Source organism: Rhynchophorus ferrugineus, unplaced genomic scaffold (assembly GCF_030347505.1).
Source record: "Rhynchophorus ferrugineus isolate W39M unplaced genomic scaffold, kcgeb_rfMv2 rfM102, whole genome shotgun sequence".
Taxonomy (NCBI): Eukaryota; Metazoa; Arthropoda; class Insecta; order Coleoptera; family Curculionidae; genus Rhynchophorus; species Rhynchophorus ferrugineus.
In genome coordinates, this window is record NW_027472680.1 from 172 (window position 1) to 72260 (window position 72089).

At 33.2% G+C, this 72089-nt stretch overlaps 1 protein-coding gene, 1 long non-coding RNA gene and 5 pseudogenes across 7 annotated transcripts; 6 read left to right on the top strand and 1 right to left on the bottom strand.

Annotated features, from left to right (window-relative positions):
* Positions 1–23213: 23213 nt before the first annotated feature.
* LOC143205951 (eukaryotic translation elongation factor 2 pseudogene) lies at positions 23214–23919 on the top strand (annotated as a pseudogene). Its single transcript, XR_013008012.1, has 3 exons — positions 23214–23240; positions 23282–23519; positions 23652–23919. The product of XR_013008012.1 is annotated as a eukaryotic translation elongation factor 2 pseudogene (transcript).
* LOC143205952 (eukaryotic translation elongation factor 2-like) lies at positions 23809–25447 on the top strand (annotated as a pseudogene). The gene is made up of 5 exons (XR_013008013.1): positions 23809–23865; positions 23928–23995; positions 24300–24514; positions 24704–25115; positions 25177–25447. The product of XR_013008013.1 is annotated as a eukaryotic translation elongation factor 2-like (transcript).
* Positions 25448–25904: 457 nt separating this feature from the next.
* On the top strand, positions 25905–28338 carry LOC143205924 (eukaryotic translation elongation factor 2-like; annotated as a pseudogene). Its single transcript, XR_013007995.1, has 5 exons — positions 25905–25990; positions 26251–26438; positions 26619–27019; positions 27081–27296; positions 28163–28338. The product of XR_013007995.1 is annotated as a eukaryotic translation elongation factor 2-like (transcript).
* A 340-nt stretch (positions 28339–28678) lies between these two features.
* On the top strand, positions 28679–30896 carry LOC143205939 (uncharacterized). Its single transcript, XR_013008005.1, has 3 exons — positions 28679–28819; positions 29140–29311; positions 30256–30896. It is a non-coding gene; the product is annotated as an uncharacterized LOC143205939 (long non-coding RNA).
* Positions 30897–32332: 1436 nt separating this feature from the next.
* On the bottom strand, positions 32333–33409 carry LOC143205961 (uncharacterized). The gene is made up of 5 exons (XM_076418958.1): positions 33254–33409; positions 33040–33202; positions 32855–32986; positions 32606–32791; positions 32333–32544 (listed from the first exon to the last, which is right to left on the bottom strand). Exons 1-5 carry the CDS (start codon positions 33268–33270, stop codon positions 32482–32484), a joined length of 561 nt encoding a protein of 186 aa, XP_076275073.1. The 5' UTR covers positions 33271–33409; the 3' UTR covers positions 32333–32481.
* Positions 33410–62280: 28871 nt separating this feature from the next.
* LOC143205953 (eukaryotic translation elongation factor 2-like) lies at positions 62281–63943 on the top strand (annotated as a pseudogene). Its single transcript, XR_013008014.1, has 6 exons — positions 62281–62313; positions 62368–62396; positions 62447–62491; positions 62796–63010; positions 63200–63611; positions 63673–63943. The product of XR_013008014.1 is annotated as a eukaryotic translation elongation factor 2-like (transcript).
* A 442-nt stretch (positions 63944–64385) lies between these two features.
* LOC143205919 (eukaryotic translation elongation factor 2-like) lies at positions 64386–69396 on the top strand (annotated as a pseudogene). Its single transcript, XR_013007990.1, has 8 exons — positions 64386–64486; positions 64747–64934; positions 65115–65515; positions 65577–65792; positions 66659–66873; positions 67063–67314; positions 67636–67807; positions 68756–69396. The product of XR_013007990.1 is annotated as a eukaryotic translation elongation factor 2-like (transcript).
* The last annotated feature ends 2693 nt before the right edge of the window (positions 69397–72089 follow it).

Consider the following 72089-nt stretch of genomic DNA (forward strand, 5'->3'; position numbering starts at 1 on the left):
CCTTTTCTAACGAGAATAGCGGTTCCACCGCCTCGACTCGGTGTTCTATCGTTTCTGTAGACCAAAAAGTGTTCGAAAGAGAGACGATGCGAAGGTTTCAGGAAAGTTTCCTGGATGAGCACGATGTCGACGTCATAGAATGTCATGACATCTTCCAATTCCGCTTGCTTTCCGCGTAAGCTATTTGCATTCCATGTCATCAGTATAAGAGATTTCGGAACAGCCATTTCGAAGAGTTAAAGGCTGCTGGAAGTTATAGAGACAGGTAAGTGTTGCCGCCTAGGCAGCGACATTTGGAAAAAGACGAGCAAGTTGGTGAGCCAGGGCGATCACTTGCAGGAAAGCCTGCGGGTCAGTAAACGCCTGTATTGTGGAGTTAAGGTCCGGTGTATTGGTTGGAGCAGGAGTTTGAGTTGGAGCAGGCTGGGTGGCGCTGGCTAATTTTTGGGCTAGCTTCCTGCCACCTTGGTTACTCCATGCAGAACCTTGTGGAGGCCTGGTTTCGGTCGGAATTTTTGGTTTTCTTGGAGCAGGAAGGCAGCTGCAACCGCTGAAGTTTGCGGTATGAATTTCACTGCAGTTGCTACACTTTCGAGGTGCTTCTGGGATTTTGGTACAGTATCTAGTGTCGTGATGCCCGGCACATTTGACGCAACGTGGGGGGGCTCGGCAATATGAGCTGGAGTGCCCGAAAAGTTGGCAGTTGAAGCACTGCACTGACTGGCCGTTTCCCCTCTGGACCTCGACCTTCACTGTGATGACGCCGAGTTTGGTCATATATATGATCTGTCGCTCCTTCGCGAGGAACAACTACCTGAACAATTGGTAGTTCTATCCCGGATTTTAATTTCCATCTTTGCACCAATTTGGGATGGAAGCCTTGATCAAAGAGAAGTTCACGTACTTCGTCAATGCAGAGTGATTCTGGGATGTTTTTTATTATTACCCGGAATGCTCTCTCCTCCGGATGACAGAAGGAATGGTAAGGGTAATTCCTTTCCTCGAGCAGGGTAGTAAGTTTACGGTAATTGTCGCTTGTGGCGACGAATAAGAAAATGCCCTCCTTTTTGTTTCGGGTTATGATGTCTATTGATTGTGCCTTAGTAATTCTAATGAGCTCCATGAACCTCTTCTTGTCACGGAGCACTATAGGCGGAATTTTTTCCTTTGGGGGACTTTGAGAAACAGTCGCCGAAACGGTTGGCACTGTTTTTGCTGTGGAGGTTAAGACTTGTTTAGTGGCCTGGCTACTTACCTACGCAGGTTGGGTTGGTCTTGTGGTAACTTGTTTCGGTACTGGCTGTGGGGCCGTCTTGGTGGTCGGCTTGTTTTGCACTGGTCTGGTGGCAAATTTTGTAATCGAAGGCTGTATTAATTGGGTTGTGATTTGGGAGCCTGTTTTCCCTTGTTGCCGGGCCCTCTTTTCCTTTTTCCCACCAAGGTGAAACCGTTTAGCTGGTGTCTGGGTCTGGATTTCTATGGCAGCGGGAATCTTTACTTCCATGGCATCTTTTTGATGCTTCATGAATTGTGCTATCGTAGCTGTGAGAGTTTTGATTTCTTCCTTGAGATCTTCGGAAGCCTTTTCGCTCTTTTCCAGCTTTTCCGTCTGTTTGGGCTTTTGCGAACATTTTAACGTCAGCTATCTGCTTTCGCAGGTCTTCGTTCTGTAAAAATATAAGGTCTAAAAGGATTAGTTTTCCAAACAATTGACAATGATCCTATTTCAATTGTTTAGTATTTTATTTACGTATTTGTTAATATTCGAGAAGCTACCCGGTCGTTCCGTTTTACCATTATCCCTCAAGTCGGAAAGAATTAAACAAGTTACAAAATTTTAAGCATCTGTTGTTAATATGAATTGCTTATCAAAGTTAGGATACATTAAAATACTATCAGATGTTATAATTTTTTTACATTTTTCAAAATATGTTTTATTTTTTTAATATGGAATTAAGAGATTTCAAGAAATTTTAAACAAATTTAGAATATCAAAAAGACCTATAAATTTTTTTAAAATTGGAAAATATGGAATTAAGAGGTTTCAGAGATCTAACAAAAGGCTTGCCGGTGATAACCCCAAGTTGTCGTTATTGTGGAATATTTGTAATTTTTTCTATATATGTAGGGAACGACACCTGATCCATCTGTCTGACGGAGCCGTATCTACGTTTCAAGAATACGCTCTGAATGGTTACGCTTGTTTGTGGAATAGCCGCCACCGAAAGAATACGTTCGAGTGGCATACAATAATGATTAGTTTTTAATTTTTTGTTATATTAATTTTGGTTATAATTTATATTAACAGAAGCAACCGTACAATTATTATTATTGGCTTGCCATAAATTATGAATTATGGGTAATGTAACACCTATACACTGATACACCTATATACACTAAACAAGTTCCTGTGGTTTGGTTCGCTTCGATCTTCTGATTTCCCGCGTGTTGTCCAATAGCTGTATAGCTTTCACGTTACTGTGATTATGCAACCGTAGTTCAAGGCGAAATCTTGGATCACTTCTTGTATTCATTTGATTTCGAGGTCATTGATAATTATTCGCAAAACTGTTTGATGTTTGGCGTATTATCAATATATGGCATTTGTCAACCCCTTATGTGCACACCATGGATCCAAATTGGCTTTATGATTGACTGATAAACCAATCTCTTTGATTTTAGGTTAAGTGGAGAGTATATTTCAATTAACCAATACGTTTTCTTGACTTTGAATCTAATCTGCTCTGCTTTTTGTCTAACATGAGGTTTTTAGTTTAACCTACTATCGAGACATATTTCGACGTATTTAGCTGATTCTGCTTGAATCAGGCATCTGTCAAGTGATATAATTATGTATTTGTCATTTTACTTCAATTCAAAATTAACATGGACGGATTTGGAGCGATTAAGCCATATTTTTCAGTCTCTAGTCCATTTGTAGATTTTTTTACCGCTACTTGTACGTTATCTACAGCCTTAGATAACTTAGACAATTTTTAATATGAAAACTGTGTCGTCGGCAAATGTTCCAAGTATTGTTTCTTCTGTTGTAGGGATACGTGGATCTTCAGCTGAAATAGGGTTGAGTGTAGAGATTGCTCGTGCATCTAAAACTCTAAATTTTTTCAAAATGTTATTATTCGAGGAGTCGACAGTAATTGGGGGGAAGCAATCTGTTCATTTTGTATATTAATCCCAAATGCCGTACCCGGTCAAAAGCTTGTGAGACGTCCAGTAATATTGCAGGGCAGTATTTCTTTTCTTCGAGTTCCTTTTTAAGTACCGCTGTTACTCTATGCGCTTCGTCCATTTTTGAGTGGTGATTTCAAACTGCAAATTGGAAATCTGGTATTTCTATAAATTACTTAATGCGTTTTAACAGCAGTTTCTCATATAATATTGATATCGTAGGTAACAGCGAAATACACTGGTAAGATATAACTTGGTCTACTGGTTTATCAGGTTTTTTAAGCAAATGAATTCGAGCAACATTAAATAATTCCGAAACATGCTTCAGTCTCAAACAGGCATTGAATATTCAATATATCTTTTATTAACCAGCCTTTTTAGGATTGATGTTAATATAAATTTCTGTGGCAACTTCTATTGGAGAAATCTGATTTACAACAACATCGGTCTTATGAACAGGATTTGTATCTATTGCAGATTCTATAACCGTCGGTTTGTCGCATCTAGTGCTAACAATACTGGAGTGTGATCAAATGATACTTCGCAAAATCTCTCGATTTGTATTTAATTTGAAGAGATGCCTTTCGAAATGTAAAAGTCCAGTAGGTCTGATAATTTTTACTGCCCCAGTAAGTGGGTTTGCGCCCAGAGTAATAATTACATGTAATTATATTTATTGCTGCGAATAGTTCGCTGGGTTTTCCAGGTATTATTAATCGTGAACCTCAGGCTGTATGTTTAACATTTTTTTATTATTTAGTTATTATATTGTTACTAGTCGTTTCCGTCTAACCTACGATTTGTCTTTGTAATAACTTAAATCTAGGTATATAACTAGGAGGACCCATCGGCCCTATCTCAGTCTTTGGTGAAATAATGTTTATACGTGTCACTGCTGAATTTTTTAATATATGCACCTCACTACACAATGCTACACAAGATCAGGTGATTTGATTTTCTTGAGTCTATGTCGTGTTCTGGTGGTATCTTTCCTCATGCTCCCTTGCAATTCTCTTGATTTCTTTACTGACTGTGGGTATCTGAAGGTCTCGATGTAGGTAACAAGTGCTATAGTATTTGGGTACACCCACAATACCTCTCAGGACTTTGTTCTGAAAAACTTATTTGATTTATGTTACTCTTTGCAGAACATCCCCATAATTGAACTCCGTATGTCCATATATGTGTTAGTAATTGCTTATATATTAGCAATTTATTATATACTGTTAATTGTGATTTTCTTCCAATTAGTCAGTAGATTTTCCTATTTTTCAACTCCAGTTCGTTTCTTTTCTTCTTCATATGTTCCTTCCAGCGAAGTTTTGCATCGAGATTCATTCGAAGATGTTTAGCGTTGTTGCTATATGGAAATATAGTGTTATTTAATCTTATTGGTGCTTGTACGGTCTGTTTATATTATGAACTGCACGTGTCCAATTATTTAAATTGTCACTTGCCTGTTGTAATTTTCGTGAGGCTTCTTCAGTATTATCTCCGACAGCTATAATCGCAGTATCATCAGCAAATGTAGCCTTCGTAATATTTTCCATTTGAGGTATATCACAAGTGTAGAGCAGATAAAGCATTGATCCCAGTACACTTCATTGTGGTACACCTGCTTTAGCTTCTTTTATTGTAGAGTAAGCTTCTTCTTGTTTGACTCTGAAGATTATGGTTGTAATGTATGATTTTAATAGTTAGGTGTGTTGTTTTGGTAGTATTTTCTGTAGTTTATGCATAAGGCCTTCATGCCAAACCTTATCGAAGGCTTGTGTTACATCTAAAAATATAGCTGAGCATACTTTTTTACTTTCGTAGGCTTTTTCAATAACATCTGTTATTCTGTGGACCTGGTCAATTGTTGAGTGCTTGTTAAAAACCCAAACTGGTGTGTTGGTATTAGGCTTTTTTTCTTTATATGATCGGTTTTATTCTTTTCAACAGGAGTTTTTCAAAACCTTAGATATTATTGGGAGCAGTGATATAGGTCTAATTTCCACATAGGTCTCTTATAGACGAACTGTGTAGACATGAACGCTTTAAATATTTTGGGACTTTCCAGATTGAGTAATCAGTTTCTTTATCACGTGTTACATTTCTCAGATAATCATTTATGGTTTTGTTTTTTATTTCCCTTTTCACTCTTTGAGTTATATTGTTTAAACTATTTTTATTTTCAGGTGTTCTGTTTTGTTGCCATTTTTTTCGTAATTTACGTTTTTCAGCTACCATTTCCTTCACTTCTTTTGGATAATTAATTCCTTTAGTTGTACTATTAATTTGTGGAGTATTATTCCAAGCAGCTTGTTGAATATCAACTACGAATTTCTCTGCTTCAAAATTTAATTGTTCAGTTGTCTTGAGGGGTACGTATAGTTAAATTCGTTTGTTCAATTGTTCAGCAAATCGTTCCCAGTCTGTTCTCTTGATTGTTAATGTTGGGTTTCTTTCTTGTCTTATTATATTTTCGCTGAACGTCAGAATCACTGGCGTATGATCTGAACTTATCTCAAAATTTTCTTCGATCTTTTTATAGTTGGCTGTTATGTTTCTTACTATGAAGAAATCTAACAGGTCTGGGGTTTTCTCTTGATTAGTCGGCTAATAAGTTGGTTTTCCAGTTGACATGTAACTACATCATTGTTCAGCAGCTGCTTTATGCCGTTCATTGCCTTTAGTTGATGTCATTCTGAGTCCCCATCTAATATTTTCTGCATTGAAATCAACTCCAATTTTAAATATTTCTCCCAGGTTGCTTAGGACATTCAAATAATTTTCCTTTTTTTGATTGTATCTTCTTCTTCACTTCCTTCTCTTGCGGTGTTAGCTGGATGTATGGTATGATAAAATGTATATCCTCTAAATTGTATAAGGACTCTTTTGTTAAATGGGTTTCTGATATTAGGCAAATATCTATTTTTTGCATATCTAGGAATACTTTTAAGATAACGTGATGTTTCTGCATTTTGCACTGTATTTTGGTTTAGTTCTGCATTAATTTTTCACTTTTAGCTGATGATGGAAGCGCTCTTGCCATAGCTTTGATGCCTCTGTTTTTTTTGTCGTCATAAGAGTGCCATTACAGTTTCAGCAACTCTGAACAATCTATTATTTTTGTGAATATTGTACGACATTCGGCGTCGAGTTTTATTTGTCCATTGTTCAGTACCGTTGCTTTGAATATTATATACTTGGACCTCATCGTAAAGCAAGTCAAAGTCGGTAATATTACTTACCATACTTGAGGGTGACCTGGGCATTCTAATTTCTTTATTTTGTTCATTATTTGGTTTTACTTTTATTTGCTGTGATGATGATCCCCGGGGAATTATTTGCTTTTATTTTTTTACTTTTACCCGTTATTCAGCCTATTTCTTTCTGCAATTCTTCTTCATCTGTTTCGTATATAACAATTGGACTGCTTTTGTTGGCTTGGTGGTTTGTCCTTGCCTTCAGAGCTTTGTTTATTTAGTTGTAGCTGGAGGGCATATATTTGTTTTTGAATATTGGTTAATGCGATTTCAAGACTCTCTGATTTTTCGTTCATCCACGCATTGTAGAGTGCCCGTTCGTTCTGGGTTCTAGTTGTGTTTTCTACATTCAAAACTGCAATATGTAATATCCTGATGTCGATATTTCCATTTTATCTATTTTTTGTGTAGTGTTCTCATATTTTTTACGTGTTGTTGAAATAATACTGTTATTTTTATGTTTAAAATTATCCTACCCTGCATTTGTGGTCCAGATATTCAGTTTCGGCTCTTAACGTTTTATGACATTTTGCATTTATTTTCTACTGTACTGACCTTTTTTTCCGATGGCACTTTCACTTTTTCTGTTTATTCTAAAATCTCCTCCAATAATATATCTTGGGCTTAATTTTAACAATAAATATCTATAACATGAACATAATAAAGGAGGATTTTATAAATAATAAATGGAAATTAGAAAGAGAAAACTGGAACACTCTATGAACAAATTATCATGAAACTCAATCAGGGTGGTACAGACACTAGAAATAGAAAATAAGAAAAGCGTAGTGATTCTGAACATGGCGTCTTTGGAAATGATGTGTTATGAAGTTCTAACATCTCTAGGATGTGTTACAACAACATGTCGTCAAAATGTGGACAAATTGTACATTTAAAAAGAAGTGGCAATCCCGTCTAGTTCATTTACACTTTCCTTCAAATTTAATAAAAAACATAACTGATATTAAATTAAACGGTCTAAAATATCGCATTACTAGATCGATTTCTATGTACCATAGATATTTGGAACCATTCATGATTTTCTTGAATAGTACAAGTCTTCGTCGGTATTTTTGGCCAAAATGTTGAGAAAATATTAACAGTAGAACTCGCTTTTATTCTATTATGTAATATCTAGAGGAATAATACTAAAATTATGGATTATGGATAAATACATAAGGATTGATAATCAATTTATCATAAACATATAAGTTGCATTTAATATATCTTAATATTAAACTTGAAAATCCGTTGTAGATCCTTCAGGTCTCTCCTAAAACCTTCTCTGAATATCAATAATCAAAATTCCCAAATTTAAATAAAAATATGCTACCTATCTAAATATACATATATTTATCTTAATCAATTTTAAGGCATATTGATATTTATTTTTCTTGTAAATACTCTAATATGCATCAATGATGCTGATGTTATAACAAAGCGATATTTAAGTTCAAAATAGCTATTCATTTCAAAAATATACGAAATATCTAATACCTGCATAACTAGACATTCAAAACTCTTTTGATTTATTTGTAATATAAATATTGTAAGATCAATTTCGTATTAAAATGGTACTGATAAAATAAATTGATTATGGCCAAAAGCATACCCTTAATCTAGTATTATTTTATCAACCACCTTATAATACACTAATATTAATGAATTACTGAAATCCTTATTTGGGATTTTTATTAATTAGACCTCATAAATGAAATTGACGATGGGCGATAATTGAAATTACAATTACTTACATGTTTAAATGTACTAGGTAAACTAATACATATTTATCTCAAAATATCTACGTTTCACTTATGAAATTAGGAAAAATACAAAACAACAATATTACAATAAACATAATTTATTTAAGTATAAAGGACATTAGGATAAAGTTATGTTATTTGTGTTACATCCACTTTTCTCTGAACTATTTCTTAAGGGTCTAAGTTATATAGACTCACTAAGATTGTGGTAACATTGGCCAATAACTGCAAATTTATCATCTTCTTTCTAATTGAGGTAGACGTCCATATATCCACCTTGTGGGTTATATAACAGTATACATCTTGTATCTTTCAACTCATTTGCCCATGGTTCTACACTTATTGCGTCATTTTCATCTCTATTAGCTGTGGATTCAAAACCATAAGCGGCTTTTATGTTTTGGAACTCTTCGTGAGTCACTAAATCTATTCTTCTTACATTAGTAATATCCACATCGTGTCTTACATCATCCTCTATAACATTAAATGGTATTTTAGCTGCTCATTTGGTTACAATTTATTCTCTATTTGTTTTCGAGAGCTGCAGGAGTTTAAGGTATTTTCATGTCCAAAATATGTTTTGGTGAATTCTACTTCATATTCTTCACCTTTGTTCTAATTTAATACTTGCTAGGCAATGTGTATTTATCTTGTTTCTTCCTTGAACTTCCTTGGACCCTGAAATATTATGCTAGCACAATATAAAGAAATATAGCTTCTTCTCTCTTGACACGAGGTTGGGGCTTGCTCCATATCATTTTCCCATATTTGAATTTCTTTAAAGGTATTAAATTTCAATAACTCCTCAACGTTTAAGTTATGAGTTGACTGTAAATGATTCATTAGAAGATTCGCTTACATTATAGTATGCTCGCATAACTTACATGTGTACAGTATTTTTGTTACTTTGGTATCTTCATTAATAGCAGGATGCTTTGTTTTGGATCCACGCTGTTTCAATATTTGTTTGCTGCTATATTTATTTTCGCAAGTAAAATATTTAAAAATGAATACACCCTTCAGATTTAATGCAGATATTTTTCTAAAACATAAAATTATTGTAAGATTCAGCAGGAAATTCTCTTGTTATGAACATTCAAATTAGAGCAGGTATATAACTTCGTACAGTTTTCAAAATAGAAAAGCTTCTTTTGTTCCATGTTTTGTCTTTCCATAGCAATTTGATTTTCTTATATAATTACTTAATTCTACTATTATAATATAAAACAAAGCAATATATATAGAAAAAATTAGTGTATACAATAAAATAAACTAAATATTTCAATCAAAAACTAAATAAACTAAATAAACTATATTTCAATACAATCGTAAATTAAACTATCTAAAATTATAAAAAAGACTAATTAAGTAATAATTTGGTTAAAAAAAATTTGCGGTTGCACTCGAAGAAGCGCAATTTTCCCCACTAAGAACACAAAGCGAAATGCACGTAACAGCCTTGGCGTGAAATTTAAATAAAAAACAATTTTTTTCTGGAAATAAATTTGTTAAATTAAATTCAATTAAATAAATAAATATATATATATATATATATATATATATATATATATATATATATATATATATATATATATATATATATATATATAAAATATGATATATAACAATAAATATAAATTTATAATGTAAATTTATATACATTTATCTAAATTTATCTAAAAATATAAATATAATATAAAAAATATATATCTATAAAATATAAATATTATATACATAAATATAAACCATAAGCAAAAAACTTTGGTGCATAGCAAAATAAAATTACCTCTTCCATCTTTCCGTCAGTACTTTTAATATTTTATCCGAAAGATCATTATGGAATGTACAATTGAAGGAGTTTTAATTTACTTTTTTAAAACATTTGACAAAAATTTTGTTATATAATCGACATGGCAAAATCGCTGAATAATTTAAGATATAGCTCAAAGACCTACTGACTACTTGTATATTAAAACAATTTTGTTAGAGTTTGGGACACGATATATTGTCTTGTCTCTATAAAATCAGTCTCAATTTGTGGGTCTACTAATTTATTCATAATTGTATGTAAACAAAAATCATATTTCATATCTTTTTTAAAATGTTATACCAATTAACCTGAGATATACACTACGGTACAACGTAAAACTTTGTTTGCTGTTATAGGAACAGCTGGACTGAAGTTATAGTCAAGTAATTAACAGTAAAAATGAGCAGAAAGGGGGATACTAGTTGAATGAATACAAACTTTACCTTTACCTTCTGGAGTTTGTTCAAGTGTCGATGATACTTGCTTCGAACACCCTGGTTGCGGGCTTGGAATGATGGAAATAGGTACTACCAAGTAAGACAGTTTTGAAATTAACAATTATGAACAGAGATGTGATTGAGTCCTTCAATTTACCTTCGATATAATTTTGATTTTGATCCACTTCAATTTGTACATGTTCTGGGCTCGTGATATTATTTTCACCATAACTAAATTGTTCATAAGTACTTAAAGGAAGGTTTAAATGTATCACACAAATATCTCACGTGGTAACGATAATAAATTATGCCTCATGTTTAACCAACCAGTTTAGGATTTTAAAAGTTTTCTACTCACTTCTTAAGGATCGCTTTTTTAACGCAAAACGATGATGCATTTCCTCACTATCTGTGCATCCGGACACACAACACTTCATAGATCGGGAATACATTTCAACTACGGACTTCTACCTAGTAATAAAATAAAATAATAATTTAGTCTATAAACGTTATAAAAAGCTGACCACACTGTTCTCTACATAGGGCACGTTAAAAATGGGGTGCAAAATAAACAAACCATAGAACGAAATGAACGAATCAGATTCCGTCGCGGCTCTTAGCAGTTTCATGTTGGACGTGGCGAAACATTTCGCCAAAATTTCCATAAATTTCCATATATTCGCAAAATGTTACCAAAATACCCACCTACGAAACTTCCTGCCCTACTCGTATTTAACATAATAGTTAGGGGAGCATAATTGCCAACGCCTCCGACCGTTTTAATTTGGTAATATTAGGTACGTCTGTGTTTCTATCCGGTAGTTTCCAGAACAGTTTCAAATTTAAAAAATTAAAATAATATTTTTAAATTTTCAAACAAATTCCGGTACATTGTTACTATTTGATTGTTAAGCTATATATAATAGTACAGGGAAAGAATGTAATTGACCTTATTCTTGGGTTTGCTATAAATAATCTTGTTCGTTGATTGAAACATATTGCCTTGTCTTACCTTTCGGACCAATAAACTAGTATTGTGGTCGAATAAAGGCCTTCTATTTATCCTGTCAAGTGTGTGTGTTTAGAATATAACGAACATTTCAAATACTATAACATTTGTGCTGAGGTTGTAATAGTGAGTTAAATAAGAATTATTCTATTAACATAAGTGGTGACAGTGATAAAATAGCCAATGGACCATCCCCGTTAAAATGGTAAAATCAGACTGTGTAGGAACTTTGCTTATCGTCTAATCAGAACAGAAGCTAGAAATAACTGAATTAGCGAAAAAATGCTGTATGGCGTGATAAACCTACTCATTTGATGCTTCTAGTGCACAAGCTGTGCCGTCAACTATGATGTCAAAATTTGTTTGTCAAAAATCTAAACTACAAATTGTAAGTGATAACATTGTAATTGTTAAGACAAGTGAATCTATCAAATTCCGGTACATTGTTACTATTTGAATGTCAAGCTATATATAATAGTACAGGTAAAGAATGTAATTGACCTTATTCTTGGGTTTGCTATAAATAATCTCCCAGTTAACTTGCCTATAATGCAACCACTCTCTGATACGGTGTCAATGTCCTGTAAGAAATACTTTTATTTCTTGATAAATAAAATACAAATATTCAACAAACATTATAATGGTCACAATCTTGATAATATACTAGGGGTTGCAACGGTGATTACAATAACAATCGTATATCAACTACGTCAGCAAGATCTTCTTCGAGAGACTCCAAGAACCTATATGAATTCCGGTCAAGGCGTCGTCCGTTGTATCCGAAAAATGTACATCTCAGCATTCCCATCGTTCCGACCCGTTACCACGTCCGCCTCGATTAGCGAATGAGTCATTAGGTGCCCTCTATGTAATTGGTCAACAATGCCGATCTATATTTTCTTACGGTCCATCTCTTAGTGACTATGGAAAATTTCACTTGATTCATTTACCACAACGACCTATTTTGATGCACTGTATGCAGCATCATTGAAAAATTCTGGGAATATATGAAAAGTTAATTTAAGTTAATAAAAGCACCAGCCTTCTTTCTGTTCTGTCATCATTGTAAAGTCATCCATTTGTACTTAACCATTGCAAAAAGAATATTTGAAATATGTACATAATAATCCTTGTAATAACTAAATAAAAATAAACAAAAACCTTATCTGTGTTCCTTATTTATTTTTTGAAGTCGGATTAATTTTCTTGATAAAAACATTATGTTTTTCTCTTTTTGGTGTTAGATATTTGCTCAACAAATTATGCAGTTATTATATTAAGTATTATAATGGGCATGTCAAGTAAAGTTGCAGTCTGTTTGAGGAAAAATATGAATAAAGGAACAATGATTGAAAATAAGAAATGCTTCAGGCACCGGGGTCCGCTACCTAACCTAACTGATTTGACAGGCATTAACCAAACTAGAACACCCACGAAAAGTCGTTGTTTCCACCGGGAATCGAACCCGCGACCTCCACCTGTGGTCTGAAGACTCCAATAACTAATCTCTACGGCTTCTCATATGATATGGTTAGTCTTTAAAAAGCAAACTGAACGAATTTGTACGGATAACTAATAAAGAATAATTAACTTAGATATTATAGACAAACATATGTGCATTTTCAATTTTTCGTTCCCTTTTCAAGACCATAGGAACCTTTAATTTATTTAATAAACTCTGCTTTTTTTGGAATTCTGTTTGGTCAGCTGATTAAAGTCCTTGTTGATGTGGAACGCGTGTTTGGTGTTGATAAGGATTTGGTATAGGAATTTTGCGATTATACTACGGTGAATTTTTGAAAAGGGATGAGTGAAAAATTCCTTTTGAACCTTTGCACTAATGTATTTGAGTAATTCTGTATATGAGGCGCTCAAATTTTTTTCTCCGCTATTTCTAAATTTGTTCATCTCTTCATGGCCGATGTACTTAGACTACTTTAACCCGTCTAAATAAAGGAGTATGTCTTATAGAGAACCATAATTATTAGAGACAATTTGCTTTTTCTACACGTGGGAGGATACAGGATTCTCTGTGGATTATAACGGCCTGGGTTTTCTTTGGGTTGAATTGCAACTTCCAAAAGTTTAACCATTTAACCTCATTATTTAATTGTCCTACAAAAACTTCAATGTGAGAATATTTTTGTCTTCAGAGATATCGAGCTATGTATATCTTGATTGTGAATTCTTCACGCCATAAACAAAATCTAAAGGGCCGGCTTGGTTGGCACAGTGGTCAAGGGCGACAGGAAGGCCCTCTTACTGTTGCGATAGTAGCAGTTTCGAATCCTGCTGGGTAAATTTATGTTTTTGACTATTTATAATACGAAAAAGAAAATCTGTGACTGCGATCAGCCACGCCGGTAACCAAGCTGGGTAAGACCGGATTTCTTCTGAAATCATCTCTTGGACCGTGGGGAACAGATAAACACTATTTAGTAAAAAAGAGACGTTCAGTGTTGTACATACTATTTACATACATATGTAAAATGTTTTCTTGTCAACCCAATATAAACCCAAAAATATCTGAAAAATATGTAAAACATTATTTGAAAATGTCTATATTATGTTGTAGAGCCAGAGAGAATTACAAGAAGATAAATCAAATTGTAGATATATTAAGTTACTATGCTACAAAGGAGTGGAAGTTTGAGAACAGCAACGTAAAAACGCTATGGAAAGAAATGAGAAAGAGCGACCGGGAACTATTTGATTTTGATATTTGTGCTTTGAATTGGGACATGTACTTTTACACTTGTATCCGAGGTAAATCTTACCTAGACTGAAGTTCATTAATGATTGATGCTAGATAAATGATTATAAATATCGATTATATGACAGAAGAACTGAAAAAATCCAAATTAGAAGTTATTTTTGTTATTTCATTTCAACTCATATATATTTTTACATACTAATTACACCCAATTTTTCAATTATTTTGATATACCTTAAAATATTATTTGTTATATCAATTTATTTATGAATCATCATCTAAGTTAAAAAAAATTGGACAGTTTGTATTATGATGTGATGGGAAATGATACAGTCATACTAGACCCAATAGTGATTCCTAACTAGTGCTCAAATATTTCAATATTTTAACGACAGATGACGCTGACTTCAAATTTTCCTATAATGTTTCGTCAGTATTATGTTTCGAATAAAATATAAATATAAAATTTAATACTATAATATTTCTATTTCCTTATAAGAACAATATATATAAATCTAGTAATACTTGTTAAAAAGCTCGTAACACCTAATAACATTTCTAACCTTACTAGCTAAAGAATTTCAGCCTTCCTTCTATTGAGTGTTTTCATTTGTCTTCATCAGATTGCCTATTTTTATCCAAGCACAGTCTGTGATAGGCCACATGAGAACAAAAGTGGTCTGGGGATTAAAATACGGCCTAATATCGGTAATATTCACTATATCACAGGAATTGAGATGGAGGAATTCTTTCTTCAGGTCTTCAAGTCTGAATAAAAACTGAAAATATGTCATTTCCCATTTGGTGGCCTTTATGAACTTGTTTTTCAACTACAAACAGTCGCCTTTGAAATAGAATACCGGGGCATACCCTTCGCCGTTTCTCACCACGAAAAGTACCAAATTATCTACATTAATCTGCAGGAATCCACAGCAATCTTCATGTATGTCATTACATATATTATTAATCAAAACGAACATGATCCTGGTGTAGAATTTCAGAAAATTATACGTCTGCAGAAAGTCTTCCATCAATATTTTTCTATCTTTGCCTTCTACGAATAAAAGCTTCCCAGATGAACCGTCACAATGTTTAAAATTGATCTCATTAAATAAAAAAGCTTCGTATTCGCTAAGGGGATAACAATTTACTCGAAGGCTCTGACAAACTTCTGGTGAATATTTGTTCATCGTGGAGAAAATTCTCTCATTTATAATTCGAACGGAGACATATAACAATAACAAAAATTCATCACCAGCCACTTGATTTTACATCAAATTAGTATTGTTGTTATAAAGGTGATTTTATTCATTTCTATATTCTATTTACAAATTTTATTGCGAATATTTTAGGAGCTTGAGTTTATATTTTGAAGGGCCCATTGGACACTATTCCACAAGGAATAAGAAAATTCTATAAGTTAATGATTATTTATTATTTAATATTATGTGTATGTTGGTGTGTTATATTATATAGTGCTTTGTTAATTTTAAAATATTTCGTTATAAACATATGTTAATTTTTGCGTTTGTTTTAATAGTTTTGATACATATAACTCAGCCCAAATATTTAACCATTCTTAATTATAACCTTTTTTTTCTTAATAATAATCCTTATTGTATATGATATTTCTCTTTATTTATCACTATTTACCTTTTATGCCATGTTATATTACTATAATCAAAATACCAGTATATAAAAGAAAAAATAAACGTACAAATGAACAAAAATAAGCCATTGTTGTTATATCATCAATGTTTTTGATATACCGATTATTTTGATTTTGTTTTCAAATTATATATTTGTAAGTAATTTGTAATCAGCTATATTCCTCGTTCAAACGAGTAGATGACAGTGGCGATGACGAATCTGTAGTTAATTTTAGATATGACTTACCAACAGCTGTTATCAAATGAGTCATCTACTTGAGGTTTTATAAATTGCAAGAATTCACAACTTGTTCAAAACCACCTCTAACTATCTCACTTAATGATAAATAAAATGCCATAGTTGATATTTCAACTCTGTAACTGAAAAAAGCCGAATAATTGAATCTAACCTGAAATCTAAACATAAACTCAGAGAAACATTAGGCTATATGGACATGCATCCGAGCAGGTTTTATGGACCACTATAATTTGTTCAAAAATAATAAGCAGTAATTAACATAGTACGTTTATTGATGAAAAAACAAATTTCACATAATAGAACAAAAAATTTTAATTTCTTATAAGAAAAATATTAGTGAACTTAATACTAATTTAACAGCCTATAATAAGATTTGGAATGTTACTGACTAAAAATTTTTATTTATTTAACATTTCCATTCATTTGACTGCCTACACTCATCCAAGTGCAATCTACAACGGGCCATTTGGGAACGAAGCTTTCTTGATCAAAATATTGGCTAACATCCACAATATTCACTAAATCACAAGAACTTAGTTGAACATCTTCTTTCTCTAGGCCCTGAAGCCTAAACAAAAACCGCAAATAAGTTAACTCCCATTTGGTGACCTTCACGAACTTGTCTTTCAGCTGCCAGCAGGTTCCTTCGAAACAGAACATCGGTGAATATTTTTCGCCATTTCTTACCACAAAGGGTATAAATTTGTTTTCGTCAATTTGTAGAAATCCGCAGGAATCCTCGTTTATATCATTGTGCATGTTTTTACTTAAAGCGAACATAATTCTACCGCAGAATTTGAGAAAATCGTACATGTGCAGAAAGTCCTCCAACAACATCTTCGTATCTCTGCCTTCTATGAATAAAAGTTTTCCAAATTGACCATCGCAATGTTGCAAATTAATCTCATTAAATAAACACGCTTCCCATTTATTCAGAGGATCATAGTTTACTTGAAAACACTGGTGGACTTCTGGTGAAAACTTCGTAAAATTATTACACAACCTATGTTTTATAATTCTAACGGAGACATATTTTAAATCACCGACAATGATGTAAGGCAAATGCTGCAGGTCTATTGTGTGCCATCCAAATTTTACAACTGGAGAACATGGTGGTTCTTGCAATTCTGGTAACGTTTCGGTCTTACTCACTGCGTCTACGACAACATGTCGGCTTAATTCGTTATCCATATTTTGTCGGTTCGCTGAGTTAATTGATGCCAATTTAACTACATAAACTTTTTTATTCGACATTTCACTTTTTACTTATATTATTTCAATTAACACTCTTCTTATATACTTAAAAAGTACACTACTCTTATAATCTCTACTTATATACTACCTTCTGTCACTGTCACTTCTGTCATTTCAATTGCGAATAATATATATCAAGTAATCTATGGAGAATGTTTTATGATACCATGGCAACTGTCAAATTGTTATAAGATTGTTGTTTTTAAATTAGTATTAGTTCTATATGCAATTTGTATGCTCTATTAACTTTAATATAAACAAATATATTATTACAGGCATATTAAGTATATGATTTTTTAGGTATAAGAGTTTATATTTTAAATTGTGTCGTTTTATATAGGACCTTTTTAATTTAAAAACATTTGAAAAAATTTGCGAGTGTTGCCTAAGTTTGCAATTGTGACATTACAAATAACTGAATGAACTAACCTAACTTCTATTTAATCTAGGGATATATTCTGAAAAATATGTTATTCTTTTTATAGTATAAATTAATCGTTGAATTTTAAATTGATCTAATTTAATATGTTTATGAGAGCAATAATTCGTTGAGATATACATTTATTTAGAGACATTGGTAATATTCTGCAGAAAATTTGTGCATGATTGAGAAAATCCTCTCACTTGTACCTAATTCGAAATGAAACGTGCTTCAGATCACTGATAGTGATGTAAAGGCTGCGGATATTCAATGGTGTGCCATTCGAATTTTAGAAATGAAGGTTTCTGAAGGAATGAAGAAGGCTGATGTTTCTTTCAATTCTGGGAATATCATTGTTGCCTACTGATTTAGCCATACCGGCTTTGTTATTTAAACTATTATTTATTAACCATTTGAATTTTTATAGCTTATGATGCATTTGATTTATTTAGGGATAAAAATATACTTTTAATTCATTTCAAATTTAAAACTAAAATATATTATTTCAAAAACAAGATGTACTGAATTGGTTCCACCAAGGGAATAACGACTCTGCCATAGGGCTGCCGAAAAAATATTCATATTTTTCTATGTTCATGGTTTCATATCTTTGGTGATATCATGTTCATATATGATATCATCTAAATTAAGGATTTCAAGCAATCTAAGGAGCTTAGATAGGTTTTCCGAAGCGAACAAGTGATAAACCGTGAAGGGAACTTAAGTTCGGTTTTCGATGTGGTCCAACTGTGGTATACTCAGTATACCACAGTGTGACATATCTATAAAAAATTTGTTATGTTATCGACATAGCAAAATCGCTGAATAATTTAAGATATAGCTGAAAGAACTACTGACAGTATATTAAAAAATTTAGTTAGAGTTTGGGACACGAGATATTGCCTTGCCTCTTGATACACTACGGTACAACGTAAAACTTTGTTTGCTCTTATAGGAACATCTGGACTGAAGTTATAGTCAAGTAATTAACAGTACAAATGAGCAGAAAGGGGGATACTAGCTGAATGAATACAAACTTTACCATTACCTTTTGGAGTTTGTTCAAGTGTCGATGATCCTTGCTTCGAACACCCTGGTTGCGGGCCTGGAATGATGAAAATAGGTACTACCAAGTAAGACAGTTTTGAAATTAATGGTAACAATTATAAACAGAAATGTGACTGAGTCCTTCAATTTACCTTCTATATAATTTTGATTTTGATCCACTTCCATTTGTACATGTTCTGGGCTCGTGGTATTATTTTCACCATCACTAAATTGTTCATAAGTACTTAAAGGAAGGTTTAAATGTATCACAAAAATCTCTCACGTGGTAACGATAATAAATTATGCCTCATGTTTAACCAACCAGTTTAGGATTTTGAAAGTTTTCTACTCATTTCTTAAGAATCGCTTTTTTAATGGAAAACAATGATGCATTTCCTCACTATCTATGCATCCGGGCACAAAACACCTCCTAGAACGGGAATGCATTTCAGCTACGGACTTGCACCTAGTAATAAAATAAAATAATAAATTAATCTATAAACGTTATAAAAAGCTGACCACACTGTTCTGTACGTAGGGATTCCGTCGCTGCTCTTAGCATAGCGAATAAAACAAGAAATGTGTTAAAGGTAGCGACATTTACATGTTGGACGTGGCGAAACATTACGCCAAAACTTAACGTTAGAATATAACGAACATTTCAAAGGCTATAACATTTGTGCTGAGGTTGTAATAGTGAGTTAAATAAGAATTACTTTATTAACATAAGTGGTGACAGTGATAAAATAGCCTCTGGACCATCCCCGTCAAAATGGTAAAATCAGACTGTGTAGGAACTTTGCTTATCGTCTAATCATAATAGAAGCTAGAAATAACTGAATTAGCGTAAAAATGCTGTATGGCGTGGTAAACTTCCTCATCTGATGCTTCTAATGCACAAGCTGTGCCGTCAATCATGATGTCATAATTTGTTTGTCAAAAATCTAAACTACAAATTAGGGCTAAGAGATAACATTGTAATTGTTAAGGCAAGTCAATCTATCAAATTCCGGTACATTGTTACTATTTGAATGTCAATCTATATATAATAGTAGAGGGAAAGAATGTAGTAGAGCTTATTCTTGAGTTAGCTATAAATAATCTCCGAGTTAACTTGCCTATAATGTAACCACTCTCTGATATGGTGTCAATGTCCTGTAAGAAATACTTCTATTTATTGGTAATTAAAATACAAATATTCAACAAACATTATAATGGTCACAATCTTGATAATATACTAGGGGTTGCACGGTGTTGTACGGTGATTACAATAACAATCGTATATCAACTACGTCAGTAAGATACTCTTCGAGAGACTCTAAGAAACTATATGATTTCCGGTCAAGGCGTCGTCCTTTGTATCCAAAAGTGTACATCTCAGCATTCCCATCGTTCGGACCCGTTACCACGTCCACCTCGATTAGCGAATGAGTCATTAGGTGCCCTCTATGTTATTGGTCAACAATGCCAATCTATATTTTCTTACGGTCCATCTCTTAGTGATTATGGAAAATTTCACTTGATTCATTTACCACAACGACATATTTTGATGCACTGTATTCAGAATCATTGAATAGGGACTATGTCTTTTTAATCTGAAGCGGCAGTAGAAATAAAAAATTATGGGAATATAAGAAATAGTTAATTTAAATTAAGAAAGAAAAGAATTTTAAGCAAGTTCAAAGCACCGTCCCTCATTCTTCCTGTTCTGTCGGAAATTAATTATCGGTTAAAAAATTTTAAGCTAAATAATACTAATTGTTCTACTATAGAACAAAAGAAATCTCCGTAAATTCCCTATTCCTACTCTGTTGTGTGATAACAAGACATAGCATTTCATTATAATGATGACAGTGGTGCAGAAACATCCTACAAACAACAAATTTCCGAGAAATCGACAGACATAAAGCTTATGATGCAGATCTTTTCAAGTCGAGGAACAAAGAGATTTTTATATATCTGTTGTACATGATAAGGCTTTGCTCCAGGAATTAGATGTCGTCATAAACTGGAATATGATCAGTAAAACCAATTTTAAAATATATAAAACTACTGATGGGTTGGAAATAAGGTATGACCTATTTATATTCCGAAAACTACGATAGATCTGAAGTATATTAATATAGATGATTAGTATTAATATAGATGGCGAAAAAATACAAAAAATGTTTTAAAAACGTTAAAATGTTCCTTTATTTCGTTTTCCTAAGATGTATTCGCAGCAGCTGTTGTATATGTGATGCGTATTGGGAAAATTCCATGAAGAGTGAAAAATATGTTGATATGCTTGAGATACTGATTATGAGGTTCTTTCGATCAAAAACAAGGGTTATACTCAAGTTCTGATCATAACGGATATAATTTTAAAAATGCTTTTGGCGTTATCTCGTAATAAACAAACAACTACAGACGCACTACTACACAGACATGACTACAGATAGACAATTTTCTACAAAATACTAAAAGGAATACAATATACCACGAAGAGATATAACAGAGAGAGCAGCACAATTTACATTTGTAACTTTTCGCAATTTCCTGGAACATGAAATGTGAAATTACGTCTCATCGCTATTGGAATGCCCCAAAATACATTATCTGTTGGAACTTTTGATCCGCACAGTTTTCAGTTTACTGAAGATCTGCTTAAAAATTAAGAAGGAAAGATAATAATTTGAATTAAAATATCTACCGGGTGTTGTGTTGCTTCGTTTTAATTTGGATTTAAATGGATTGTTAGTTGGACTGCTTCGATTTTGAACATTACACAACAGTATGAAATGCATAATGTATATAATATATATAGTAACTAAGTAGTAACTATATATAATAACTATGTAGTTTAAATGTTTACATATTTGTGAATTAGTTAACAATAAATTATTTTGAATAGATTTCTATTATAAAATTGAGAATTATATTATTTTTATTACTCCAGTTATTTCAAATATAGTAAGAATATACATGGGATTGACACTTAGTTTAATAACTACAAGAAAATTTCATTTAAAATCAATAGCATAAAATACACCAGACGGTTGAACTTTATTTTAATATACAAACAATAGTATGAGCTCTCTTCTGTTATTACAGAAATTTGTTTTATGTTTTTAAATATTACGAAATCTTGACATTTATTTTTGATATAGGTGAATTTTACAGCAGATGAAATTTGTGCCATGATGGTCAAAAAACGAAACATCCGTAATATATCCGTCATAGCTCACGTAGATAACGGAAAATCATTTTTAACAGACTCCTTAGTAGCAAAAACTGTTATTATTGCTGGTGCCGAAGTTAGAGAAATACATTTTACAGACACCGGAAAAAATTAACAAGACAGATTTATAAGCATATTAAGAATATGTAGTCTTTTGAAATATTGAACGACGAAATTTACAAACCACTGAACTTATGTGATAATTTTGATTAGTGATTCTGAAGCTTTATCTCTTTAAAATAAAACTGGGTATTTGTTATAACAAAAATACTAACTTTTTTCATAAATAATATTGATTAACGCGAAAAAGAATAGAAAGTTTTCTTGATTAATTTGATTGGTTCCTCTGGGCACATAGATTTCCGTTCTGAAGTACCTACTGCCCTTCGTATAACTGATGGTGCTCTTGTAGTAGATTGTGTTTCGGATAAGTAAATTCCTAAATAATTATTTGTATAATAAATTAAATAATTATGTATGTATTTTTGGTGTTACTTCACTTTGTATTAATTTTACTAAAGAACATGCATAATGCAATTCAATGCAAATGCAATAACGCATATCTAAATATATATCTGTGGTAAAGACAATTTATTAAGAACTTCCGAATTACAGTAGGAAACATTGTAGTGTCTTTACAATCTTTTAATTAATCGTGTTGTCATATCCAACGGCCCCAGGCCATCATCGGTTAATGATTGGTGCTACTGATGCTGCTAATTCGCTATAAATTATGAATTAAGTTAGAAACAATTTTGTAATAATGAATTATTTGCAGGTGTGTGTACAACCGGAAACTATGTGACGTCAGGCTATCGACGAACGTATTAAGCCAATCTTGTTCATGAACAAGATGGACCGTACCCATTTGAAATTGCAGTTGGATGCTGAATAACTTTACCAAACTTTCTGACGATTAACAATCTATGGGCTTAGGAATATTTCAACCCAAAAACAGAACAATAATCACAAAAGATCGTTTTATATGTACATCTTGAATCCATCTACAAAATTTTTGACTTGATTATGAACTGCAAGTAAACATCTGTTTTATTATTAAAAAAAAATTCTTCCAGCACAATTAGGCCACTATACAGTTTACAAAATAACTTTTATGAAGTCATTAGGAAATAAATATATTGTTGGCAGTGCATTGGAAGAAAATTATTAGCCTAGGTATTAAACTCTTTCATGTTACCTCTATCTTTATATCCTATGGTGACAAGCTGTTATATCCAGAATGCATTATATATTTTTAGCTCTTGGGTGTAACTAAAATTTTTATTTTAGGAAAGAAGAATATTCTCTCTACACTGCGCATTAACTTGAAATATGAAGACAAGGATAAGGATGGAAAACAATTTAGTTGGACATGGTTACCTGCTTGTGGGCCTTTGCTTCAGATGATTGCCGTTCACTTACCATCCCCAGTAACTGCTTTGAAATACAGAATGGAAATGTTATACGAAAGTCCACATGATGATGAAGCCGCTCTTGGTATGTGTCACCTATATGGTTTTTAAAACGCGTTAAATTTTGGTATTTATTTGTACGTGACGATTTGTAATTTACAACTCTAGGCTGATTCCTATGATGATGTGTCTAAAATGGTACTCACTTCTAATAAAGGTATTTTCTACGATTTTGGTCCTGTTTTTTCCGGTAAAGTAGCCACCGGCATGAAGGCCCCTATCCTGGGACCTAACTATATGGCCTCAACAAAGAGGATTTACACGAGAAGACAATTCAGGGAGCCATCCTCATGATTGGTCGTTATATAGAGGCCATGGAATATGTCCCATCTGGAAATATTTTCACTTTGTTCGGTCTGGATCAATTTTTGGTTAAGCCCGATGCCATCGCCACATACACAAACAAGTAGAACTTGAATGTCAAGAAGTTTAGCTTATCTTCCGTAGTACGTGTAGCTGTGGAACAGAAGAATCCGACCGATTCAGAAAAACCTGTAGAAGGTACGCAAATGTTCGCTTTTATAGTGTGATTATCACTAAGTAGTCTTTACAATCTTTTAATTAATCGTGATGTCATCTCCTACCGCCCCAGGCCGACATTGGTTAATGATTGGTGCTACTGATGCTGCTAATTCGCTATAAATTATGGATAAAGTTAGAAACAATTTTGTAATAATGAATTATTTCAGGTGTGTGTACAAACGGAAATTATGTTACGTCAGGCTATCGACGAACGTATTAATATTATATCGAGAATGCATTATATATTTGGAGTTCTTGGGTGTAACTAAAATATTTATTTTAGGAAAGAATTATATGAAGCCCTTCTCTTCTCACTGCCAACTAACTTGAAATATGAAGACAAGGATAAGGATGGAAAACAATTTAGGCGGACATGGTTACCTGTTGGTGAGACTTTGCTTCAGATGATTGCCGTTCACTTACCATACTCAGTAACTGCTCTGAAATACAGATTGGAAATGTTATACGAAGGTCCACATGATCATGAAGCCGCTCTTGGTATGTGTTACCTATATGGATTTTTTAAACGTGTTAAATTTTAGTATTTATTTGTACATGATGATTTGTAGTTTACAACTCTAGGCTGACTCACTGTGAATGATTGGTATAAACTAAACAACAATTACCAATTATTATTATTATATTTTTAATATTTGCAAATGACTATATTTTGTTTTTTGTTTTTAGGTATTAAGAACAGTGATCCTAACAGTCCTATGATGATGTGTCTAAAATGGTACTCACTTCTAATAAAGGTATTTTCTACGATTTTGGCCCTGTTTTTTCCGGTAAAGTAGCCACCTGTATGAAGGCCCCTATCCTGGGACCTAACTATATGGCCTCAACAAAGAGGATTTACACGAGAAGACAATTCAGGGAGCCATCCTCATGATTGGTCGTTATCTAGAAGCAATGGAAGATGTTCCATCTGGAAATATCTGTACTTTGTTCGGTGTGGATCAATTTTTGGTTAAGCCTGATACCATCACCACATTCACAAACATGCAGATCTTGAATTTCATGAAATTCGGCGTAACTCTCGTAGTACGTGTAGCTGTGGAACCCAAGAATCCGGCCGATTCACCAAAACCTGTAGAAGGTACGCAAATGTTCGCTTTTATTGTATTATTATTACTAAGGTTTGTGTCATTTGTCTTAAGGTTTGAAACGTCTGGCTAGGTCTGATCTTATGGTACAATGTGTCATTGAAGAATCTAGCGAAAACATCATTGCCGGTGACAGAGAGCTCCACTTAGAAATCTCTCTGAAGGCCTTGGGGGAGGATCGATCATGCATGAATTCAAGTTACTTAATCCGGCCCAATAGTGCCCTTCGTGTAACTGATTATGCTCTTGTTGTAGTAGATTGTATTACAGATAAGTACATTTCTAAATAATTATTTGTATAATAAATTAAATAATTATGGAAGTATTTTTTGTGTTACTTCACTTTGTACTAATTTTACTAAACAAAAATTAAAATTTTAAATAATGCATATATAAATATATTACTGTAGTAAAGACAACTTATTAAGAATTTCCTAATTAAAGTAGGAAACATCGAAAAAAGAATTTTGTAGTATCTTTTCAATCTTTTAATTAATCGCGATGTCATCTCCAACCGCCCCAGGCCGACATTGGTTAATGATTGGTGCTACTGATGCTGCTAATTCGCTATAAATTATGAATAAAGTTAGAAACAATTTTGTAATAATGAATTATTTGCAGGGGTGTGTACAAATGGAAACTATGTTACGTCAGACTATCGACGAACGTATTAAGCTAATCTTGTTCATGAACAGTACCCATTTGAAATTGCAGTTGGATGCTGAATAACTTTACCAAATTTTCTGACGTTTAACAATCTATAGCGTTAGGAATATTTCAATCCAAAAACAGGATAATGATAGCAAAAGATGGTTTTGCATGTACTTCTTGAATCCCATATACAAAATTTTTGACTTGATTATGAACGGCAAATAAACATGTGTTTTATTATTAAAAAAAATTAATTCTTCCAGTACAATTAGGCCACTATATAGTTTACAAAATGATTTTTATGAAGTTATTAGGAAATAAACATATTGTTGGCAGTGTGTTGTAAGAAAATTATATGCCTAGGTATTAAATGCTTTCACGTTACCTCTATCTTTATATCCTATGGTGACATGCTATTATATTGAGAATGCATTATATATTTGTAGTTTTTGGGTGTAACTAAAATATTTATTTTAGGAAAGAAGAATATGAAGCCCTTCTCTCCACACTGCGCACTAACTTGAAATATGAAGACGAGGATAAAGATGGAAAACAATTTAGGCGGACATGGTTACCTGTTGGTGAGACTTTGCTTCAGATGATTACCGTTCACGGGCCATCCCCTGTAACTGCTCAGAAATACAGAATCGAAATGTTATACGAAGGTAAACATGTATGGATTTTTAAAAGGCTTGAAATTTTTGTATTTATTTGTACATGGCGATATGTAGTTTACAACTCTATGGTTATTCACTGTGAATGATTGGTATAAACTGAACAACAATTACCAATTTTTTATTATTTTTTTAGTATATGCAAATTACTATACATTTTTTTGTTTTAAGGTATTACGAACTGTGACTCTAACGGTCCTCTAACGATGTATGTGTCCAAAATGGTAGACACTTCTCATAAAGGTCGTTTCCACACCTTTTTTTTTCTGTCTTTTTCCGGTAAAGTAGCCAACGGCGTGAAGGCCCCTATCCCAAGACCTAAATATGTGGCATCAAGAAAGAAGATTTAAACGAAAAGACAATTCAAGGAGCCATCCCCATGATGGGTCGTTATGTAGAAGCTATTGAAGATGTCCCATCTGGAAATATTTACAGGCTGTTCGGAGTGGATCAATTTTTGGTTAAGCCCGATCCCATCCCCACATTCACAAACATACGCAACTTGAATGTCATCGTAGTACGTGTAGCTGTGGAACCCAAGAATCCGGCCGATTCACTAAAACTTTTAGAAGGTACGCAAATGTTCGCTTTTATTATGTGATCATCACTAAAGTCTGTGTTATTTGACTTCAGGTTTGAAACGAATGGCTAAGTCTGACCTTATGGTACAATGTGTCATGGAAGAATCTAGGGAAAACATCATTGCCGGTGCCAGAGAGTTCCACTTAGAAATCTCTCTGAAGGCCTTGGAGGAGGATCGATCATGCGTGAATTCAAGTTACTTAATCCGGCCCAATAGTGCCCTTCGTGTAACTGATGGTGCTCTTGTTCTAGTAGATAGTATTAGGGGTAAGTAAAATCCTAAATAATTATTTGTATAATAAATTAAATAATTATGCATGTATTTTTGGTGTTACTTCACTTTGTATTAATTTTACTAAAGAAACATGCATAATGCAATTCAATACAGATGCAAGAACGCATATCTAAATATATTTCTGTGGTAAAGACAATTTATCAAGAACTTCCGAATTAAAGTAGGAAACATTGTAGTGTCTTTGCTATATTTTAATTAATCGTGATGTCATCTCCAACCGCCCCAGGCCGACATTGGTTAATGATTGGTGCTACTGATGCTGCTAATTCGCTATAAATTATTAATAAAGTTAGAAACAATTTTGTAATAATGAATTATTTCAGGTGTGTGTACAAACGGAAACTATGTTACGTCAGGCTATCGACGAACGTATTAAGCCAAACTTGTTCATGAACAAGATGGACCATACCTATTTGAAATTGCTGTTAGGTGCTGAATAACTTTACCAAATTTTCTGACGTTTAACAATCTATGGGGTTAGGAATATTTCAACCCAAAAATAGGATATTGGTAACAAAAGATCGTTTTACATGTACATTTTGAATCCCATCTACAAAATTTTTGACTTGATTATGAACTGCAAGTAAACATGTGTTTTATTATTAAAAAAAATTAATTCTTCCATCACAATTAGGCTACTATATAGTTTCCAAATAACTTTTATGAAGTTATTAGGAAATAAATATATTCTTGGCAGTGCATTGGAAGAAAATTATAGGCCTAGGTATTAAACGCTTTCATGTTACCTCTATCTTTATATCTTATAGTGACAAGCTGTTATATCGAGAATGCATTATATATTTGTAGTTCTTCGGTGTAATTAAAATTTTTATTTTAGGAAAGAACAATATGAAGCCCTTCTCTCCACACTGCGCATTAACTTGAAATATGAAGACAAGGATAAGGATGGAAAACAATTTAGTCGGACATTGTTACCTCTTGGTGGGACTTTGCTTCAGATGATTGCCGTTCACTTAGCATCCCCAGTAACTGCTCTGAAATACAGAATGGAAATGTTATACGAAGGTCCACATGATGGTGAAGCCGCTCTTGGTATGTGTCACCTACATGGATTTTTAAAACGCGTTAAATTTTGGTATTAATTTGTACTTGATGATGTGTAGTTTAAAACTCTAGACTGATTCACTGTGAATGATTGGTATAAACTAAACAACAATTACCAATTTTTTATTAATTTCTTAATATTTGCAAATGACTATACTTTGCTTGTTTTTGTTTTTAGGTATTAAAAATTGTAATCCTAACGGTCCTATGATGATATGTGTCTTAAATGTTGCCCACTTCTCATAAAGGTTATTTCTACGATTTTTGGTCCTGTTTTTTCCGGTAAAGTAGCCAACGGCGTGAAGGCCCCTATCCCAAGACCTAAATATGTGGCTTCAAGAAAGAAGATTCGAGAAGACAATTCAGGGGGCCATCCTCATGATGGATCGTATGGTCGTTATATATATAATTAGAGAATGATATATATTAGGTGAGTTAGTGTACAGTTCTTTTGGTTTAATTTTAAAATACTTCTTCCGTACTCTGGAACAAATAAAACACGCACTATATAGAGTTTTGAACGAAAAGTTGCAGGCGTCTGAAAATTTTGAAACAAATGTGCTGTCTGGTATCTAGTACACTAAGAACAACGTTACTAATTATGTTCCTGTTTTTGTCTAGATGAATCTTCCACTGGCTTTTGGTTTATAGATCATACCAATTAATAAGCAAAAAAATGGCAACGCCCTCTTAATTTATTTTTTAAATCATATTTAATGGAGTGAGTTTTATTCTTAATTCTATTTACAGGATTCCAATGGGCAACAAAGCAATCCATCGTGGTGGCGGTTAGATCATTCCTACAACCCGTCGTATGTTGTCTTTATGCTTGCCTATTAGTCAATATGTTATTAGAAATTCAATAGTCTGGGCAGACGTCCAGCCCAAACTCATTGAACTTGTTTGTCAGTGTGAAATTCAGGTAAATCTTTTATACAATTATATTTTCACTCCATCTTAGAAATACGTTCCATATCACAGAAAGCGGCACCAGATGATACAGCGTTGTATAAGTAGCAATTTTGAATTGTTTACATAATTATATCCCGGTTGATTTAGAACTTCTATCCATTCTCAGATGATTCTCTAGAATCGACTTGTTGTAGGTATTTGAGTAATTAAAGTACTGGATACAACTTAGTCCATGCATATTTATACTTTACAAACATCTCGATTAAAGCCACAACACAGAAATGAATCAAGAGTGAGGGATCTTCATCTTATCCGGGTGGTTTTATCACGAGCATGCGCCGTAGCGTTTTTACGATTTTATATACAAAGCAACTACTCTTAACATTTAATTATTCAACAATATATAAGCCGATTCAGTATATAGGCGCATCCACCCAATTATTATATGTCCAACTATATGTGTAACATTCGCAAGATATGTTATATTAATGGTATATTACTTTCGAATCTAAAGAATTCTTACTTTTTGGCCATTTGGAATAGGGGAACTAATAAAACATTAACAATCGTTAACAAAATTATTATATTAACAAATGTTTTATTAAAATATATCCAAAATTACCTGATTTCTGCTATAGATTTAATTGGCTGGTTTTCACAATGTGTCAACATGCTTGTTGAAAAATATGATTTATAATGTTTCGCATTTATAATTTAATTTTTGGAGATATTTCTTCAAGTTTAATATGTTTAAAAAATATACCAAAAACCATACCATAAGTCATATATCTAATATTTGACCGAACTGTTTTATTATTGAATTTTCCGTTTTAATATTATAATTTTTCTGGAAACATAATTATCAGATTATTTATTTATTATAAAAGCTAGTACTGTACTAACATACGAAATTCTTTTTTAACATATCTAATATTTTATTTTGTTGTTTTTCAGGATACATATAAAATTAAGAAAGTTTTCCAGATCTCAGTCAATACTTGGAGAAAATGTAAACGCGTCGTTAATGACAATCCATTTTTTTCTATAGTACAAATAAAAAGGGCGTGATCCACGTTCTCATCAGAGAGTAGACGGCAGACTGCATCTGCTTTTTAAATCCCAAATATAACAACTTGAGGGAGTCCAAACTTGCTGGAGAAAGCGAATTATAGGAGAATTGGGGAATTGGACAGTAGGGGTTGACAGTACTTTGGTTGAAGGCTGCAATCCGACGAACTGTAGCATTTAAAAAGGATGAGCAATTTAATATATATTTGGGTATACATGTATGCTAGAGCCTGGTCTGGAATAAGGCGTAAAATACAGCTATAAGAATCACTCTCTGTTCGGTGAACTTGAGAGGACAGTTTTGTCCAATTTTAAGGTCCACCCGATAGAGGTGCGGTGGGCGTGGGTAGAAGAATGAGTCCATTAGGTTTATTAAGTTGTCTTTTTATAGCATTCATATGAATCGTAAAATTCAATTAATGGTATCAACGTTTTTAGTATTTAAATTTCAAACGTTAATTCATCAATAAACTATTATATTTCTTGTCATAGATTTTATAATTAATTAATAAATTTTTTTGGAAAAATGACTTGTTTTAATGCTTGACCATAAAAAATGACACAAAGTTTTAAAATTACTTTCCTGACGATGTGCATCCATTATAATATTTTTTAGAACCGATTTGGTGAAGGTAATTGGGCAATTAAAATACTGAATTCAGCTGAGCCGCTCTGTATTTATACTTTATGAATAAGTCGGTTATGGCCACATCACAGAATTAATTAAGATGCCGGAATCTTCATCCTGCCCGTGAGGCTATAACTCGATCTTGCTCCGTAGCGTTTTACATATTTATATTTCAAGGCAGCAAAACATTTATTTATGCAATCGTGCTTAAAAGCGCATTTACCATATAGGCGTCTCTAATCAATTATTTGTGTCTAAAATTCGGCCACCCTGACCTCGCAAAACTTCACTCCGACCTGCTTTTGGAATATGGTGGTTGTTATTCTGGTTTTTCTATAATGGAGACATACTCTTAACTACTTGATCTTTTAAAATTTCTTACCTTGTTGATGATTTTTTCTTTATAGTTCCATTTTATACTTTCCATACTGTGTATTTTATAACTTCTGTGAAGTCAATTTTTTTATTTTTTGGGGTGACCTGCAGTTTATTCCTTCGGTGAGGTCTGGCTGCCAGACACCATTTTAAATTCTCTTAATGGTCTGGTATATTCAATGACTCTTTTTCTGTTTTCTTTTTTTTGTTGTGGTGACTACCGATTGGTTGGCTACTCCTGTGCTGGCAGCCTGGCAGTAAACGTTCATAGCGACGTCGCTCGTGATGGCCCCCAGTTTTTGCTACCCTTCATATCATCAGCTAATTTGTTGTCACGTGCATTGGTTGTTCTTATCGTTGGAGTACCCCACATAGGTATGCCCCTTTTGCAAGCCCTCTTTACTTTCCTAAATATAACTATATATTTGTATTAGATATCGATGTTCTTTCCAGTTGCTCTATGTATTTGTGTTCTGAATCGCATCTTAAATTAATGATTTTTGTCTAACACGATCTCAGAATAGAATATATATTTTCATTGTGTAAAACTATCGAACACTTGTTACCTCCTACTGTCCAACCTCTTTGATAAAATTACTTTGAGCGGAAAGATAAAAAATAATTTGAATACATTTAGTGTCTAATATCTTACTATGTATTTTATAGCTTATCACTTTTGGCGCATAAAAAATATAACACACATTTATCTAATTTTTAGGCATTTAATTTTTAATCCTATGCAAGCAGACCTTGATACTCAACAAGGCTTCTACTTATTGGCATATCAAAACACCAAATGATAGATAATCGAGGTAATAAAATAAAAAAATTAATGAATATGTTAACAATAAAAAAATAAAATACGGAATAAGTTTTACAAGGAATAGACTATTTATCTCTAAAAATATTTTTCAACTGTATAATTAAATAATATATAGTTAATAAACATACATTAAGCACATTTTTATAACATAAAACAATGAATTTTCAATAAATCACATAAACACTTCATATCGCACACTTATAATAAAATTTTAAAATAGAACATAATTTATTTGGTTTGGATAATATAGCTTTTGGACTTTTCCAATTTTTCGTTATTACATCACTTATTGCGTCAGGTGTTTTGTCTTTGTTTGTGATGAAACCACTGGTGTTTGTGGTACGTTTGCCTAAAAAGAAACCAATCAAAGCAAGTCAAATTTTGAAGAAAAACTCAAAAATTCATATTACATTTTGACGATCCTGACAACTATTCAATTTGGATTTATTGGATACGGCAGTGTCTGTAAGTTGTCCTATTCTCTGTCTTTCAGAATTCCGAAAATTCCGTCTCTTTGAAGCAGACTCTGTGTCTAAACGTCTCAATACTTGATGTTCGAGACAATATTGCTCTGCATTATAAGTTGGGCCCTCACTCTAAAAATACAAAAAAATTATAATATTTATAGATTATTAGGATTTTCTAAAATCATAAATTACGTTATCCCAACTATCATCAACTGGTACAAGCTTAATAGGTTCTAGAGGTGTTACCACCTTTTCAACTTCACTGCCTTCTTTTATTAGCTGCAATTCTATACACTTTTTATCCGGGCACATACTATGGTGTAACTAGTATAAAAAAAGTACTGTATCGGTTTTCTTTAATAAATAATACACCTTACATTTAATTCTTCTGGTGGTACACGGTGACATGTATTATAATCACAAGGGACTAGTACAATATTCCCGCTGTTAGCAGCTTTGCATTTCTTCAAATCTAATTCCATCCTTGATACTCTTATGTGATGTGAGTTATTGTAAGGACAAATAACTTTTTCATTGGGACTGTAAAATATCGGTTAAGTATTATCTTTAAATTCTTAGGTCATACATTACTCTCTTAATATCTCCATTGTTTAAATTTCTGTATTATATGTTTTTAAGATATTTTAAATATACACTAATATAAATTGTTAATAGTTAAATTATAAACGTTTATACGTGAATAAATGCACTTAAACTTTGAAATATTTCAAGGTAGCAAACATTGTTTATCAAATTCTTTTGTCAAAATATTTTATGTTTTCTTATTGATTACATATATGGAAGATCAAAGAATAAACTAGAGATGATGAAAGAAAATCGATTGTAACTTCCGATGTATCGATAGTTACATAAATTATTCCATAAATATTATAAAACCTTTTAATCATTTTTAATAAACTATTAAATTTGGTACTTAACCTTAAAAGATTAGCTTCTCTACACTAATTAAAATAAAATATTTATTAAAAAATTCGATACTTTAATGCACATTTTACAATCTTTAAATAATATCGATATTTTTTTGGGCCTGCCCTGTGTGTATGTTAAATCGCAATTTAAAATACTGACTTTATTTCTAACATGATCTTAGAAAAAAAAACATTTCTAAAATGTAAAACATAATCGAAACATAACGATTAATATACTTTGAAAACGGATATTTAATTTTATATACTAATATACTTATTAATATACTTTTTACAGTATTTACAAAACATCGGCCTATATATCAATATTTTTATTTTTTATTAAAAAATCTACATATTTTTTGTGAAATATCGAAGTATTTTCCAGTAGCAGTAGCTGTTAAAAAATATTTATATTTTATTCATCCCTTATATCCATATACTTTTTTTAAAAGTTGACCTTGAAAGTGAAAGGAATACAACAAGGAATACATTCAACATCTTCCATTCAAGATCAAAATGATATTAAGTCGACTGCACGTTGTCGATATGTTCCCGTGCCGCACCACCGAATGGTTCCAGAACAGTCTCCGTTAGTTCGTTGATCGAAACGCATTGCCTTGTCTTACCTGTCGGACCAATAAGGTAGTATTTTTGTCGAATAAATGCCTCTTATTTAAACAAATAAGGTTAGAATATAATGAACATTTTAAAGACTAGAACATCTGTGCTGAGGTTATAACAGTGAGTTAAATAAAAATTTCTTTATTAAAATAAGTGGTGACAGTGATAAAATAGCCGATGGATTATCCCCTTCAAAAATGGTAAAATCAGACTGTGTAGAAACTTTGCTTTTCGTCTTATCAGAACAGAAGCTGGAAATAACTGAATTAGCGTAAAAATGCTGTATGGCGTGGTAAAATTCTTCATCTGGTGCTTCTAATGCACAAGCTAGAATGGTTTGGATATGCAATTAATCTAAACTAAAAATTAGGGGTAAGTGATAACATTATAATTGTTAAGGCAAGTCAATCTGTCAAAGTCCGGTACATACTATACAGTACATAGTTACTATTTGAATGTTAAGCTATATATAATAGTACAGGAAAAATATGTAGCAGACCTTATTCTTGGGTTTACTAACAAATAATTTCCGAGTTAACTTGTCTATAATGCAACAACTCTCTGAATTGGCGTCAATGTCCTGTATGAAATACTTTTATTTCTTGGTAAATAAAATACAAATAATCAAAATACAAATTCAAATATTATAATGGTCACTATCTTGATAATATACTAGGTGTTGCAACGGTGATTACAATAACAATCGTATATCAACTACGTCAGCAAAAAACTCTTCGAGAGACTCTAAGAAACTATATGATTTCTGGTCAAGGCGTCGGCCTTTGTAGCCAAAAAGTGTCCATCTCAGCATTCCCATCGCTCGGTCCCGATACCACGTCTGTCTCGATTAGCGAATGAGTCATCAGGTGCCCTCTATGTAATTGGTTAACAATACCGATCTATATTTTGTTATAGCCCATCTCTCAGTGATTATGGAGAATTTCACTTGATTCATTTACCACAACGATCTACTTTGACGCACTGTATTAAGTAACATTGAATACGGACTATATCTTTTTACTCTGCATAGAACTAAAAAATTCTGGGAATATACGAATAGTTAATTTAAATCCAGAAAGAAGTCATCCGTTTGTACTCAATCATTGCAAAAAGGCCCATGCTGAAATTAGTTGTTGGTTAAAAAATTTTAAACCAAATAATACTAATTGTTCTACTATACAACAAAAGAAATCTCCATAAAATCCCTATTCCTACTCTGTTGTGTGATAACAAGACATAGCATTTCATTATAATGATGACTGTGGTGCAGAAACATCTACTAGAGGATAGAAACACCACTTAAAATCTGTCATTCGAGGGCAAAATGACGGCAAATCGACTGCTACGTTGTCGATATTTTAAATTATTATTTACATATAGGGAAAATAGTTTAGTGGAGGATTTACAGATTTGCGGCTAGCTGCATATTAAAATTTTGCAGTAAGTCTTAAGTCTGCAATACGTTAACCTAATTCACAAACATACTGAATAATTTTTTCTGTTAATTAGATTTTGCAAATAGTAAAATATCGCAATATAATATAGTTTTAAGCAATATAAATAAATATAGTTTTGCATAGTACTAGGATTTGTATTAAAAGTTTGAGTCTCGTTTTCCTCATTTTTCCGCTTTCTAACTTTTAAACTTTTAGGGCGCTTCGATTTCATTTGGATTATTTTATCATATTTCATATCACATCATAATGCAACCAACAGCAAAAAGAACATAAATGAATAAATGGAACTAAAATGTATTAAGGCAAATAATCTAAATTTGCCTACAATATAACGACTACTGTGTGACTATAACTAAAATAATTTTAAAAATAGTTTAATAATATTTTTCTTTGTACTTCGAGATTTTGACTGTTTATGATCTGTGATCGGTGGTTAATTGAAATATTACTCCAAAAATATAAGGTTTTTTTTTGTTCTGGCCTAAAAACCAGGCGGTGGAATGCATGACGCATACCTGGTCGCGGAGACTTGCCCTGGAGTGACAAGTTGGACCGGGTTATGTGGGACTGCCTCTGGGCTTACCAATACACTAAACCGAAACCGCCTCACAGTTGACCCCTGTGGATCACTACTGCTACTGCATTAGATTTGGGGATATGGCACCCGCTGATCGGGCAGCCGTTATTGGGCACGAGGGCCCGGCGATTCTATTGATTCTCGAACTTGAGTTAACACACAACTGGGTACTGTTCTATGGGGGCAAAAGTTATGACTGTAGCGATGGTTGGGGTCGTTTCAGCCTGGAAAAGGGGGAGAGCTTAGCGGTGACGCGGTGCTAAGCTCCCAGCATGTGGACCAGCTCGCGAACAAGCGCGTTTTCAGAAGAACTTGAGCTGAGTTGTTGTTTGTGGAATGATTGAGATATGAAGTGCTTGATTTCTGGAGTGTCAGTTTCCCTATGAATTTGATTATTTCTGACAAACCATGGAGCGTTTAATATTTTCCTGAGGAGCTTATTTTGGGAAACTTGAAGCCGTTTGACCTGGTTGGGTGCAACAAACTTGAAGTAGACATTAGATCCGTAGAGGAGTACGGACCGAATTAACATCTTGTAAAATAAGCATTTGATGGAGATGGGAAGTCTGCTAGAAGGGCAGATCAGAGAAGATAGCAGGTTTGCTATCCCCGAACCTTTATGGATTGCTTTCTGGATTTGGGAATGCCAACCGAACGCCGGTCGAAGTGAAGACCTAGGTACGTGACGTTATCCCGCCATGGAATTATTGCGGTGTCGATCTTAAGTTGCGAGACGCGCAGTGCGTAACGCTTCTTGTGGAAAATGATGGCCTGGGTTTTCAGGGGGTTGATTTGCAACCTCCAGAATTTGAACCACTTGACCGCATGATCGAGCTGCTTCTGTAAACTTCATGAATTGTAACTTCGAACCTGGCGGCCGTGAAGAAAGCAGTGTCGTCAGCGTAAAAGGCGACGTCAGTATGCTCTATTCTCGGCATATCTAAAATAAAGAGGTTAAATAAGGCTGGGGCCAGCGGGGAACCTTGAGGAACGCCAGCATCGATTTGTTTACGACTGGAAAGTGATGCCCTGATCTTGACCTGGAAAGATCTGTCCGAGAGATAGGACTTGATGAGAGCGGTTAGGTCTTCTGGGAGGCCTAACCGCACGCACTTTGCGAACAATCCGTCGTGCCAGACCTTGGCTTTGGTTAGGTCCAGAAGAATTGCTCCAAGCTTTTTACGTTGGTCAAGAGCATGATGGATGCGTGCAGCCAGACGGGAAGCTTGATGGACGGATGAGTGGTGAGCGCGAAAGCCGAATTGTTCATCTGGAATGATGTTGTTTTCCTTTCTGAAAGAGTTGAGAGCGTAGAGTATTGCCCTCTCAGCAAGCTTCGAAATGGCGCTGAGAAGGCTGATAGGCCTGTAATCAGATGGAGATGATTTTGCTCCTTTCTTGGGTATAACCGTTATATGTGCGTGTTTCCAAGACGCCGGGAAGTGTTGCAGTCTCATGATGGAGTTAATGATGTTTGCCAGTTCTGCGAGCTGCTTATGCGGGAGCTTTTTTAACTGGGTAATCGATATTCCATCGAAACCTGGAGATTTTTTGTTTTGAAGTTTGGCGATCATAGTCTGTAGAGACTTTGGAGACACAAAATGGTCGAGAAGAAAGGCGGGGATTACTGGTCTTTTGACGGAGTTGGATTCGTTGATGACAGTGTCAATGTCTTTAGCTTTAGTGTTCTGTGCGGGTGGGAGGCATTTAATTTGAGCTTCGTAGGTCTCTGCAAGGAGCTCGACTTTTTCTTGGTCAGTGACTGCGAAATTTCCTGTAACCGCTGACTTCAGGGGAGGGATGACATTGTGCGTCTTCCCCACGACGCATTTGGAGACACGCCAGAAGGAAGGGGGGCCATCCAGCCTTTGGTCCGCGAGAAATGAGTTCCAGTTCTTTGCTCGCCAAGTGGAGACGGCCGCCCTTACCCTCTTGCATGCTCTGGGTGAAGCAGCATCAAGGGTGAATCGAGCTAATCTGCATAAACCGTTTTTGATGCGAATTTCACGTTTAAGAGAAGCGGGAAGGTTGTTTTTCCACGGCTGGGGTTGTGATGAAATTTTGACTGTGGCAGATTCGTGAGCAGACTGAATATCGCGAGTTAGCTTCAGTACGGCTTCCTCGAGGTGTTCTGGTGTGTTAATTTTCGGAATTGGATCGAATTTCAGGAGAAGAGATTGGTAGTTTTTCCAGTCGGTTTTTTTCCTGAATCTTGTTAGTGGGACTTGAGTGGTGGCGCAGATTCCGAGTTTGAGAAGGACCGGACGATGATCAGAGTCTAGTTCGTCAAGGACTCGAACTTCGGAATCACGATTTACGTCTTGAAGAATAAAGAAATCAAGGATTCTTGCTGCGCCTTGAGAGACTGTACTAGGGTGATGGGTGGGTTCATCTGGCAAGGCAAGACCGTAGCCCAGATCTGCACTTAGAGCTACGATGGCGTTACCTGCGGGATTCGCTCTGGAACACCCCCAGATGGGGTGGTGGGCGTTGAAGTCGCCACCTATTATTTTCGGAAATTTTCCTTCCACGAGTGATCGGTATTCGGCATAGTTGAATGCAGAAGATTTCCTGTACAGGGATTTAATCACGAAGGGACGTTCTTGGATATCGGTTTTAATGGAGGTTGTTTCGAAGTTGTTTACTGATAACGATGGAAGGAGCTCGTGTTTGACTCCTTTTCTGACGAGAATAGCGGTTCCACCGCCTCGACTCGGTGTTCTATCGTTTCTGTAGACCAAAAAGTGTTCGAAAGAGAGACGATGCGAAGGTTTCAGGAAAGTTTCCTGGATGAGCACGATGTCGACGTCATAGAATGTCATGACATCTTCCAATTCTGCTTGCTTTCCGCGTAAGCTATTTGCATTCCATGTCATCAGTATAAGAGATTTCGGAACAGCCATTTCGAAGAGTTAAAGGCTGCTGGAAGTTATAGAGACAGGTAAGTGTTGCCGCCTAGGCAGCGACATTTGGAAAAAGACGAGCAAGTTGGTGAGCTAGGGCGATCACTTGCAGGAAAGCCTGCGGGTCAGTAAACGCCTGTATTGTGGAGTTAAGGTCCGGTGTATTGGTTGGAGCAGGAGTTTGAGTTGGAGCAGGCTGGGTGGCGCTGGCTAATTTTTGGGCTAGCTTCCTGCCACCTTGGTTATTCCATGCAGAACCTTGTGGAGTCCTGGTTTCGGTCGGAATTTTTGGTTTTCTTGGAGCAGGAAGGCAGCTGCAACCGCTGAAGTTTGCGGTATGAATTTCACTGCAGTTGCTGCACTTTCGAGGTGCTTCTGGGATTTTGGTACAGTATCTAGTGTCGTGATGCCCGGCACATTTGACGCAACGTGGGGGGGCTCGGCAATATGAGCTGGAGTGCCCGAAAAGTTGACAGTTGAAGCACTGCACTGACTGGCCGTTTCCCCTCTGGACCTCGACCTTCACTGTGATGACGCCGAGTTTGGTCATATATATGATCTGTCGCTCTTCGCGAGGAACAACTACCTGAACAATTGGTAGTTCTATACCGGATTTTAATTTCCATTGTTGTGATTTGGGAGCCTGTTTTCCCTTGTTGCCGGCCTTCGGCAGCTGGCTTTCCTAAGGTGGAGAGACGGGCCCTCTTTTCCTTTTTCCCACCAAGGTGAAACCGTTTAGCTGGTGTCTGGGTCTGGATTTCTATGGCAGCGGGAATCTTTACTTCCATGGCATCTTTTTGATGCTTCATGAATTGTGTTATCGTAGCTGTGAGAGTTTTGATTTCTTCCTTGAGATCTTCGGAAGCCTTTTCGCTCTTTTCCAGCTTTTCCGTCTGTTTGGGCTTTTGCGAACGTTTTAACGTCAGCTATCTGCTTTCGCAGGTCTTCGTTCTGTAAAAATATAAGGTCTAAAAGGATTAGTTTTCCAAACAATTGACAATGATCCTATTTCAATTGTTTAGTATTTTATTTACGTATTTGTTAATATTCGAGAAGCTACCCGGTCGTTCGGTTTTACCATTATCCCTCAAGTCGGAAAGAATTAAACAAGTTACAAAATTTTAAGCATCTGTTGTTAATATGAATTGCTTATCAAAGTTAGGATACATTAAAATACTATCAGATGTTATAATTTTTTTACATTTTTCAAAATATGTTTTATTTTTTTTAATATGGAATTAAGAGATTTCAAGAAATTTTAAACAAATTTAGAATATCAAAAAGACCTATAAATTTTTTTAAAATTGGAAAATATGGAATTAAGAGGTTTCAGAGATCTGACAAAAGGCTTGCCGGTGATAACCCCAAGTTGTCGTTATTGTGGAATATTTGTAATTTTTTCTATATATGTAGGGAACGACACCTGATCCATCTGTCTGACGGAGCCGTATCTACGTTTCAAGAATACGCTCTGAATGGTTAGCTTGTTTGTGGAATAGCCGCCACCGAAAGAATACGTTCGAGTGGCATACAATAATGATTAGTTTTTAATTTTTTGTTATATTAATTTTGGTTATAATTTATATTAACAGAAGCAACCGTACAATTATTATTCTTGGCTTGCCATAAATTATGAATTATGTGTAATGTAACACCTATACACTGATACACCTATATACACTAAACAAGTTCCTGTGGTTTGGTTCGCTTCGATCTTCTGATTTCCCGCGTGTTGTCCAATAGCTGTATAGCTTTCACGTTACTGTGATTATGCAACCGTAGTTCAAGGCGAAATCTTGGATCACTTCTTGTATCCATTTGATTTCGAGGTCATTGATAATTATTCGCAAAACTGTTTGATGTTTGGCGTATTATCAATATATGGCATTTGTCAACCCCTTATGTGCACACCATGGATCCAAATTGGCTTTATGATTGACTGATAAACCAATCTCTTTGATTTTAGGTTAAGTGGAGAGTATATTTCAATTACCCAATACATTTTCTTGACTTTGAATCTAATCTGCTCTGCTTTTTGTCTAACATGAGGTTTTTAGTTTAACCTACTATCGAGACATATTTCGACGTATTTAACTGATTCTGCTTGAATCAGGCATCTGTCAAGTGATATAATTATGTATTTGTCATTTTACTTCAATTCAAAATTAACATGGACGGATTTGGAGCGATTAAGCCATATTTTTCAGTCTCTAGTCCATTTGTAGATTTTTTTACCGCTACTTGTACGTTATCTACAGCCTTAGACAACTTAGACAATTTTTAATATGAAAACTGTGTCGTCGGCAAATGTTCCAAGTATTGTTTCTTCTGTTGTAGGGATACGTGGATCTTCAGCTGAAATAGGGTTGAGTGTAGAGATTGCTCGTGCATCTTAAACTCTAAATTTTTTCAAAATGTTATTATTCGAGGAGTCGACAGTAATTGGGGGGAAGCAATCTGTTCATTTTGTATATTAATCCCAAATGCCGTACCCGGTCAAAAGCTTGTGAGACGTCCAGTAATATTGCAGGGCAGTATTTCTTTTCTTCGAGTTCCTTTTTAATTACCGCTGTTACTCTATGCGCTTCGTCCATTTTTGAGTGGTGATTTCAAACTGCAAATTGGAAATCTGGTATTTCTATAAATTACTTAATGCGTTTTAACAGCAGTTTCTCATATAATATTGATATCGTAGGTAACAGCGAAATACACTGGTAAGATATAACTTGGTCTACTGGTTTATCAGGTTTTTTAAGCAAATGAATTCGAGCAACATTAAATAATTCCGAAACATGCTTCAGTCTCAAACAGGCATTGAATATTCAATATATCTTTTATTAACCAGCCTTTTTAGGATTGATGTTAATATAAATTTCTGTGGCAACTTCCATTGGAGAAATCTGATTTACAACAACATCGGTCTTATGAACAGGATTTGTATCTATTGCAGATTCTATAACCGTCGGTTGGAATACGTTATACGTTTTTGCATTATAAGACTAAACGGGTCTCTGCTAGTAAATGTGTTAGTTGGATTGGGTTTGTTTGTTTTTTTCAGATTTGTCGCATCTAGTGCTAACAATACTGGAGTGTGATCAAATGATACTTAGCAAAATCTCTCGATTTGTATTTAATTTGAAGAGATGCCTTTCGAAATGTAAAAGTCCAGTAGGTCTGATAATTTTTACTGCCCCAGTAAGTGGGTTTGCGCCCAGAGTAATAATTACATGTAGTTATATTTATTGCTGCGAATAGTTCGCTGGGTTTTCCAGGTATTATTAATCGTGAACCTCAGGCTGTATGTTTAACATTTTTTTATTATTTAGTTATTATATTGTTACTAGTCGTTTCCGTCTAACCTACGATTTGTCTTTGTAATAACTTAAATCTAGGTATATAACTAGGAGGACCCATCGGCCCTATCTCAGTCTTTGGTGAAATAATGTTTATACGTGTCACTGCTGAATTTTTTAATATATGCACCTCACTACACAATGCTACACAAGATCAGGTGATTTGATTTTCTTGAGTCTATGTCGTGTTCTGGTGGTATCTTTCCTCCTGCTCCCTTGCAATTCTCTTGATTTCTTGACTGACTGTGGGTATCTGAAGGTCTCGATGTAGGTAACAAGTGCTATAGTATTTGGGTACACCCACAAGACCTCTCAGGACTTTGTTCTGAAAAACTTATTTGATTTATGTTACTCTTTGCAGAACATCCCCATAATTGAACTCCGTATGTCCATATATGTGTTAGTAATTGCTTATATATTAGCAATTTATTATATACTGTTAATTGTGATTTTCTTCCAATTAGTCAGTAGATTTTCCTATTTTTCAACTCCAGTTCGTTTCTTTTCTTCTTCATATGTTCCTTCCAGCGAAGTTTTGCATCGAGATTCATTCGAAGATGTTTAGCGTTGTTGCTATATGGAAATATAGTGTTATTTAATCTTATTGGTGCTTGTACGGTCTGTTTATATTATGAACTGCACGTGTCCAATTATTTAAATTGTCACTTGCCTGTTGTAATTTTCGTGAGGCTTCTTCAGTATTATCTCCGACAGCTATAATCGCAGTATCATCAGCAAATGTAGCCTTCGTAATATTTTCCATTTGAGGTATATCACAAGTGTAGAGCAGATAAAGCATTGATCCCAGTACACTTCATTGTGGTACACCTGCTTTAGCTTCTTTTATTGTAGAGTAAGCTTCTTCTTGTTTGACTCTGAAGATTATGGTTGTAATGTATGATTTTAATAGTTAGGTGTGTTGTTTTGGTAGTATTTTCTGTAGTTTATGCATAAGGCCTTGATGCCAAACCTTATCGAAGGCTTGTGTTACATCTAAAAATATAGCTGAGCATACTTTTTTACTTTCGTAGGCTTTTTCAATAACATCTGTTATTCTGTGGACCTGGTCAATTGTTGAGTGCTTGTTAAAAACCCAAACTGGTGTGTTGGTATTAGGCTTTTTTTCTTTATATGATCGGTTTTATTCTTTTCAACAGGAGTTTTTCAAAACCTTAGATATTATTGGGAGCAGTGATATAGGTCTAATTTTCACATAGGTCTCTTATAGACGAACTGTGTAGACATGAACGCTTTAAATATTTTGGGACTTTCCAGATTGAGTAATCAGTCTCTTTATCACGTGTTACATTTCTCAGATAATCATTTATGGTTTTGTTTTTTATTTCCCTTTTCACTCTTTGAGTTATATTGTTTAAACTATTTTTATTTTCAGGTGTTCTGTTTTGTTGCCATTTTTTTCGTAATTTACGTTTTTCAGCTACCATTTCCTTCACTTCTTTTGGATAATTAATTCCTTTAGTTGTACTATTAATTTGTGGAGTATTATTCCAAGCAGCTTGTTGAATATCAACTACGAATTTCTCTGCTTCAAAATTTAATTGTTCAGTTGTCTTGAGGGGTACGTTTAGTTAAATTCGTTTGTTCAATTGTTCAGCAAATCGTTCCCAGTCTGTTCTCTTGATTGTTAATGTTGGGTTTCTTTCTTGTCTTATTATATTTTCGCTCAACGTCAGAATCACTGGCGTATGATCTGAACTTATCTCAAAATTTTCTTCGATCTTTTTATAGTTGGCTGTTATGTTTCTTACTATGAAGAAATCTAACAGGTCTGGGGTTTTCTCTTTATTAGTCGGCTAATAAGTTGGTTTTCCAGTTGACATGTAACTACATCATTGTTCAGCAGCTGCTTTATGCCGTTCATTGCCTTTAGTTGATGTCATTCTGGGTCCCCATCTAGTATTTTCTGCATTGAAATCAACTCCAATTTTAAATATTTCTCCCAGGTTGCTTAGGACATTCAAATAATTTTCCTTTTTTTGATTGTATCTTCTTCTTCACTTCCTTCTCTTGCGGTGTTAGCTGGATGTATGGTATGATAAAATGTATATCCTCTAAATTTTATAAGGACTCTTTTGTTAAATGGGTTTCTGATATTAGGCAAATATCTATTTTTTGCATATCTAGGAATACTTTTAAGGTAGCGTGATGTTTCTGCATTTTGCACTGTATTTTGGTTTAGTTCTGCATTAATTTTTCACTTTTAGCTGATGATGGAAGCGCTCTTGCCATAGCTTTGATGCCTCTGTTTTTTTTTGTCGTCATAAGAGTGCCATTACAGTTTCAGCAACTCTGAACAATCTGTTATTTTTGTGAATATTGTACGACATTCGGCGTCGAGTTTTATTTGTCCATTGTTCAGTACCGTTGCTTTGAATATTATATACTTGGACCTCATCGTAAAGCAAGTCAAAATCGGTAATATTACTTACCATACTTGGGGGTGACCTGGGCATTCTAATTTCTTTATTTTGTTCATTATTTGGTTTTACTTTTATTTGCTGTGATGATGATCCCCGGGGAATTATTTGCTTTTATTTTTTTACTTTTACCCGTTATTCAGCCTATTTCTTTCTGCAATTCTTCTTCATCTGTTTCGTATATAACAATTGGACTGCTTTTGTTGGCTTGGTGGTTTGTCCTTGCCTTCAGAGCTTTGTTTATTTAGTTGTAGCTGGAGGGCATATATTTATTTTTGAATATTGGTTAATGCGATTTCAAGACTCTCTGACTTTTCGTTCATCCACGCATTGTAGAGTGCCCGTTCGTTCTGGGTTCTAGTTGTGTTTTCTACATTCAAAACTGCATTATGTGATATCCTGATGTCGATATTTCCATTTTATCTATTTTTTGTGTAGTGTTCTCATAATTTTTACGTGTTGTTGAAATAATACTGTTATTTTTATGTTTAAAATTATCCTACCCTGCATTTGTGGTCCAGATATTCAGTTTCGGCTCTTAACGTTTTATGACATTTTGCATTTATTTTCTACTGTACTGACCCTTTTTTCCGATGGCACTTTCACTTTTTCTGTTTATTCTAAAATCTCCTCCAATAATATATCTTGGGCTTAATTTTAACAATAAATGTCTATAACATGAACATAATAAAGGAGGATTTAATAAATAATAAATGGAAATTAGAAAGAGAAAACTGGAACACTCTATGAACAAATTATCATGAAACTCAATCAGGGTGGTACAAAAGACACTAGAAATAGAAAATAAGAAAAGCGTAGTAATTCTGAACATGGCGTCTTTGGAAATTATGTGTTATGAAGTTCTAACATCTCTAGGATGTGTTACAACAACATGTCGTCAAAATGTGGACAAATTGTACATTTAAAAAGAAGTGGCAATCCCGTCTAGTTCATTTACACTTTCCTTCAAATTTAAGAAAAAACATAACTGACATTAAATTAAACGGTCTAAAATATCGCATTACTAGATCGATTTCTATGTACCATAGATATTTGGAACCATTCATGATTTACTTGAATAGTACAAGTCTTCGTCGGTATTTTTGGCCAAAATGTTGAGAAAATATTAACAGTAGAACTCGCTTTTATTCTATTATGTAATATCTAGAGGAATAATACTAAAATTATGGATTTATAAATACATAAGGATTGATAATCAATTTATCATAAACATATAAGTTGCATTTAATATATCTTAATATTAAACTTGAAAATCCGTTGTAGATCCTTCAGGTCTCTCCTAAAACCTTCTCTGAATATCAATAATCAAAATTCCCAAATTTAAATAAAAATATGCTACCTATCTAAATATACATATATTTATCTTAATCAATTTTAAGGCATATTGATATTTATTTTTCTTGTAAATACTCTAATATGCATCAATGATGCTGATGTTATAACAAAGCGATATTTAAGTTCAAAATAGCTATTCATTTCAAAAATATACGAAATATCTAATACCTGCATAACTAGACATTCAAAACTCTTTTGATTTATTTGTAATATAAATATTGTAAGATCAATTTCGTATTAAAATGGTACTGATAAAATAAATTGATTATGGCCAAAAGCATACCCTTTATCTAGTATTATTTTATCAACCACCTTATAATACACTAATATTAATGATTTACTGAAATCCTTATTTGGGATTTTTATTAATTAGACCTCATAAATGAAATTGACGATGGGCGATAATTGAAATTACAATTACTGACATGTTTAAATGTACTAGGTAAACTAATACATATTTATCTCAAAATATCTACGTTTCACTTATGAAATTAGGAAAAATACAAAACAACAATATTACAATAAACATAATTTATTTAAGTATAAAGGACAATAGGATAAAGTTATGTTATTTGTGTTACATCCACTTCATCGATTTTCTCTGGACTATTTCTTAAGGTCTAAGTTATATAGACTCACTAAGATTGTGGTAACATTGGCCAATAACTGCAAATTTATCATCTTCTTTCTAATTGAGGTAGACGTCCATATATCCACCTTGTGGGTTATATAACAGTATACATCTTGTATCTTTCAACTCATTTGCCCATGGTTCTACACTTATGGCGTCATTTTCATCTCTATTAGCTGTGGATTCAAAACCATAAGCTGCTTTTATGTTTTGGAACTCTTCGTGAGTCACTAAATCTATTCTTCTTACATTAGTAATATCCACATCGTGTCTTACATCATCCTCTATAACATTAAATGGTATTTTAGCTGCTCATTTGGTTACAATTTATTCTCTATTTGTTTTCGAGAGCTGCAGGAGTTTAAGGTATTTTCATGTCCAAAATATGTTTTGGTGAATTCTACTTCATATTCTTCACCTTCGTTCTAATTTAATACTTGCTAGGCAATGTGTATTTATCTTGTTTCTTCCTTGAACTTCCTTGGACCCTGAAATATTATGCTAGCACAATATAAAGAAATATAGCTTCTTCTCTCTTGACACGAGGTTGGGGCTTGCTCCATATCATTTTCCCATATTTGAATTTCTTTAAAGGTATTAAATTTCAATAACTCCTCAACGTTTAAGTTATGAGTTGACTGTAAATGATTCATTAGAAGATTCGCTTACATTGTAGTATGCTCGCATAACTTACATGTGTACAGTATTTTTGTTACTTTGGTATCTTCATTAATAGCAGGATGCTTTGTTTTGGATCCACGCTGTTTCAATATTTGTTTGCTGCTATATTTATTTTCGCAAGTAAAATATTTAAAAATGAATACACCCTTCAGATTTAATGCAGATATTTTTCTAAAACATAAAATTATTGTAAGATTCAGCAGGAAATTCTCTTGTTATGGACATTCAAATTAGAGCAGGTATATAACTTCGTACAGTTTTCAAAATAGAAAAGCTTCTTTTGTTCCATGTTTTGTCTTTCCATAGCAATTTGATTTTCTTATATAATTACTTAATTCTACTATTATAATATAAAACAAAGCAATATATATAGAAAAAATTAGTGTATACAATAATATAAACTAAATATTTCAATCAAAAACTAAATAAACTAAATAAATTATATTTCAATACAATCGTAAATTAAACTATCTAAAATTATAAAAAAGACTAATTAAGTAATAATTTGGTTAAAAAAAATTTGCGGTTGCACTCGAAGAAGCGCAATTTTCCCCACTAAGAACACAAAGCGAAATGCACGTAACAGCCTTGGCGTGAAATTTAAATAAAAAACAATTTTTTTCTGGAAATAAATTTGTTAAATTAAATTCAATTAAATAAATATATATATATATATATTTATATATATATATATAAAATATGATATATAACAATAAATATAAATTTATAATGTAAATTTATATACATTTATCTAAATTTATCTAAAAATATAAATATAATATAAAAAATATATATCAATAAAATATAAATATTATATACATAAATATAAACCATAAGCAAAAAACTTTGGTGCATAGCAAAATAAAATTACCTCTTCCATCTTTCCGTCAGTACTTTTAATATTTTATCCGAAAGATCATTATGGAATGTACAATTGAAGGAGTTTTAATTTACTTTTTTAAAACATTTGACAAAAATTTTGTTATATAATCGACATGGCAAAATCGCTGAATAATTTAAGATATAGCTCAAAGACCTACTGACTACTTGTATATTAAAACAATTTTGTTAGAGTTTGGGACACGATATATTGTCTTGTCTCTATAAAATCAGTCTCAATTTGTGGGTCTACTAATTTATTCATAATTGTATGTAAACAAAAATCATATTTCATATCTTTTTTAAAATGTTATACTAATTAACCTGAGATATACACTACGGTACAACGTAAAACTTTGTTTGCTGTTATAGGAACAGCTGGACTGAAGTTATAGTCAAGTAATTAACAGTAAAAATGAGCAGAAAGGGGGATACTAGTTGAATGAATACAAACTTTACCTTTACCTTCTGGAGTTTGTTCAAGTGTCGATGATACTTGCTTCGAACACCCTGGTTGCGGGCCTGGAATGATGGAAATAGGTACTACCAAGTAAGACAGTTTTGAAATTAACAATTATGAACAGAGATGTGATTGAGTCCTTCAATTTACCTTCGATATAATTTTGATTTTGATCCACTTCAATTTGTACATGTTCTGGGCTCGTGATATTATTTTCACCATAACTAAATTGTTCATAAGTACTTAAAGGAAGGTTTAAATGTATCACACAAATATCTCACGTGGTAACGATAATAAATTATGCCTCATGTTTAACCAACCAGTTTAGGATTTTAAAAGTTTTCTACTCACTTCTTAAGGATCGCTTTTTTAACGGAAAACGATGATGCATTTCCTCACTATCTGTGCATCCGGACACACAACACTTCATAGATCGGGAATACATTTCAACTACGGACTTCTACCTAGTAATAAAATAAAATAATAATTTAGTCTATAAACGTTATAAAAAGCTGACCACACTGTTCTCTACATAGGGCACGTTAAAAATGGGGTGCAAAATAAACAAACCATAGAACGAAATGAACGAATCAGATTCCGTCGCGGCTCTTAGCAGTTTCATGTTGGACGTGGCGAAACATTTCGCCAAAATTTCCATAAATTTCCATATATTCGCAAAATTTTACCAAAACACCCACCTACGAAACTTCTTGCCCTACTCGTATTTAACATAATAGTTAGGGGAGCATAATTGCCAACGCCTCCGACCGTTTTAATTTGGTAATATTAGGTACGTCTGTGTTTCTATCCGGTAGTTTCCAGAACAGTTTCAAATTTAAAAAATTAAAATAATATTTTTAAATTTTCAAACAAATTCCGGTACATTGTTACTATTTGATTGTTAAGCTATATGTAATAGTACAGGGAAAGAATGTAATTGACCTTATTCTTGGGTTTGCTATAAATAATCTTGTTCGTTGATTGAAACATATTGCCTTGTCTTACCTTTCGGACCAATAAACTAGTATTGTGGTCGAATAAAGGCCTTCTATTTATCCTGTCAAGTGTGTGTGTTTAGAATATAACGAACATTTCAAATACTATAACATTTGTGCTGAGGTTGTAATAGTGAGTTAAATAAGAATTATTCTATTAACATAAGTGGTGACAGTGATAAAATAGCCAATGGACCATCCCCGTTAAAATGGTAAAATCAGACTGTGTAGGAACTTTGCTTATCGTCTAATCAGAACAGAAGCTAGAAATAACTGAATTAGCGAAAAAATGCTGTATGACGTGATAAACCTACTCATTTGATGCTTCTAGTGCACAAGCTGTGCCGTCAACTATGATGTCAAAATTTGTTTGTCAAAAATCTAAACTACAAATTGTAAGTGATAACATTATAATTGTTAAGACAAGTGAATCTATCAAATTCCGGTACATTGTTACTATTTGAATGTCAAGCTATATATAATAGTACAGGGAAAGAATGTAATTGACCTTATTCTTGGGTTTGCTATAAATAATCTCCCAGTTAACTTGCCTATAATGCAACCACTCTCTGATACGGTGTCAATGTCCTGTAAGAAATACTTTTATTTCTTGATAAATAAAATACAAATATTCAACAAACATTATAATGGTCACAATCTTGATAATATACTAGGGGTTGCAACGGTGATTACAATAACAATCGTATATCAACTACGTCATCAAGATCTTCTTCGAGAGACTCCAAGAACCTATATGAATTCCGGTCAAGGCGTCGTCCGTTGTATCCGAAAAATGTACATCTCAGCATTCCCATCGTTCCGACCCGTTACCACGTCCGCCTCGATTAGCGAATGAGTCATTAGGTGCCCTCTATGTAATTGGTCAACAATGCCGATCTATATTTTCTTACGGTCCATCTCTTAGTGACTATGGAAAATTTCACTTGATTCATTTACCACAACGACCTATTTTGATGCACTGTATGCAGCATCATTGAAAAATTCTGGGAATATATGAAAAGTTAATTTAAGTTAATAAAAGCACCAGCCTTCTTTCTGTTCTGTCATCATTGTAAAGTCATCCATTTGTACTTAACCATTGCAAAAAGAATATTTGAAATATGTACATAATAATCCTTGTAATAACTAAATAAAAATAAACAAAAACCTTATCTGTGTTCCTTATTTATTTTTTGAAGTCGGATTAATTTTCTTGTTAAAAACATTATGTTTTTCTCTTTTTGGTGTTAGATATTTGCTCAACAAATTATGCAGTTATTATATTAAGTATTATAATGGGCATGTCAAGTAAAGTTGCAGTCTGTTTGAGGAAAAATATGAATAAAGGAACAATGATTGAAAATAAGAAATGCTTCAGGCACCGGGGTCCGCTACCTAACCTAACTGATTTGACAGGCATTAACCAAACTAGAACACCCACGAAAAGTCGTTGTTTCCACCGGGAATCGAACCCGCGACCTCCACCTGTGGTCTGAAGACTCTAATAACTAATCTCTACGGCTTCTCATATGATATGGTTAGTCTTTAAAAAGCAAACTGAACGAATTTGTACGGATAACTAATAAAGAATAATTAACTTAGATATTATAGACAAACATATGTGCATTTTCAATTTTTCGTTCCCTTTTCAAGACCATAGGAACCTTTAATTTATTTAATAAACTCTGCTTTTTTTGGAATTCTGTTTGGTCAGCTGATTAAAGTCCTTGTTGATGTGGAACGCGTGTTTGGTGTTGATAAGGATTTGGTATAGGAATTTTGCGATTATACTACGGTGAATTTTTGAAAAGGGATGAGTGAAAAATTCCTTTTGAACCTTTGCACTAATGTATTTGAGTAATTCTGTATATGAGGCGCTCAAATTTTTTTCTCCGCTATTTCTAAATTTGTTCATCTCTTCATGGCCGATGTACTTAGACTACTAAAACCCGTCTAAATAAAGGAGTATGTCTTATAGAGAACCATAATTATTAGAGACAATTTGCTTTTTCTACACGTGGGAGGATACAGGATTCTCTGTGGATTATAACGGCCTGGGTTTTCTTTGGGTTGAATTGCAACTTCCAAAAGTTTAACCATTTAACCTCATTATTTAATTGTCCTACAAAAACTTCAATGTGAGAATATTTTTGTCTTCAGAGATATCGAGCTATGTATATCTTGATTGTGAATTCTTCACGCCATAAACAAAATCTAAAGGGCCGGCTTGGTTGGCACAGTGGTCAAGGGCGACAGGAAGGCCCTCTTACTGTTGCGATAGTAGCAGTTTCGAATCCTGCTGGGTAAATTTATGTTTTTGACTATTTATAATACGAAAAAGAAAATCTGTGACTGCGATCAGCCACGCCGGTAACCAAGCTGGGTAAGACCGGATTTCTTCTGAAATCATCTCTTGGACCGTGGGGAACAGATAAACACTATTTAGTAAAAAAGAGACGTTCAGTGTTGTACATACTATGTACATACATATGTAAAATGTTTTCTTGTCAACCCAATATAAACCCAAAAATATCTGAAAAATATGTAAAACATTATTTGAAAATGTCTATATTATGTTGTAGAGCCAGAGAGAATTACAAGAAGATAAATCAAATTGTAGATATATTAAGTTACTATGCTACAAAGGAGTGGAAGTTTGAGAACAGCAACGTGAAAACGCTATGGAAAGAAATGAGAAAGAGCGACCGGGAACTATTTGATTTTGATATTTGTGCTTTGAATTGGGACATGTACTTTTACACTTGTATCCGAGGTAAATCTTACCTAGACTGAAGTTCATTAATGATTGATGCTAGATAAATGATTATAAATATCGATTATATGACAGAAGAACTGAAAAAATCCAAATTAGAAGTTATTTTTGTTATTTCATTTCAACTCATATATATTTTTACATACTAATTACACCCAATTTTTCAATTATTTTGATATACCTTAAAATATTATTTGTTATATCAATTTATTTATGAATCATCATCTAAGTTAAAAAAAATTGGACAATTTGTATTATGATGTGATGGGAAATGATACAGTCATACTAGACCCAATAGTGATTCCTAACTAGTGCTCAAATATTTCAATATTTTAACGACAGATGACGCTGACTTCAAATTTTCCTATAATGTTTCGTCAGTATTATGTTTCGAATAAAATATAAATATAAAATTTAATACTATAATATTTCTATTTCCTTATAAGAACAATATATATAAATCTAGTAATACTTGTTAAAAAGCTCGTAACACCTAATAACATTTCTAACCTTACTAGCTAAAGAATTTCAGCCTTCCTTCTATTGAGTGTTTTCATTTGTCTTCATCAGATTGCCTATTTTTATCCAAGCACAGTCTGTGATAGGCCACATGAGAACAAAAGTGGTCTGGGGATTAAAATACGGCCTAATATCGGTAATATTCACTATATCACAGGAATTGAGATGGAGGAATTCTTTCTTCAGGTCTTCAAGTCTGAATAAAAACTGAAAATATGTCATTTCCCATTTGGTGGCCTTTATGAACTTGTTTTTCAACTACAAACAGTCGCCTTTGAAATAGAATACCGGGGCATACCTTTCGCCGTTTCTCACCACGAAAAGTACCAAATTATCTACATTAATCTGCAGGAATCCACAGCAATCTTCATGTATGTCATTACATATATTATTAATCAAAACGAACATGATCCTGGTGTAGAATTTCAGAAAATTATACGTCTGCAGAAAGTCTTCCATCAATATTTTTCTATCTTTGCCTTCTACGAATAAAAGCTTCCCAGATGAACCGTCACAATGTTTAAAATTGATCTCATTAAATAAAAAAGCTTCGTATTCGCTAAGGGGATAACAATTTACTCGAAGGCTCTGACAAACTTCTGGTGAATATTTGTTCATCGTGGAGAAAATTCTCTCATTTATAATTCGAACGGAGACATATAACAATAACAAAAATTCATCACCAGCCACTTGATTTTACATCAAATTAGTATTGTTGTTATAAAGGTGATTTTATTCATTTCTATATTCTATTTACAAATTTTATTGCGAATATTTTAGGAGCTTGAGTTTATATTTTGAAGGGCCCATTGGACACTATTCCACAAGGAATAAGAAAATTCTATAAGTTAATGATTATTTATTATTTAATATTATGTGTATGTTGGTGTGTTATATTATATAGTGCTTTGTTAATTTTAAAATATTTCGTTATAAACATATGTTAATTTTTGCGTTTGTTTTAATAGTTTTGATACATATAACTCAGCCCAAATATTTAACCATTCTTAATTATAACCTTTTTTTTCTTAATAATAATCCTTATTGTATATGATATTTCTCTTTATTTATCACTATTTACCTTTTATGCCATGTTATATTACTATAATCAAAATACCAGTATATAAAAGAAAAAATAAACGTACAAATGAACAAAAATAAGCCATTGTTGTTATATCATCAATGTTTTTGATATACCGATTATTTTGATTTTGTTTTCAAATTATATATTTGTAAGTAATTTGTAATCAGCTATATTCCTCGTTCAAACGAGTAGATGACAGTGGCGATGACGAATCTGTAGTTAATTTTAGATATGACTTACCAACAGCTGTTATCAAATGAGTCATCTACTTGAGGTTTTATAAATTGCAAGAATTCACAACTTGTTCAAAACCACCTCTAACTATCTCACTTAATGATAAATAAAATGCCATAGTTGATATTTCAACTCTGTAACTGAAAAAAGCCGAATAATTGAATCTAACCTGAAATCTAAACATAAACTCAGAGAAACATTAGGCTATATGGACATGCATCCGAGCAGGTTTTATGGACCACTATAATTTGTTCAAAAATAATAAGCAGTAATTAACATAGTACGTTTATTGATGAAAAAACAAATTTCACATAATAGAACAAAAAATTTTAATTTCTTATAAGAAAAATATTAGTGAACTTAATACTAATTTAACAGCCTATAATAAGATTTGGAATGTTACTGACTAAAAATTTTTATTTATTTAACATTTCCATTCATTTGACTGCCTACACTCATCCAAGTGCAATCTACAACGGGCCATTTGGGAACGAAGCTTTCTTGATCAAAATATTGGCTAACATCCACAATATTCACTAAATCACAAGAACTTAGTTGAACATCTTCTTTCTCTAGGCCCTGAAGCCTAAACAAAAACCGCAAATAAGTTAACTCCCATTTGGTGACCTTCACGAACTTGTGTTTCAGCTGCCAGCAGGTTCCTTCGAAACAGAACATCGGTGAATATTTTTCGCCATTTCTTACCACAAAGGGTATAAATTTGTTTTCGTCAATTTGTAGAAATCCGCAGGAATCCTCGTTTATATCATTGTGCATGTTTTTACTTAAAGCGAACATAATTCTACCGCAGAATTTGAGAAAATCGTACATGTGCAGAAAGTCCTCCAACAACATCTTCGTATCTCTGCCTTCTATGAATAAAAGTTTTCCAAATTGACCATCGCAATGTTGCAAATTAATCTCATTAAATAAACACGCTTCCCATTTATTCAGAGGATCATAGTTTACTTGAAAACACTGGTGGACTTCTGGTGAAAACTTCGTAAAATTATTACACAACCTATGTTTTATAATTCTAACGGAGACATATTTTAAATCACCGACAATGATGTAAGGCAAATGCTGCAGGTCTATTGTGTGCCATCCAAATTTTACAACTGGAGAACATGGTGGTTCTTGCAATTCTGGTAACGTTTCGGTCTTACTCACTGCGTCTACGACAACATGTCGGCTTAATTCGTTATCCATATTTTGTCGGTTCGCTGAGTTAATTGATGCCAATTTAACTACATAAACTTTTTTATTCGACATTTCACTTTTTACTTATATTATTTCAATTAACACTCTTCTTATATACTTAAAAAGTACACTACTCTTATAATCTCTACTTATATACTACCTTCTGTCACTGTCACTTCTGTCATTTCAATTGCGAATAATATATATCAAGTAATCTATGGAGAATGTTTTATGATACCATGGCAACTGTCAAATTGTTATAAGATTGTTGTTTTTAAATTAGTATTAGTTCTATATGCAATTTGTATGCTCTATTAACTTTAATATAAACAAATATATTATTACAGGCATATTAAGTATATGATTTTTTAGGTATAAGAGTTTATATTTTAAATTGTGTCGTTTTATATAGGACCTTTTTAATTTAAAAACATTTGAAGAAATTTGCGAGTGTTGCCTAAGTTTGCAATTGTGACATTACAAATAACTGAATGAACTAACCTAACTTCTATTTAATCTAGGGATATATTCTGAAAAATATGTTATTCTTTTTATAGTATAAATTAATCGTTGAATTTTAAATTGATCTAATTTAATATGTTTATGAGAGCAATAATTCGTTGAGATATACATTTATTTAGAGACATTGGTAATATTCTGCAGAAAATTTGTGCATGATTGAGAAAATCCTCTCACTTGTACCTAATTCGAAATGAAACGTGCTTCAGATCACTGATAGTGATGTAAAGGCTGCGGATATTCAATGGTGTGCCATTCGAATTTTAGAAATGAAGGTTTCTGAAGGAATGAAGAAGGCTGATGTTTCTTTCAATTCTGGCAATATCATTGTTGCCTACTGATTTAGCCATACCGGCTTTGTTATTTAAACTATTATTTATTAACCATTTGAATTTTTATAGCTTATGATGCATTTGATTTATTTAGGGATAAAAATATACTTTTAATTCATTTCAAATTTAAAACTAAAATATATTATTTCAAGAACAAGATGTACTGAATTGGTTCCACCAAGGGAGTTCCACCAACGACTCTGCCATAGGGCTGCCGAAAAAATATTCATATTTTTCTATGTTCATGGTTTCATATCTTTGGTGATATCATGTTCATATATGATATCATCTAAATTAAGGATTTCAAGCAATCTAAGGAGCTTAGATAGGTTTTCCGAAGCGAACAAGTGATAAACCGTGAAGGGAACTTAAGTTCGGTTTTCGATGTGGTCCAACTGTGGTATACTCAGTATACCACAGTGTGACATATCTATAAAAAATTTGTTATGTTATCGACATAGCAAAATCGCTGAATAATTTAAGATATAGCTGAAAGAACTACTGACAGTATATTAAAAAATTTAGTTAGAGTTTGGGACACGAGATATTGTCTTGTCTCTTGATACACTACGGTACAACGTAAAACTTTGTTTGCTCTTATAGGAACATCTGGACTGAAGTTATAGTCAAGTAATTAACAGTACAAATGAGCAGAAAGGGGGATACTAGCTGAATGAATACAAACTTTACCATTACCTTTTGGAGTTTGTTCAAGTGTCGATGATACTTGCTTCGAACACCCTGGTTGCGGGCCTGGAATGATGAAAATAGGTACTACCAAGTAAGACAGTTTTGAAATTAATGGTAACAATTATAAACAGAAATGTGACTGAGTCCTTCAATTTACCTTCTATATAATTTTGATTTTGATCCACTTCCATTTGTACATGTTCTGGGCTCGTGGTATTATTTTCACCATCACTAAATTGTTCATAAGTACTTAAAGGAAGGTTTAAATGTATCACAAAAATGTCTCACGTGGTAACGATAATAAATTATGCCTCATGTTTAACCAACCAGTTTAGGATTTTGAAAGTTTTCTACTCATTTCTTAAGAATCGCTTTTTTAATGGAAAACAATGATGCATTTCCTCACTATCTATGCATCCGGGCACAAAACACCTCCTAGAACGGGAATGCATTTCAGCTACGGACTTGCACCTAGTAATAAAATAAAATAATAAATTAATCTATAAACGTTATAAAAAGCTGACCACACTGTTCTCTACGTAGGGATTCCGTCGCGGCTCTTAGCATAGCGAATAAAACAAGAAATGTGTTAAAGGTAGCGACATTTACATGTTGGACGTGGCGAAACATTACGCCAAAACTTAACGTTAGAATATAACGAACATTTCAAAGGCTATAACATTTGTGCTGAGGTTGTAATAGTGAGTTAAATAAGAATTACTTTATTAACATAAGTGGTGACAGTGATAAAATAGCCTCTGGACCATCCCCGTCAAAATGGTAAAATCAGACTGTGTAGGAACTTTGCTTATCGTCTAATCATAATAGAAGCTAGAAATAACTGAATTAGCGTAAAAATGCTGTATGGCGTGGTAAACTTCCTCATCTGATGCTTCTAATGCACAAGCTGTGCCGTCAATCATGATGTCATAATTTGTTTGTCAAAAATCTAAACTGCAAATTAGGGCTAAGAGATAACATTGTAATTGTTAAGGCAAGTCAATCTATCAAATTCCGGTACATTGTTACTATTTGAATGTCAAGCTATATATAATAGTAGAGGGAAAGAATGTAGTAGAGCTTATTCTTGAGTTAGCTATAAATAATCTCCGAGTTAACTTGCCTATAATGTAACCACTCTCTGATATGGTGTCAATGTCCTGTAAGAAATACTTCTATTTATTGGTAATTAAAATACAAATATTCAACAAACATTATAATGGTCACAATCTTGATAATATACTAGGGGTTGCACGGTGTTGTACGGTGATTACAATAACAATCGTATATCAACTACGTCAGTAAGATACTCTTCGAGAGACTCTAAGAAACTATATGATTTCCGGTCAAGGCGTCGTCCTTTGTATCCAAAAGTGTCCATCTCAGCATTCCCATCGCTCGGTCCCGATACCACGTCTGTCTCGATTAGCGAATGAGTCATTAGGTGCCCTCTATGTTATTGGTCAACAATGCCAATCTATATTTTCTTACGGTCCATCTCTTAGTGATTATGGAAAATTTCACTTGATTCATTTACCACAACGACATATTTTGATGCACTGTATTCAGAATCATTGAATAGGGACTATGTCTTTTTAATCTGAAGCGGCAGTAGAAATAAAAAATTATGGGAATATAAGAAATAGTTAATTTAAATTAAGAAAGAAAAGAATTTTAAGCAAGTTCAAAGCACCGTCCCTCATTCTTCCTGTTCTGTCGGAAATTAATTATCGGTTAAAAAATTTTAAGCTAAATAATACTAATTGTTCTACTATAGAACAAAAGAAATCTCCGTAAATTCCCTATTCCTACTCTGTTATGTGATAACAAGACATAGCATTTCATTATAATGATGACAGTGGTGCAGAAACATCCTACAAACAACAAATTTCCGAGAAATCGACAGACATAAAGCTTATGATGCAGATCTTTTCAAGTCGAGGAACAAAGAGATTTTTATATATTTGTTGTACATGATAAGGCTTTGCTCCAGGAATTAGATGTCGTCATAAACTGGAATGTGATCAGTAAAACCAATTTTAAAATATATAAAACTACTGATGGGTTGGAAATAAGGTATGACCTATTTATATTCCGAAAACTACGATAGATCTGAAGTATATTAATATAGATGATTAGTATTAATATAGATGGCGAAAAAATACAAAAAATGTTTTAAAAACGTCAAAATGTTCCTTTATTTCGTTTTCCTAAGATGTATTCGTAGCAGCTGTTGTATATGTGATGCGTATTGGGAAAATTCCATGAAGAGTGAAAAATATGTTGATATGCTTGAGATACTGATTATGAGGTTCTTTCGATCAAAAACAAGGGTTATACTCAAGTTCTGATCATAACGGATATAATTTTAAAAATGCTTTTGGCGTTATCTCGTAATAAACAAACAACTACAGACGCACTACTACACAGACATGACTACAGATAGACAATTTTCTACAAAATACTAAAAGGAATACAATATACCACGAAGAGATATAACAGAGAGAGCAGCACAATTTACATTTGTAACTTTTCGCAATTTCCTGGAACATGAAATGTGAAATTACGTCTCATCGCTATTGGAATGCCCCAAAATACATTATCTGTTGGAACTTTTGATCCGCACAGTTTTCAGTTTACTGAAGATCTGCTTAAAAATTAAGAAGGAAAGATAATAATTTGAATTAAAATATCTACCGGGTGTTGTGTTGCTTCGTTTTAATTTGGATTTAAATGGATTGTTAGTTGGACTGCTTCGATTTTGAACATTACACAACAGTATGAAATGCATAATGTATATAATATATATAGTAACTAAGTAGTAACTATATATAATAACTATGTAGTTTAAATGTTTACATATTTGTGAATTAGTTAACAATAAATTATTTTGAATAGATTTCTATTATAAAATTGAGAAATATATTATTTTTATTACTCCAGTTATTTCAAATATAGTAAGAATATACATGGGATTGACACTTAGTTTAATAACTACAAGAAAATTTCATTTTAAATCAATAGCATAAAATACACCAGACGGTTGAACTTTATTTTAATATACAAACAATAGTATGAGCTCTCTTCTGTTATTACAGAAATTTGTTTTATGTTTTTAAATATTACGAATTCTTGACATTTATTTTTGATATAGGTGAATTTTACAGCAGATGAAATTTGTGCCATGATAGTCAAAAAACGAAACATCCGTAATATATCCGTCATAGCTCACGTAGATAACGGAAAATCATTTTTAACAGACTCCTTAGTAGCAAAAACTGATATTATTGCTGGTGCCGAAGTTAGAGAAATACATTTTACAGACACCGGAAAAAATTAACAAGACAGATTTATAAGCATATTAAGAATATGTAGTCTTTTGAAATATTGAACGACGAAATTTACAAACCACTGAACTTATGTGATAATTTTGATTAGTGATTCTGAAGCTTTATCTCTTTAAAATAAAACTGGGTATTTGTTATAACAAAAATACTAACTTTTTTCATAAATAATATTGATTAACGCGAAAAAGAATAGAAAGTTTTCTTGATTAATTTGATTGGTTCCTCTGGGCACATAGATTTCCGTTCTGAAGTACCTACTGCCCTTCGTATAACTGATGGTGCTCTTGTAGTAGATTGTGTTTCGGATAAGTAAATTCCTAAATAATTATTTGTATAATAAATTAAATAATTATGTATGTATTTTTGGTGTTACTTCACTTTGTATTAATTTTACTAAAGAACATGCATAATGCAATTCAATGCAAATGCAATAACGCATATCTAAATATATATCTGTGGTAAAGACAATTTATTAAGAACTTCCGAATTACAGTAGGAAACATTGTAGTGTCTTTACAATCTTTTAATTAATCGTGTTGTCATATCCAACGGCCCCAGGCCATCATCGGTTAATGATTGGTGCTACTGATGCTGCTAATTCGCTATAAATTATGAATTAAGTTAGAAACAATTTTGTAATAATGAATTATTTGCAGGTGTGTGTACAACCGGAAACTATGTGACGTCAGGCTATCGACGAACGTATTAAGCCAATCTTGTTCATGAACAAGATGGACCGTACCCATTTGAAATTGCAGTTGGATGCTGAATAACTTTACCAAACTTTCTGACCATTAACAATCTATGGGCTTAGGAATATTTCAACCCAAAAACAGAACAATAATCACAAAATATCGTTTTATATGTACATCTTGAATCCATCTACAAAATTTTTGACTTGATTATGAACTGCAAGTAAACATCTGTTTTATTATTTAAAAAAAATTCTTCCAGCACAATTAGGCCACTATACAGTTTACAAAATAACTTTTATGAAGTCATTAGGAAATAAATATATTGTTGGCAGTGCATTGGAAGAAAATTATTAGCCTAGGTATTAAACTCTTTCATGTTACCTCTATCTTTATATCCTATGGTGACAAGCTGTTATATCCAGAATGCATTATATATTTTTAGCTCTTGGGTGTAACTAAAATTTTTATTTTAGGAAAGAAGAATATTCTCTCTACACTGCGCATTAACTTGAAATATGAAGACAAGGATAAGGATGGAAAACAATTTAGTTGGACATGGTTACCTGCTTGTGGGCCTTTGCTTCAGATGATTGCCGTTCACTTACCATCCCCAGTAACTGCTTTGAAATACAGAATGGAAATGTTATACGAAAGTCCACATGATGATGAAGCCGCTCTTGGTATGTGTCACCTATATGGTTTTTAAAACGCGTTAAATTTTGGTATTTATTTGTACGTGACGATTTGTAATTTACAACTCTAGGCTGATTCCTATGATGATGTGTCTAAAATGGTACTCACTTCTAATAAAGGTATTTTCTACGATTTTGGTCCTGTTTTTTCCGGTAAAGTAGCCACCGACATGAAGGCCCCTATCCTGGGACCTAACTATATGGCCTCAACAAAGAGGATTTACACGAGAAGACAATTCAGGGAGCCATCCTCATGATTGGTCGTTATATAGAGGCCATGGAATATGTCCCATCTGGAAATATTTGCACTTTGTTCGGTCTGGATCAATTTTTGGTTAAGCCCGATGCCATCGCCACATACACAAACAAGTAGAACTTGAATGTCAAGAAGTTTAGCTTATCTTCCGTAATACGTGTAGCTGTAGAACAGAAGAATCCGACCGATTCAGAAAAACCTGTAGAAGGTACGCAAATGTTCGCTTTTATAGTGTGATTATCACTAAGTCGTCTTTACAATCTTTTAATTAATCGTGATGTCATCTCCTACCGCCCCAGGCCGACATTGGTTAATGATTGGTGCTACTGATGCTGCTAATTCGCTATAAATTATGGATAAAGTTAGAAACAATTTTGTAATAATGAATTATTTCAGGTGTGTGTACAAACGGAAATTATGTTACGTCAGGCTATCGACGAACGTATTAATATTATATCGAGAATGCATTATATATTTGGAGTTCTTGGGTGTAACTAAAATATTTATTTTAGGAAAGAATTATATGAAGCCCTTCTCTTCTCACTGCCAACTAACTTGAAATATGAAGACAAGGATAAGGATGGAAAACAATTTAGGCGGACATGGTTACCTGTTGGTGAGACTTTGCTTCAGATGATTGCCGTTCACTTACCATACTCAGTAACTGCTCTGAAATACAGATTGGAAATGTTATACGAAGGTCCACATGATCATGAAGCCGCTCTTGGTATGTGTCACCTATATGGATTTTTTAAACGTGTTAAATTTTAGTATTTATTTGTACATGATGATGTGTAGTTTACAACTCTAGGCTGACTCACTGTGAATGATTGGTATAAACTAAACAACAATTACCAATTATTATTATTATTTTTTTAATATTTGCAAATGACTATATTTTGTTTTTTGTTTTTAGGTATTAAGAACAGTGATCCTAACAGTCCTATGATGATGTGTCTAAAATGGTACTCACTTCTAATAAAGGTATTTTCTACGATTTTGGTCCTGTTTTTTCCGGTAAAGTAGCCACCTGTATGAAGGCCCCTATCCTGGGACCTAACTATATGGCCTCAACAAAGAGGATTTACACGAGAAGACAATTCAGGGAGCCATCCTCATGATTGGTCGTTATCTAGAAGCAATGGAAGATGTTCCATCTGGAAATATCTGTACTTTGTTCGGTGTGGATCAATTTTTGGTTAAGCCTGATACCATCACCACATTCACAAACATGCAGATCTTGAATTTCATGAAATTCGGCGTAACTCTCGTAGTACGTGTAGCTGTGGAACCCAAGAATCCGGCCGATTCACCAAAACCTGTAGAAGGTACGCAAATGTTCGCTTTTATTGTATTATTATTACTAAGGTTTGTGTCATTTGTCTTAAGGTTTGAAACGTCTGGCTAGGTCTGATCTTATGGTACAATGTGTCATTGAAGAATCTAGCGAAAACATCATTGCCGGTGACAGAGAGCTCCACTTAGAAATCTCTCTGAAGGCCTTGGAGGAGGATCGATCATGCGTGAATTCAAGTTACTTAATCCGGCCCAATAGTGCCCTTCGTGTAACTGATTATGCTCTTGTTGTAGTAGATTGTATTACAGATAAGTACATTTCTAAATAATTATTTGTATAATAAATTAAATAATTATGGAAGTATTTTTGGTGTTACTTCACTTTGTACTAATTTTACTAAACAAAAATTAAAATTTTAAATAATGCATATATAAATATATTGCTGTAGTAAAGACAACTTATTAAGAATTTCCTAATTAAAGTAGGAAACATCGAAAAAAGAATTTTGTAGTATCTTTTCAATCTTTTAATTAATCGCGATGTCATCTCCAACCGCCCCAGGCCGACATTGGTTAATGATTGGTGCTACTGATGCTGCTAATTCGCTATAAATTATGAATAAAGTTAGAAACAATTTTGTAATAATGAATTATTTGCAGGGGTGTGTACAAATGGAAACTATGTTACGTCAGACTATCGACGAACGTATTAAGCTAATCTTGTTCATGAACAGTACCCATTTGAAATTGCAGTTGGATGCTGAATAACTTTACCAAATTTTCTGACGTTTAACAATCTATAGCGTTAGGAATATTTCAACCCAAAAACAGGATAATGATAGCAAAAGATGGTTTTGCATGTACTTCTTGAATCCCATATACAAAATTTTTGACTTGATTATGAACGGCAAATAAACATGTGTTTTATTATTAAAAAAAATTAATTCTTCCAGTACAATTAGGCCACTATATAGTTTACAAAATGATTTTTATGAAGTTATTAGGAAATAAACATATTGTTGGCAGTGTGTTGTAAGAAAATTATATGCCTAGGTATTAAATGCTTTCACGTTACCTCTATCTTTATATCCTATGGTGACATGCTATTATATTGAGAATGCATTATATATTTGTAGTTTTTGGGTGTAACTAAAATATTTATTTTAGGAAAGAAGAATATGAAGCCCTTCTCTCCACACTGCGCACTAACTTGAAATATGAAGACGAGGATAAAGATGGAAAACAATTTAGGCGGACATGGTTACCTGTTGGTGAGACTTTGCTTCAGATGATTACCGTTCACGGGCCATCCCCTGTAACTGCTCAGAAATACAGAATCGAAATGTTATACGAAGGTAAACATGTATGGATTTTTAAAAGGCTTGAAATTTTTGTATTTATTTGTACATGGCGATATGTAGTTTACAACTCTATGGTTATTCACTGTGAATGATTGGTATAAACTGAACAACAATTACCAATTTTTTATTATTTTTTTAGTATATGCAAATTACTATACATTTTTTTGTTTTAAGGTATTACGAACTGTGACCCTAACGGTCCTCTAACGATGTATGTGTCCAAAATGGTAGACACTTCTCATAAAGGTCGTTTCCACACCTTTTTTTTTCTGTCTTTTTCCGGTAAAGTAGCCAACGGCGTGAAGGCCCCTATCCCAAGACCTAAATATGTGGCATCAAGAAAGAAGATTTAAACGAAAAGACAATTCAAGGAGCCATCCCCATGATGGGTCGTTATGTAGAAGCTATTGAAGATGTCCCATCTGGAAATATTTACAGGCTGTTCGGAGTGGATCAATTTTTGGTTAAGCCCGATCCCATCCCCACATTCACAAACATACGCAACTTGAATGTCATCGTAGTACGTGTAGCTGTGGAACCCAAGAATCCGGCCGATTCACTAAAACTTTTAGAAGGTACGCAAATGTTCGCTTTTATTATGTGATCATCACTAAAGTCTGTGTTATTTGACTTCAGGTTTGAAACGAATGGCTAAGTCTGACCTTATGGTACAATGTGTCATGGAAGAATCTAGGGAAAACATCATTGCCGGTGCCAGAGAGTTCCACTTAGAAATCTCTCTGAAGGCCTTGGAGGAGGATCGATCATGCGTGAATTCAAGTTACTTAATCCGGCCCAATAGTGCCCTTCGTGTAACTGATGGTGCTCTTGTTCTAGTAGATAGTATTAGGGGTAAGTAAATTCCTAAATAATTATTTGTATAATAAATTAAATAATTATGCATGTATTTTTGGTGTTACTTCACTTTGTATTAATTTTACTAAAGAAACATGCATAATGCAATTCAATACAGATGCAAGAACGCATATCTAAATATATTTCTGTGGTAAAGACAATTTATCAAGAACTTCCGAATTAAAGTAGGAAACATTGTAGTGTCTTTGCTATATTTTAATTAATCGTGATGTCATCTCCAACCGCCCCAGGCCGACATTGGTTAATGATTGGTGCTACTGATGCTGCTAATTCGCTATAAATTATTAATAAAGTTAGAAACAATTTTGTAATAATGAATTATTTCAGGTGTGTGTACAAACGGAAACTATGTTACGTCAGGCTATCGACGAACGTATTAAGCCAAACTTGTTCATGAACAAGATGGACCATACCTATTTGAAATTGCTGTTAGGTGCTGAATAACTTTACCAAATTTTCTGACGTTTAACAATCTATGGGGTTAGGAATATTTCAACCCAAAAATAGGATATTGGTAACAAAAGATCGTTTTACATGTACATTTTGAATCCCATCTACAAAATTTTTGACTTGATTATGAACTGCAAGTAAACATGTGTTTTATTATTAAAAAAAAATAATTCTTCCATCACAATTAGGCTACTATATAGTTTCCAAATAACTTTTATGAAGTTATTAGGAAATAAATATATTCTTGGCAGTGCATTGGAAGAAAATTATAGGCCTAGGTATTAAACGCTTTCATGTTACCTCTATCTTTATATCTTATGGTGACAAGCTGTTATATCGAGAATGCATTATATATTTGTAGTTCTTCGGTGTAATTAAAATTTTTATTTTAGGAAAGAACAATATGAAGCCCTTCTCTCCACACTGCGCATTAACTTGAAATATGAAGACAAGGATAAGGATGGAAAACAATTTAGTCGGACATTGTTACCTCTTGGTGGGACTTTGCTTCAGATGATTGCCGTTCACTTAGCATCCCCAGTAACTGCTCTGAAATACAGAATGGAAATGTTATACGAAGGTCCACATGATGGTGAAGCCGCTCCTGGTATGTGTCACCTGCATGGATTTTTAAAACGCGTTAAATTTTGGTATTAATTTGTACTTGATGATGTGTAGTTTAAAACTCTAGACTGATTCACTGTGAATGATTGGTATAAACTAAACAACAATTACCAATTTTTTATTAATTTCTTAATATTTGCAAATGACTATACTTGCTTGTTTTTGTTTTTAGGTATTAAAAATTGTAATCCTAACGGTCCTATGATGATATGTGTCTTAAATGTTGCCCACTTCTCATAAAGGTTATTTCTACGATTTTTGGTCCTGTTTTTTCCGGTAAAGTAGCCAACGGCGTGAAGGCCCCTATCCCAAGACCTAAATATGTGGCTTCAAGAAAGAAGATTCGAGAAGACAATTCAGGGGGCCATCCTCATGATGGATCGTATGGTCGTTATATATATAATTAGAGAATGATATATATTAGGTGAGTTAGTGTACAGTTCTTTTGGTTTAATTTTAAAATACTTCTTCCGTACTCTGGAACAAATAAAACACGCACTATATAGAGTTTTGAACGAAAAGTTGCAGGCGTCTGAAAATTTTGAAACAAATGTGCTGTCTGGTATCTAGTACACTAAGAACAACGTTACTAATTATGTTCCTGTTTTTGTCTAGATGAATCTTCCACTGGCTTTTGGTTTATAGATCATACCAATTAATAAGCAAAAAAAATGGCAACGCCCTCTTAATTTATTTTTTAAATCATATTTAATGGAGTGAGTTTTATTCTTAATTCTATTTACAGGATTCCAATGGGCAACAAAGCAATCCATCGTGGTGGCGGTTAGATCATTCCTACAACCCGTCGTATGTTGTCTTTATGCTTGCCTATTAGTCAATATGTTATTAGAAATTCAATAGTCTGGGCAGACGTCCAGCCCAAACTCATTGAACTTGTTTGTCAGTGTGAAATTCAGGTAAATCTTTTATACAATTATATTTTCACTCCATCTTAGAAATACGTTCCATATCACAGAAAGCGGCACCAGATGATACAGCGTTGTATAAGTAGCAATTTTGAATTGTTTACATAATTATATCCCGGTTGATTTAGAACTTCTATCCATTCTCAGATGATTCTCTAGAATCGACTTGTTGTAGGTATTTGAGTAATTAAAGTACTGGATACAACTTAGTCCATGCATATTTATACTTTACAAACATCTCGATTAAAGCCACAACACAGAAATGAATCAAGAGTGAGGGATCTTCATCTTATCCGGGTGGTTTTATCACGAGCATGCGCCGTAGCGTTTTTACGATTTTATATACAAAGCAACTACTCTTAACATTTAATTATTCAACAATATATAAGCCGATTTAGTATATAGGCGCATCCACCCAATTATTATATGTCCAACTATATGTGTAACATTCGCAAGATATGTTATATTAATGGTATATTACTTTCGAATCTAAAGAATTCTTACTTTTTGGCCATTTGGAATAGGGGAACTAATAAAACATTAACAATCGTTAACAAAATTATTATATTAACAAATGTTTTATTAAAAGATATCCAAAATTACCTGATTTCTGCTATAGATTTAATTGGCTGGTTTTCACAATGTGTCAACATGCTTGTTGAAAAATATGATTTATAATGTTTCGCATTTATAATTTAATTTTTGGAGATATTTCTTCAAGTTTAATATGTTTAAAAAATATACCAAAAACCATACCATAAGTTATATATCTAATATTTGACCGAACTGTTTTATTATTGAATTTTCCGTTTTAATATTATAATTTTTCTGGAAACATAATTATTTATCAGATTATTTATTTATTATAAAAGCTAGTACTGTACTAATATACGAAATTCTTTTTTAACATATCTAATATTTTATTTTGTTGTTTTTCAGGATACATATAAAATAAAGAAAGTTTTCCAGATCTCAGTCAATACTTGGAGAAAATGTAAACGCGTCGTTAATGACAATCCATTTTTTTCTATAGTACAAATAAAAAGGGCGTGATCCACGTTCTCATCAGAGAGTAGACGGCAGACTGCATCTGCTTTTTAAATCCCAAATATAACAACTTGAGGGAGTCCAAACTTGCTGGAGAAAGCGAATTATAGGAGAATTGGGGAATTGGACAGTAGGGGTTGACAGTACTTTGGTTGAAGGCTGCAATCCGACGAACTGTAGCATTTAAAAAGGATGAGCAATTTAATATATATTTGGGTATACATGTATGCTAGAGCCTGGTCTGGAATAAGGCGTAAAATACAGCTATAAGAATCACTCGCTGTTCGGTGAACTTGAGAGGACAGTTTTGTCCAATTTTAAGGTCCACCCGATAGAGGTGCGGTGGGCGTGGGTAGAAGAATGAGTCCATTAGGTTTATTAAGTTGTCTTTTTATAGCATTCATATGAATCGTAAAATTCAATTAATGTTATCAACGTTTTTAGTATTTAAATTTCAAACGTTAATTCATCAATAAACTATTATATTTCTTGTCATAGATTTTATAATTAATTAATAAATTTTTTTGGAAAAATGACTTGTTTTAATGCTTGACCATAAAAAATGACACAAAGTTTTAAAATTACTTTCCTGACGATGTGCATCCATTATAATATTTTTTAGAACCGATTTGGTGAAGGTAATTGGGCAATTAAAATACTGAATTCAGCTGAGCCGCTCTGTATTTATACTTTATGAATAAGTCGGTTATGGCCACATCACAGAATTAATTAAGATGCCGGAATCTTCATCCTGCCCGTGAGGCTATAACTCGATCTTGCTCCGTAGCGTTTTACATATTTATATTTCAAGGCAGCAAAACATTTATTTATGCAATCGTGCTTAAAAGCGCATTTACCATATAGGCGTCTCTAATCAATTATTTGTGTCTAAAATTCGGCCACCCTGACCTCGCAAAACTTCACTCCGACCTGCTTTTGGAATATGGTGGTTGTTATTCTGGTTTTTCTATAATGGAGACATACTCTTAACTACTTGATCTTTTAAAATTTCTTACCTTGTTGATGATTTTTTCTTTATAGTTCCATTTTATACTTTCCATACTGTGTATTTTATAACTTCTGTGAAGTCAATTTTTTTATTTTTTGGGGTGACCTGCAGTTTATTCCTTCGGTGAGGTCTGGCTGCCAGACACCATTTTAAATTCTCTTAATGGTCTGGTATATTCAATGACTCTTTTTCTGTTTTCTTTTTTTTTGTTGTGGTGACTACCGATTGGTTGGCTACTCCTGTGCTGGCAGCCTGGCAGTAAACGTTCATAGCAACGTCGCTCGTGATGGCCCCCAGTTTTTGCTACCCTTCATATCATCAGCTAATTTGTTGTCACGTGCATTGGTTGTTCTTATCGTTGGAGTACCCCACATAGGTATGCCCCTTTTGCAAGCCCTCTTTACTTTCCTAAATATAACTATATATTTGTATTAGATATCGATGTTCTTTCCAGTTGCTCTATGTATTTGTGTTCTGAATCGCATCTTAAATTAATGATTTTTGTCTAACACGATCTCAGAATAGAATATATATTTTCATTGTGTAAAACTATCGAACACTTGTTACCTCCTACTGTCCAACCTCTTTGATAAAATTACTTTGAGCGGAAAGATAAAAAATAATTTGAATACATTTAGTGTCTAATATCTTACTATGTATTTTATAGCTTATCACTTTTGGCGCATAAAAAATATAACACACATTTATCTAATTTTTAGGCATTTAATTTTTAATCCTATGCAAGCAGACCTTGATACTCAACAAGGCTTCTACTTATTGGCATATCAAAACACCAAATGATAGATAATCGAGGTAATAAAATAAAAAAATTAATGAATATGTTAACAATAAAAAAATAAAATACGGAATAAGTTTTACAAGGAATAGACTATTTATCTCTAAAAATATTTTTCAACTGTATAATTAAATAATATATAGTTAATAAACATACATTAAGCACATTTTTATAACATAAAACAATGAATTTTCAATAAATCACATAAACACTTCATATCGCACACTTATAATAAAATTTTAAAATAGAACATAATTTATTTGGTTTGGATAATATAGCTTTTGGACTTTTCCAATTTTTCGTTATTACATCACTTATTGCGTCAGGTGTTTTGTCTTTGTTTGTGATGAAACCACTGGTGTTTGTGGTACGTTTGCCTAAAAAGAAACCAATCAAAGCAAGTCAAATTTTGAAGAAAAACTCAAAAATTCATATTACATTTTGACGATCCTGACAACTATTCAATTTGGATTTATTGGATACGGCAGTGTCTGTAAGTTGTCCTATTCTTTGTCTTTCAGAATTCCGAAAATTCCGTCTCTTTGAAGCAGACTCTGTGTCTAAACGTCTCAATACTTGATGTTCGAGACAATATTGCTCTGCATTATAAGTTGGGCCCTCACTCTAAAAATACAAAAAAATTATAATATTTATAGATTATTAGGATTTTCTAAAATCATAAATTACGTTATCCCAACTATCATCAACTGGTACAAGCTTAATAGGTTCTAGAGGTGTTACCACCTTTTCAACTTCACTGCCTTCTTTTATTAGCTGCAATTCTATACACTTTTTATCCGGGCACATACTATGGTGTAACTAGTATAAAAAAAGTACTGTATCGGTTTTCTTTAATAAATAATACACCTTACATTTAATTCTTCTGGTGGTACACGGTGACATGTATTATAATCACAAAGGACTAGTACAATATTCCCGCTGTTAGCAGCTTTGCATTTCTTCAAATCTAATTCCATCCTTGATACTCTTATGTGATGTGAGTTATTGTAAGGACAAATAACTTTTTCATTGGGACTGTAAAATATCGGTTAAGTATTATCTTTAAATTCTTAGGTCATACATTACTCTCTTAATATCTCCATTGTTTAAATTTCTGTATTATATGTTTTTAAGATATTTTAAATATACACTAATATAAATTGTTAATAGTTAAATTATAAACGTTTATACGTGAATAAATGCACTTAAACTTTGAAATATTTCAAGGTAGCAAACATTGTTTATCAAATTCTTTTGTCAAAATATTTTATGTTTTCTTATTGATTACATATATGGAAGATCAAAGAATAAACTAGAGATGATGAAAGAAAATCGATTGTAACTTCCGATGTATCGATAGTTACATAAATTATTCCATAAATATTATAAAACCTTTTAATCATTTTTAATAAACTATTAAA

Coding starts and splice junctions, on each gene's coding strand:
- LOC143205961 (XM_076418958.1), bottom strand. Junction 32,792..32,854: donor TTGATGATAGTTGGGATAAC/GTAATTTATGAT, acceptor TTGTATTTTTAG/AGTGAGGGCCCAACTTATAA. Junction 32,545..32,605: donor GTTGTCAGGATCGTCAAAAT/GTAATATGAATT, acceptor GTTTCTTTTTAG/GCAAACGTACCACAAACACC.